Raw genomic sequence first — 72,089 nt, 5'->3', positions numbered from 1 at the left:
AATTTTGTATCAAAATTTCATCTAATTTGAATACTTCTACACCATTAAACTTGAAAACGACAAATATCAACCATTAAAAATTATTGATTTTGAATCCTTTCGATCACTAAGTAAATAATATCAAAAAATCGCAAAAATTATTTTTTTAGAAACTTCAAATACGCTAGATCAAGTCTAACGGAGCCGATCGTCGAATTCGAAAATTCCATCATCGAAAACAGCTCAGGAGCATGGAGGCCTCTATGCTCCTGAGAGCACAGCAGCCCTGCTCTATATATATATATATATATATATAGTTAAGTACCTCACAGAAAAGTATGCATCTGCAAGAACAATGCCAGATATAGTATAAAGAATAGCTAAGCATAAACTTTCTAATCGGATAAATTATAGCACCTGAGTTTGCCTGTCTTTTTTTTTAGAGGATGATCTAGGCTGTTGAATGTCCGGAACAAGCCGTTTACTAAAAGCATCGGGCACTGAGTCAAATCTGGACCTTAGCATACCCAGCGTCCGTATCTAAGAAAAGTTAATAGGAATAAGAGAATACCGGTGCCAAATTTCATATGTAAACATATATAGATAAGCTATGCAAGTAGAATTTGATAGTCATACTTAGAAAAGTTAAAACATTTACCTCACCCAAGTGGCTGAAGGCTCCAATGATACCTCCGTATATAGTAGAGAAAATGGCATACCATATCTGCGTGTCCATGAAGTACACCAAGACAATTGGCGCCCATACAGCAACCACAACGCCGATATTATCTTGCACTGCTTTTCACCAGTTAAAGTCAGAATGTACAGCCAAAACCTACCGGTGTAACTGGAATGACTAGAATCTTACAGTAAGGAAAAAACTCATGCCACTCGTAGTTCGGAACTCCCAGGTCCATGATAGTCTTCGTTGGTTCAACTAAAGGTAATATCTATTAGACAAATCAAATAAGTATGATTAAAAGAAAACATTTAAGTGGATTGAGAAGAAATAATCACCTCACAACCAAATAATTATCATCAAAAACTATGATTCAATTAAATTACGTCAATATTTCTTTATATTACTACTAGACATTTACACAAAAAATAAAAGGTAAATTGGCACTCGGCGAACTTAATTAAAGATTTGTAAGCAACTATAGAGAAAAAGAAAGACTGTACTGATAGCCATACATGTATTGATGGACTAAAAAACAGTAACAATGATACTGATTATAAAGGTCCCACAGACAGCCATACATGTATTGCATCTCCTAGTTTATTGTAACCAGATAAAAGCAAAGAACAAATAAGGATATAAAAGAAAAGGAGAATAAAATTCATGTACATGTATGTTTTCTGAGAGAGGATAATGCTTAAATTATAAAGGTCTAGAGAAAGTCGTGCACCATAATGGAAAAGTTCTGCTTAGTTTTATGTGAATAAGATGTATTCTAATGAAATTTAGTGGTGGTGATCTCTTCAAGTACAACTGATCAGTTTTCAAGACAAAAGCTAATCATAAAGAAGAATCTCTCTATTAATTGATACGTTGATGTCAAGTTACAGTGAACCAATCACTGTTTGGAGAGGAGGAAATGACTTTACCTCAACATAATAGCTGAAAGCAAGCTTGCAGACAAGCAATAAAATCCAGAAAAGTGTATACCTGTTGAGTTCACATTATTATGTTTATCATGATTTTACTCTTGCTAAAATGAACAGGACCAATAAGTAACAATCAAATAGGTAATTCTTACTTGAAAAGTGAGCACATATCCTCATGCATGCCTCGTGCTACATATAGCTTGGGCTGAATGCAGATAATAATTGCATAAGAACCAACAAGCAATACAACTTATAAATTGGAAAGGGGGGAAAAAACTATGGGTTTCATATGTACAGACACAAATCAAATATTCAAGATATACCCTAGTAAAATATGATTTTTCACATATACCCCTAAAAAGTGCAGTTCCTTACAAAAGGGGGGGTTTACATAAAGACACTTGAAAATATGCACAAGTGCGCAAATAACCCATAAAGCGGGTACTTCGCGCACATAATCTTAAACCTTGCTTTTTTGCACATGCAGCCATTAGGGTTATCGATGCAAAGAAAGTATGCAAAAAATAAAATAAAAATAAAAAAATACTAACTTTGGAGGGGTTTTCCACAATTTTTGCTTAGTTATAGGGGTTGTATGTGCAAAAAAAAAAAAAAGACCCTTTACGAAAATGACCCTTTACAAAGATGCCCTTATTTTTAAGTTGGGAAACAATCTAGTCCATCATTGTTGGTTCTGCGTAGAAAAAGCTTCCTAAGAGAACCGCTTTTGTGAGTACAAGAATATATGTAAGAAACTTAAACTTTCAGAAGAATATTAGAAAATTCAGATATTGCAGTGAAATATATGTAAATGGACAATTTTGGAGCAGTACACAAGTAAATATCAGAAAAAGCAATAGATCACCTGCTAGAAACCGAATGCACGAATTATTACCTGAGCCCACCACATAAGGAAAATAATTATACGCCAATCAGATCGTTCTAGGGACCTTCGAAGTGGTGGAAGCAAGAATAGCAAGGCAGCCAAAATGTTTGGTATCATGTAAATGGCAATTGCAAAACTATATAGTGATTGATTTCGCCAGTTGCCAACCCAGTTGCTAAAATATTTGATAAGACCTGTCGGATTTTGAACAGATTTAGAATAGCTTAAGGGAAGGATTACTATCCAGGCAGCTGCTACAGCAAATTTCAAGAGGTAGCGAACTATTTGCATGTACTCCATGCTACCCCATGCTCTCCAGCTAAGGATAATATCAAGTGCCGCTGAGAAATGCAAAAATAATAATCATATAAAATAGAGGAAAGAATGAAAATTACAAAATCCTGACAATATTGCAGAGGAAATACACCATAGTACCATACCTTGTAGGAAATTGAGTAATGCAGCCGTTATAAAGATACTCAAAACATTTCTAAATATGTCCGGATCGAAAAATGCAGAAAGAGACCCAGAAGGACTCCATGCAACTATTAACATGGCCTGCAAAAGAGAAAAATCAAAAATCATTTTGCACTTCATCACTTCGTATCCAAGAACAAATTTCTGTGAGGGCAGAGATTACCTGGAAAGCCAATATAAAGAATATCCACATACGATCAAAACTCCTAAATAGGTGCCAAAATGTCCGAACTTCAACAAAATTTGTTTTAGACTTTCTCCGACCACTAACAACTTCATCACGGCTCTGTAGAAAATTATCATGTTAATTGGGTATTTTAAGGCTCCAAAAAAAAGTAAAATAATGTGTTTAGTTACTATGAAAGCAACATCAATACTCCATGAGAATTCTGTGGCAATTGGATTTTCTTGGTATTCCACACCCATGACTGGAGGACAATGTAGTGTATCATTCGCATTGTTTCGAAAATAGATCTGAAATTTCTTGAGATCTTGTTATGGTTTAACAGCTACTTTGGATGAATGGAAGAAATTATGTGGCGTAACTTGATAAATGTAGGGATTTTCCTTTGTGATTACACCACAGGATAATGATTTTTAGCATTTTGAGATCCTAATTATTTTTTAAAGATAGTAATTTCCACACAAAATATGATTTATCATATCCTAAGAAAGGGGTTTAGATGCTAACATATCATGCAATTATAGACATCTTTTTTGTTCTACGAATCAACTAAGTAACAGTGACCAAAAGAGAAATGCTGAACAACATATTGTGCTTGACCTCGCATATCCGTGACATCTCTCTCACAAATGGCGGGCTCTCCCACAGGTGGTGGGTATCTGTCTCACCGTCGTGCTTGGACCATTATATATCCCCCTAAGGCAGTTTTTGGTTGGGAGATAAGAAGGATGTACTGGTGGATTACAACATCCCACAAAACACAATTTATACTTAACTATCCCCAGTTGGAATTTTGTATGGAATATATCACTTCATTCTGGAAATAGTAAATCCACAGGGGTGACGGATTTGCAATATTCCTTTGGTATCCTAGTTACTCCCACCGTCAATAGCCAAACAAAATGGAGAATGACCCAGAACTAAAGTTCTTCTACAAGAAATTTCCACTCTCGTTGAATAGACACTTTAAAGCAAACATAACCTAAGCAATTATAATGTCGATCTTACCGAAATTTACTAGAGGAATGAAGCAACTTCTATGGTAGAAAACTTCCTAAATCTTTACTGACCTTCAAGCTAAGTTAAAAACAGAAGTCTCTGGTCCTAATGCACAAGAGAAACAACTGTCTCAAATGTAAGACAGTAAGAGTCATTCAGTTGATATAAAAAAACCTCAGATTTACGATGCTTATCATCTGACTGCACAAAAAAGTCTGCTTCAAGATTCAGTGGCCACTTTAGCTTGAAGCATTCATTTGACCTGTAAAAGAGGATATCTTCAGATCGGCACGCAGCACAATAAATGCAAATAAAAGAAGACGAGATAAGAATGAGATTACCAGAAATATTCGTTCAAGTCATCATAGTTCCTCCATTTTGAATGGCTTGCAGTACCACCTTTGCTTCTCAGAGCTTCCTTTTGTATAGAAAAGATAATTGTAAATTTCTTATGTGAAAAAAATTTCCCTGCTGGAGCGTAAGTTTAGATTAAATTATAAACACTTGCCTTAGAGATGACCACATAAATAGGTTCAATAACGTTACGCAAAAATGATTCCTCTCCCTGGTATGATGGTTCAAAATAACCTCCGGTAACAGCTTGGGCATTGCTAAATAATATTCCATTCAAGTCCTTGGCCATCTTAAGAATTAATTGAAAAACAAAAAGGCAAAATTATGTTTCTACTCGCATGGATATCAAATTATGATAGCACAAATTATACATAAGAACAACTATTAAACCTTAAAGTGTATCATGATTCATGACTTGTTTAGGTCAAGTTTGATCACGATTATTACCTAACCAAATCCTAGAAGAAACTCTGTGCCCATTTGGCCCAATAGAAGCTTCTCCAAGTGCTGTTTAAGTAGAGTTATTTAAAGAAATATTATTATATTAACAAACAACAGCTTTTCCAACTTTAAAAACAGCTTCCTACTGTAGCATAAGTGGAAGTCCTATCTAAATCTTTTTGCTTTCGAAGCCCAAAAGTTTATTTTATCTTCATGCCACAAGAAAAGCTTTAGACCTTTTAGTTTCCAAATGTTTGGCCATTGCCTATCGAAGTAGAGAAGCTGTTTCAAAGCCAGCCCAAACAAGCACTCAGACATTTCCACCATGCATCAAGTTGAGAACCAGGAAGGTATAGCTAATTGGGTTTTGCCATATCAAATATATGGTTGATAGTTGATACCATTTAATTATTATGTGCATTGATAATGGTTGAACAAAAAAAACTAAATGTCAGTACTAGTTATGCTATACAAGAAAAGCCAGTAAACAATGAAGAGACCAGTGGTTAGATATACTATGTGGAAAAGGAATATAAACTCTAACAACTACACGTAGAAACACTGTATTCAAAATTAAGTTTGGGCGACATTCGGTTTAGGTTCGATTGATTTAAGGCAGATCCACCCTATCCAACAAACTTGACAAATATAACACATCCACGTTGATATATTAATCAAAACTAGAGAGAATGTACAAAACCATATCCTCAAAAAACATACTCTGGCCTCTAATCTCGAATGATTGTGTAAACAATATAGTTATCCTTGGTTTAGTTACATCCTACCAAACTTATTTCCCATAAAATAGATGAACCACCCTCAGTATCACTAGCTATTTTCTTGAAGTTTTTCCTCCAATATACCAAAATGATCAGTTCCACAAATTTTTCACACATACACATTTAAAAGTTAATGATAGTAAAAAAAAAAAAAAGGGTTTATTTTAAAAAGAGCCCTTCAAGAATTTAAATTTGGAGATATAACCCTTCAAAAAAAAATATTGGGTATAACCCTCTTCTTGACACGTCAGCACCTTGTGGATAAGGATTGTGGAAAGTTCTTAAAATGTTGAATGAAACACAACCTTTATCATAATTCCCAAGAGAAAAAAAAAATGCTAAAAGCAATGAATGATTGACCACCTCTGTCAAATGGAAAGGAACGCTAAAAGTGACGAACAAGTCACCACCTTTCTCACAACTTTCGGATAGCTAAAAGCAGTGAACAAATCGCCGTTTTCATATTGTATAAAAAATAGAAACATTGATAAAGTGGTTAATCATTTACCGCTTTTCAGATAGAAAATAGTAAACAATTCACCGCCTTCTTCTTGTTCCACATAATTCTAACCAAATGACTACATGGCACCAATGCGGCCAAAAATAAGATTAGATTCCCATATAAATTTTATAGAGGGTTAGACCACCAAATATATAAATTTTAAGGACTATTATGAAAAAAAGCTCGTAAAAACTCCTACGAAGGTGAAGGCATGAGGAGAATGCAAATGGGAGTGAGAAATCCCATCCCTCACACTCCCTTTAGGCCCCACCTCAAGCATCTTTACTAAATGAATTTAGGAATTAATCTTGCCCGTAATGGAACCACCGTCGCCGTCATTTGGATGAAAGACTTTCGGACTTTTTGTAGGAAGTTTTGCCTAATGCTTGCTCTCTTATCCTTAACTCACTACGATCTTGTCTTTATATAAAATTTTGAGTCTACTGATTGTTGTTTCAGGTGTGGTCACACCCCCAACAAGTTTACTTCCTAGGGCCTAAGCTAGCATTTTCAACCCTTCTTGGGTACCTAACAAGTAACAAGCGAACTCGAATCCAACTAAACGTCCAAGATCAAATGTACAAATTTTGCCGAACAAAACTAAACTAAACTAAAGTTGTTGTAAAATCAATTGTTGAATATCTAGCCCCTCTATTACTTGAATATACGAAGATATCGAAGATAAAAGGATGTGTAAAGACCATTAACAGCTTACAAAGGAAGATGCGACTGAGGCTCCGGAGGTTAAAGGACGGTGAGCTTAAGCACATTGATCATTTTACCACCAAGCTATCTCAAGGATCAATAAAACCTCTATTTCTATAAGACAATTCACTGTTATTGCTTCCTTAGAAAGAGAAAGCTCAGCTAGATATCTCCACTGCTAAATCAATAAAAACTGAACATTTTGCTCCAGAACATTGTGCCAAAGATTATCCCATTTTATTTTCCATGTGTTTTCCGAGGTTTTCACATCTTTATTCCATTCAAATTGATTTGCTTTATCAATTGTGCGACATGAGAATTTTGTCATTTAACTTTGGCGGTTCCATGGTTACTAATTGATTAATCCAAAAAACAAAAACTACAACTATGTAAGAAAACAAGTAACTCATCTAACACAAATATCTAGGAAAGGATCAAAGGAAAATTAAAAAATCTTAGACAGGAAAATTAAAGCATCTTAGACACTAAAGAATGATCGCGTTGACCCTAATAAAAAGCTTATCATATGCCTATATGCAGTTGGATGTTTTGCAGCTAAATGTCTTTTCTTCGAATGGTTTATGAAGAAATAGTGGTCACTACTGGTTGTCCCACTGAACTTGTTATCCTTGCACTGAATTTACTCTCCTTCCTTCTGTGTGAAGGACTCTCTCAAACGGAGAGGACACTTGCAATTGATTTCTCTCTCTCTCTCTCTCTCTCTCTCTCAAATGGAGAGGATTCTTGCAAGTGATCTCTCTCCCTCCCTCTCTCTCTCTCTCTCTCTCTCTCTCAAATGGACAGGATACTTGCAATGGATCATACTTGGCAAGGGAAGAAATATGAGAATGGGATAAACAGGGGAACGAAATAATAACAAGATTAATAATGAAAAAATAAAAATCAATTGCCAACAATGACTAGTAACCACGCGAAAAAGAAGAACACTTACAAAGTGGAAAATATAACATATACATTCAGGCATAAACCGAACATTGGAAGCTTCACCCCAAATCAGAAAGTACAAACCAATGTAAAGCAGTTCTAACTGATGTGTTTCCAACTTTCCTAGTTGCCTGCAAAATGGAATACATATTTAGACGTGAAAATATTTAGACAGGAATTTTCCTCATGACTTGTTTATTCACCATTGGAAAGAGAATTTACAGAAAAAGTAGCATCACTTACTCAAAATTTGGTCTATGATGCAAATAGGCACACCAAGAACGGTAGTTCCCAAAAACTTTGTCCATCAAGTGCTTTACAGTGCCAACATCCAGCTGTAAATCAATGCGAACTTAGAAAAGTATTCTTTCCTTTCGATAGATTTACTTAATCGAAGCTTCAAAACCATGCGAGTAACAGAAAGAAGATGTTTAATAATATACTGAGATATACCATGGAATGAAATTGCATTACCAGGGAATGGTTAGGATGATGCCTCGCATTAATATTTGCAAGTAGCAAAATCAAGTGCTCCTTTTGATTCTCCACATTCCCTTTCTTCATAATAACAAGATAAAAATAATAAAACAAGATATTGATTTATTTTATCATTCAAATATTTAAGTTATTTGTTTCTGCCTTTTGACAGCTAGCAAATTAGGGATACGCATAAAACATTGCAAAATGTTAGAGAACAATAATGCAATTGATGAGATACAAAAAACATTAGGAAATGAAATCTTCTCTTATATAGCTCTACCTGAAACCCAAATGTTCGCCCAAGCCAGTCAAGTAAATCAATGGATTTGTCCTCAGGCATCGAAGATCCATCAGCCGTCTGCTGAGACTCTTGTCCCGACCGTCTTCTGGGTTTCGGAAGATTGTCTGTTTTATGTAGAGCATCTACCGCTGCTTTGATCTGTGTTATTTGAATATATAAAAGTATAAAGCACACATAAATCAAGGTATGAGGAACATTTAGAATGGAAAAATGAGCAATCAAAAGGATAATTGACCTCCGGAAGCTCCATAATTGCAGGAGGAGGACCGGTAAAATTAAGAGGAAGAATATTATAGTTTGCAAAATGCTCTCTCTTACTTTCAACTTCATTAGCATACCTGGTTACCTGCATACAACATTTGCAGATTATCTTTTGGTATCTATGAAATGAAAAAGCCACAGAAAATAGAGATAACAAAGGGTCAATCCTGATGAACGGAACAACTTATGACCTCAACAGTAACTTTGTCAGAGGGCACCACAGCTCTGAGCACATCATATAGAACGGATGCGATTTGATAATGCTTAGCAGCCTCCTCACTAAGTATTCCCATCAGTGAAAGCAGAAGCAATTAATTAAGAGAAGTTTCCAGACGCAATGCTAATAAAAAACAGCTACATCAACATAGCATAACTTACGGCTTCCTTTTGGCAGCATCTTTGATGTAGGTTTCATAGTACCACTGATAAAACTTTTGAATTTCTCCTGCGTCACTTCTAGCAAGGGTAAGCTTTGTGTCCTTATCATCCTGAATAAGAGAATTTTACCCACATAAGGACGGACACAAAACAGGAGGTCCCACTATATGTCAAAGGAGGGAAGCAAGAATAAGCAATTGAAAAACAATTCAATGTGCAACCATAACAATGAAAGCTATGTCCATTCCAGCTATTTATGCTTCAAGGACATACACTACAAATAGAAAGCAACGATATCTCCATAAGCTGATCAAGATACTAACAAGGAAAGAGAGAAACAATAACCAAAGTGATGCTTGTAGACTCAGATCTACTCAGCTTCATTTCTCAGCTTCATTCCTTCATCTTACGTAAGCTGAGATAGGTAACATGTATCCTTACGGAAACATATGGTTTCCGTGTTACCCATCGTCTTTGCAACTCAAATCTTCTCATGCTGCCACCACCTATAATTACTTTTCTGGACAGCTGATCCCTTCATGTGTTGAGATCACATGATATCACATTGCATTACAGCTTTCCGCTTAAACCTTTGTGTGCTGCCTAATATTTATGTTTATTCTGGGCATGATTTCCCATTTTCCAAGTTATATCTTATTTATCACCTATTGATACATTAAGCTTAATTTGCTACAACACAAAAAACATGGCGAATAAGAACATGTGCTATGCTGTTTATTTGGGTTGAAGAAAGAGGAAGCATTAGGCAATGTAGTAGATGAAAGAAACCAAATCAGTTATCAAAGGAAAAGATTTTGATTCCAAATTTGAACCTCAGTGAAACCGAGGAGGGGAAAAGAATAGTTTACCACAGCAAAAGCCAAGAGGTATACTTTACTACACAAACCTTTTCATGTGTTTCCATTTTATACAATATATTTTTCTATTTGGTTACAAAACTCTTCATTCAACTGGAGACTAAATAGCAATGTCTACACTCTATTAAACTGGGCACTTTCCATTAGCAATAATTTCCTATATCCCATATGAAAACTATTGTAAGGGTTGATTTAGCAGCCACTCAATTCTAGAGTTGATTATATTGGAGAGGCATGGAGAAAAGCAGAAGCTCAGAGTATACAGAGTTTTAAACCATAACATCATGGATGATATTTCCTATGTAGAAGAAGCAGAATCTCAATTTGGTGGCCACCAAGATCGACCATAGAATGTTCAACACATAATGTTTTTCTTGTCTCGCCTGCCGGTTGGCTAGGATGGACAATATTTGTAGTTTGAAAGAAGGATTATATAGAAATTCAAAAATGCTATTAACTACACACTTGGCATTGGCTATCTTTTGTTAATAAAGTGTAGTAATTGCTATAGAACCTAAAGTTCAATGGAGAAGTTGGCAACAAAATGAAAAAAAAAGTGTAGAAAGCGAAAGCAATCCTAGAGTTGAGAGTTGTAAAGAGTACTAAAGCCATATTGAGGCTTAACTAAGATTTGCGCACCTGCTCAAGTCTATGCAACAAATAGGTCTTAAACTGACGGACGCCACGTCCACTTGAGTGAGGATCCATATTGTGAGCCTTCTCGAATGCATAAAAGCGGCCTTTATCATCAAGAATAAGAAAATAGAGATATGTTAGCACCAACCTTGACGGATAAACCCTAACACCAACAAAAGCTTTAGAGAGAGAGTTTGAGACATAGGGCCTTGTTGGCCTACTATAGGATATAAGGCAATTCAAAATCATCATAGTTGAGTTGTGCTATCAAGAAAAACACTCCAGTAAAGCCTAACCAACATCCTCTCTGCAGCCAGAAGAAGAAGCTTGAAATTGGAGTGTCCGGTTTTGGAGCTTAAAATCTCCTCCTCAAAAGCTCCAAAATGGTTTAGGCCTAGTTTGACAATGCGGTCGCTAAAATCACCCTTTTATGCTTCGGAAGCCTGAAGCCTTAGAAATTAAGAAGCACTTTCAATCTTCCCTTATTTTATGCTATAAAATTGCAGTTGTAACCGCCATCGAAGAAGAATGTAACAAAAGTGCTTCCAAATTTTCCCCACTTTTTGCTATAATATTGCGGCAGCAAAACCACATGCTTCTCCGGTAGCGGTTCTTACCTCCAATAGTAGTTGCCACCATAATTTTATAGCATAAAATGAGGGAAGTTTGAAAGCACTTTTTCTCTTTGGAGCATCGGAAAGCATCAAAGAGGTGCTTTAGCCAGCACATTGCCACATTAGGCCTTATTTGACTAATCACTTCACTAGAGGAGATCGCATGGCGAAGAGCCGCTGCATAAGCTATGATGTTAAAATCTCTGCAACAGCTTCTCTTAGTAGCATAGTTAAAAGTTTCCAAATCAAAGCTTCTCCTTTAAGGATTCCAAGTCTCATTTCAGCATCTATCACCATCAGAATAGCTCCAACAAATTTTTTATTTGCCAAATGCCTCTACCAGAGGAGCTCATGTAGAGAGAAGCAAATGCAGAAGCTACTATATTAAAATCTCTGCGATAGCTTCCTTTGCTCTAATTTGAACTACTAGGCCCTGTTTGGATGTGGGAATAAGTTATCCAATGGCAACTTGTCCGTATGAGATTTTTTTTCTTTTGTGATGCAAGGAGTTAATTTTTTCTCCTTGAAAGGTCTTGCCATTCAGGATCCAATAGAATAATATTTGAAAGGTCTTGCCATTCAAGATCCAATAGAATAATATATTTCATTAGCAGATTATTTATCTAATCTCAAGAAAACGTCTTGAAAAGCAAATATGGTATGTCAATCTAGACATTTGATCGCAGTTCTCATCTACCAAATACTGCAAGCTTGTAGCATAAATCAAAGAAATATGCCAAACAAGACATTCGTGCATCCTAATAGGACCTAAGGTGTTGTTTGGACAAGGGAATAAGATATCTAATGATAATTTCTTCGGTGTGAACATTTTCTTGTATGATTAGAAAGCTAGGAGTTTGATTTTTTACTCAAGAAGTCTTGGCATCCAGGGTTTAGTAGGATAGCATGTTTCACCTACGAGGTGATTTATCTTATTACAAAAAAAAAATAACTTGAAAACCTAATATGGTATTTCATCTAAACATTTGATAACACTCCTCTACTACAAAATTTATCAAGTAAACCTAAGAGTTAGGTCGAATAAAACTCCCATACGTCCAACAGGGCTTAGGGCCTAAACTCGACCTTCAAATCATTTTTTCAGAAATCATAAATGCCAAGACTTTTGAGAAGCCAAAATCGAACTCCTACCTTCCAACCACACAAGAAAATCTTCGCACCGAAAAAGTTCAAGTTATCATTAGACACAACATTTCGGCCGGTTCGAGATGAGAGAGAGATTTGCCGAACAAGATATTCATGCACCCAAACAACCAAGCCCTACAAATCTCTAATGTAGGTAGAGAAAGATGTTCACGCAAGAGCGAGAGAGAGAGATCTAACAGAGGTAGGCGACGCGGGGGTTGAATTGCTCGATCTCGTTGGCGACGCGGAGGATGGGGACGATGGAGGCGAGGGAGGACGGCACTATCTCGCTGTCCGGCGGCGGCTCCTCGTCCGCCGGGAAGTCCATCATCGACTGCAGCCGCGTCATCCTCCTCGACAGCGTCCGCCCCACCCCTCCCCCCTCCGCCTTGCTCCCGCTTCCGCTCGCCATTGTCGCCACCACCTCCACAACCCTCTTCTCCTCCTCCTCTTCTTGGGGGAGCGGGGCCGAGCATTGTATACTAATAAGGAGGGAATCGAGGATAGAGAGAGAAAGGGGGAAAAGGAGCAAAAGGAGGAGGGGGATCGACGTGGGGTCGCCTTTTCTTTTCTTTTTCTCTTTCTCTCTCTCTAGGGTTTCTTCTTTTTGGCTTTGGTTAAGGAATCTCCGAGCTCGAAGCAAGGAATGAGAGAGAGAGAGAGAGAGAGAGAGAGAGAGAGAGAGTACGGTGGTGTGTTTGTGTGAAGCGCTTTAACGCTTTTATACATACACACCGCTTGGGTTGGGGTGGGGGTGTACTGAAGCGGCTTTTCTCCTCGCGCAAGCTCGGAATCGATACGCGGCCTTTCTTGTTGCTCTGCGTATGAAATTGAGGAATAATTGCATTTATGTCCCTGCAAAGTTGGAATATTGTATATTTATCCCGGAGCTTTTTTTGCAAATAGCCCCCTGAAAAAATTTTATTATAAAAATAGCCCTATTAAATTTGAAATTACAAAAATGATCCTGTCCCTGCCACACAGGGGCCACATCAGCGCCACGCGGGCAGGGGGCCAGGTGTTTAAGTTGAACACGGTAAACCATTCACCGTGTTTAATACAAAGTTTTTGTATTGAACACGGTGAACCACTTTGTATTGAACACGGTGAATGGTTCACCGTGTCCAATACAAACACCCACAACTTAGCCAAAAAATAGCTAAGTTGTGGGTGTTTGTATTGGACACGATGAACCATTCACCGTGTCTAATTATTTGTATTGGACACGGTGAATGATTCACCGTGCCCAATACAAATATCTCGCACTTAGCCATTTTGTATTGGACACGATGAATCATTCACCGTGTCCAATACAAAAACCTTGTATTGAACACGGTGAATGGTTCACCGTGTTCAACTTAAACACTTGGCCTAGGCCCGCCCGCGTGGCACTGACGTGACGCTTGCGGGGCGGGGCCAGGGCCATTTTTGCAAATAAATTTTTGACATGACCAATTTCAAAAAAAAAAAAAATTTATCAGGAGGCTATTTGCAAAAAAAGCCCTTTTATCCCGTCAAATTTTACGGTTAAAAATTTGAATGACGGAGATGTCAGATGAGAGTGATGGGATAGAGGAAGAGAGAAAAGAAAAGAATATTTAGTTAATTAAAAAAAAAAAATCTGGAATGAGTCTGTAAAATCTAAGAGGGTTAATTGTGACGCCCCCTCCTAGCACGCTTAATTATTTTAACCTTTTGTATCTGGCCATCATTCAAAATACTTAAATCGGGTTAAAAATTTTAGTCCTATTATATCTTACATATAGGACTATTTGGGGTCTCATATTCTTCCTCCCTTAAGTCCTGACGTTCTCGTCAGTTTCAGACGCATAAGTACTAGGCAATGTGAGATTCATAGGACTGGCAAATGAGCGAGCCGGCTCGCGTTCGACTCGATATTTGGCTCGCTCGAGCTCGACTCGAAATTAAATGAGCCAAGTTTGAACAAAAAACAAAGGCTCGAAATTCATTTCAAGCCGAGTTTGAGTATTATTTGGCTCGTTCGAATTAGGCTCGAAAAGCTCGAATAATATATATATATATATATATATACACTATGCTATCGAAAGTATAGAGGATCTGGTGCTTTCGAATTTTTGATTTTTAGATCAACTAATCATTTTTATGAATTAATACTATTATTATCTTGTAGAGACCACTCAATTCTAGGGATATTATTTAATCCTATGGGGGACCACAATCATCCCAACCATACAATTCTTAATCAAAAGGTCAAAAATTTCAAAAACATCAAATCCACTATATTTTTGATAACATAATAGTTCTACACTATATAATATATATATAGAGTTGAGCTATGATACTTTTACAAGTATCACTATTATGGTGCTATTAGGTTTTAAGCCATTGGATCTACTTTTTGATTATTAATAGCCTTTGAATTAAACACTATTCCACCTACCACCACCTACTACCATCATCTCAACCTCACATCTCTCCATCCAAGGACTAAAAACATATAAGTATCACCCCCATGATACTTTTACAAGTATTCTAGCCATACTCTATATATATATATATATAAAATTTTCAATATGTTTCTCTCTTTCTCTATTTCTGTCTCTCACCCTATGTGGCCAAGCCAGAAGCCCTCCAAGAAACCAAGTAGCAGCATATGGCTGCCGTTGCCTATCTTGCTATTAATTGTATGCTTGAGAAAATATACATAATATTTTTAAAGTAAAAAATTATTATTCATATAATAAATTTTAATTTTAGTTATATATGATTGGATAGTTTAATCCAATATTTATCTATGTAATTTATTTATTTTTGACTGCATAAATGAAAATGAATAATATGGAGATTGAAGGTGGAAGAAAAGACATGTGAGGCTGAAAAGATTAGATATTCAACTCATAATTTTTTTTTCATATCTATAAAACTATATGAAGCCAGAATAATTTTTGCCACGTGGCAAGTCATCTTTCATTCTCTCTTTGAAAGAAGAAAATGAGAAATTTAATGATTAATAACTGATATAAATATATAATCACAATAATAACTATAGTTTAATATACAATTAATACATATAATTAATCCAATATTGTCAATAATCTTTTTGGCTTCCATGATTAGTAACCGAAGTAATTAGCTTCATGAATCACAATAATAACTATACTTTAATATATAATTAATACATATAATTAATCCAATATTGTCATATATATAATAATCTTTTTGGCTTCCATTATTAGTAATCGAAAGTAATTAACTTTATTCTCTACTTTAAACAAATAAAAATTTCTAAATTAATGCACATTTAATTTGACCGTTTTTTTTTCTAAGGGTGGAATCTTTAAATAAAGTTATCAATAATATTTTTTTTAGTTTGGCAGTTCATCTAATAGAAATTAAATAAGAAAATTAAATTCATCATTTACTCTTTTCTATATTGTCTTTTTTTTTTCATAGATAACAGTTATAAAAATTTACAATTATAAGCACACTATAAATATTGGTTAGAGTAGAGTGAAAAATTTGTTAGGTTTTTGGTCAATAATATTGTTTCTTTTCTTGCTTTCCCAATTAGATTACCTTATTCTCCTTTTCTTTTTTTTTGTCATGCATTCATAGCGTCCCAGTTTTTTATTTTTTTAGCCAATTCACATCATTATCCTTCATGGAAAAAGTAGATTTATCTGATCAAATTAATATATTCATTTGATTAGAGAATAAGATAATCAATTAAAAACTTAGTGTAAGTTAACCAATTGGTTTTTTTTTCTTTATATTTTTCTATTAATTTTTAATACACAATGCCACCAAGATTTGATATGTTCATCTATAGATAATTTATTATTACACATATATGATATAGTATATATTTTTATATAGGCAGAAAATAATCCCCTGTATCATATTTGATACACTTAGGGCCCGTTTGGATTGGGTATAAATTTAAATTTTTAAATTTGCTAAAATACTACAAATTATTTATTAAAATTTGTATAAATTAAAATATTTAAATTTGATAAAATATTATTTACCCGCCGCAAAGCACGGGCCCTACACTAGTTATAATACTATATTTTATATAATTATTTTATACTTTGAACTATTAGACATATTTTTGTATCAAATTATAGATAATATTGTATACAAATTAAATTATTGATCGTATGATATTGGAAATTTCAAGCGACTCGTTTAGGGCTCGAGCTCGCTCGACTCGAAATTAGGCTTGCTCGAGCTCGGCTCGAATTAATTTCAATCTAAGCTTGAGCTTAAATTTAAGGTCGAAATTAATTTCAAGTCGAATTTGAAATTAATTCCACCCCTAGAGATTCGTCTCGCTAGCCTAAATCGATCTTGTGATGAGCTGCGGTCCACCCACAACAGTCAACAATATAAGAGCCTCGCTCTCCCCGTTATATAATTCTGGCTCACCGCGAGGCTCATTTCACATTTTCGGCCAGTAATTATCTCTAATACCAACTGTGACGCCCTAACTTTCCGGGGGGTCACCCGACTACTTCCATCATAACATACTTAACTCTCTTAACTTCTTGAGCTTAGTCACCACCAAAATGTTTAAGCCGGGTTAAGAGTTTTAACCCTATATAGAACTATCTAGGTCTCACATTAATTGCATACAACTCTCTGTAAACAAATCAAATAATAGATATATCCCTATAAAAGTTTAATTTTTTATAGTTATCCCTACAAAAGTCCTACCATTTTCAAATATCCCTACGTTGTTACCATCATACAGTTAATTATAAGTAAAATATTTAATCCGGCTTACTGGATAGATTAAATTGATGTTTTTACCCTTTTTATGTTATTGAATAAAAATATTTTTTAGAGGACATTTCTGCATAATGGGCTTTTAGAGAGATATATTTATAAAAGCAAAAATATCTTTTTCTTATTTACTGTTAAAAAGAATTATGCTACTATACTATCAATAGTACCAAGCCCTTAGTACTATTGAGTTTTCGGCCGTTTGATGAAAAGATGAGTGGTTATGATGATAATGATCTCCTAGGGTTGAGTGGGTGGTTGGTTTAATAGTATAATCTAATGGGTGGAAATGATAAAAGGATAGATCTGACGGTAGAAAACTCAATAGTATCAAGAGCTTAGTATTATCGATAGTATAGTAGTCGGACTCCTGTTAAAAAATAAAAAGTCCTCTAACAATAACAAACCAGAGCAACAAATATGGATATCACTAGGCTTTTGCAAGGGTAACAATAAAAAATTAAACTTTATAGGAATATATGCCTGCTATTCGATATATTTATAGGGTGTTGTATGCAATTAACCCAATCTAAAAATATGGTCCAATTTTATAAAAATTAAAACTAATAAAAAAAATTTGCTTTTATATATGCAGAAACTTTCTGTAAATATTTATTTTTAAAAATTTTTTCTAACTTTCAAAAATTTTTATTTTTTTTCTTAAAATTTTAGAAATATTTTCAGAAATGTTACGGCGTTAATAAAGAAGACGAAATAATCAAATTGCCCTTATTTGTTCTGCAAAAGAAAAATAATAGTTTTTAAATATATTTATGTTATTTTTAAGAAAATTTTAAATAAAAATTATAAGAATTGGACGGAATAATGATGGACGCTAATGAAGGCGGGCTAAATGAATCAACTTAAAATTTTAAGATAATAAAATATAGAGTTTTTACAAATCAATTAGAAAAAGTGAAAACACAGACATTTATAGAAGGTTTTCTATATTTTAGCCAAATTTTTTTTGAAAAATGTTATTTTTAACTATCAATAAGAAGTAAATAAGTAGAGCTAGGTCTACAACCCACTTCGGGTTACAATCCTTCAATTCACGTTATTCAAAAATCAAAAATATGTTTCTCTTACTTGTCTGATCACATTTCTATTTTTTAACTAAAAGCTAAGAATGAGTTGGTAAATCGTGCAACCCTATCACACTTTTGATTTTAATATATAGAATCAAATATTTAAGTGAAGAGCACCGTTGGAAAATTTTCAAGTTGAGAAATGCTAAGTTTATAACCAAATTTTAGTTGCTATCACACAACCCTTATCATCGAAAGGGTGTATATTATTCTATGAGTGATAATTATCACTCTTTCTTATTAGGCTAAATTATATAAAAGTTTCCTGTTAAAATTTGATTTTTCACTTTTCTTCTTGTCATTTAAAAACCTACACTTTGCCTCCTTATAAAATGAAAAATGTTCACTTCGCCTCTGTTGTTAGTAATCCGTTAGGGTTCCGTTTATAAAATATTATTATATATATATTTTATGCTAAAAATGCCCTCAACGTACTCTCCTGTGAACATGATGAGGGGCAAAATGATGAGAGGCAAAATGGTCATTTTATCATCACAGTTCAGACCGTACCCCTTGTGAACATTTTTCATTTTATAAGGGGGTAGATTTTTAAATGACAGGGGAGGAAAGTGAAAAATCAAGTTTTGACAGAATTTTTTTTTGTAATTTAGCTTTTTTATTATTAAAATCCAAAAAAGTTTTTTAAAACCCAAGGTGGGAAGATTATAACATTCAGATTACAATCCCTCCTTCGATTGTGAACATAGTATTTCAAGTTAGATGCTTTAGTCCCTAAATATTCTCTCATATATAAAAAAAAAATATAACCTCTGGCCGCGAAACTATTATTATTATTATCATTAATTTTAGAATATTGTTTTATACTTATTTGGATGTATAAATATTTTATTATGTGACATATTTTTTAATTTATTCAAAAAATCTGTAATATTTGATAGATAAAAAATATTATCAACTTTTAGAGTACAAGATCATATTAAATATTTAAGTTATTTTTACATAATAAAAATAAATCGCCTTGTAAATAATACATACTATCCAACCAAATCATAAATATTAAAACCTTTCAAATAGCAAAAATTAAACTCTCAACTTTTAATCACATAATAAAATTTTCTAAAAAGAATATATTATAACTAAATTTTTTTAACTTCCAATCATATGAATTTTTTTTTTGTGCTGAGTAAATTATGTCTAAATAGTTTATTTTCATGTTCAGAAAATAGCTTTTTAACATTTAGCCTCCAGAAAAAAAAAATTGCAAATAGCTTTTACAAGTTATAATTTTAGGAGTGGCCCTCTCCTTCTCCTCACAAGTGCCATGCTGGAATTATTGTGTACTACAACACAATAAATGAGTTACTGTATTCAACTTAAAATTTCTAGTGGCCTTTTCTATCCAACGTGGCATTCGTGTGGATAAGAAGAGAGTTATTCATATAAATATAATTTTATAGGAGCTATTTGTGAAAAAGAAATATTTGAGAAGGCTAAATGCCAAAAGAGTCCTCCAAAAGGTTTCAATGGCCAAAGCTGTTATGTGTAATAGAGATAAAGTTCAAGGACTACATAAATAAAGTTCAAGACCACATGCAGGATAAATATATGCATATCGGCTCTTAAAGAAAGGATCTCTAATTACAGAATTGGCCAAGGAGCGGACAGTGTGGTTTGGTGGTGGAGCACCCACGGGCGGTTCACTGTAAAATCTACATACGCTGCACTATGCGCTGTGCGATGGGGGCACGAGAGACTACCGCTCTAAGGGGATCTGGAGTCGTATTCCTCTTAAAGTGAAAGTATTCTGATGGCTCGTCCTCAGGAAGAGACACTTTACTGCGGATAACCTGTTAAAAAGAGGATGGGCTAACAACACAACTTGCGTGTTGTGTGGGTTCGAAGTGGAAACTGTGGATCATCTTTTCTCTCAGTGTGTGTTTTTTCGATTTCTTCTGGTGGAGTCACTGGAGGACGTCGAATTAGAGGACTTGAGTGACGACGTTCAACTGGTATGGGATAGGTGGAAAGGTCGGCAGGGGACACTACCCACGAGCAATGGTCTTATTGGATTAATAGTCTGCTGGTGGGTTATACGGGAGAGCAGGAAAGTAGTGATTTTTAGAAGGGCACAGGTGGACCCCTTAGGTGGTTTACACAAAATCAAGCAGTTGATGTCTCTGTGGGAGAATCTCTAACCAATACACGAATTTTTTTTTTTCACCACCCTTGAGGCCTTGCTGCCTCACCCATATAGCTTAATTCATCCTGTGAATGAATGAAGCGGGTAGCGTGTTATCTTTTTCTCAAAAAAGATAAAAAGAGTTATTTTGCAGTAGATTGCAAAGAGTGAGTTCATTGTAGTAGTTTATGGTACCTTTTTTTACCATTACCGTTTTGGCTGTTCTCATCCCAAATTGTTACAAGTTCACCACTTTTGGTTTCTGGTGAGGCAAGTAATTTATTCCAGAGAGAATATATAAATAATATTATAAATTTAAGTTTAAATAATATTTAAAAAGTTGTTTTTATATTATTTTATAGAAAAAAGTTTAAATGAATGTTATCAATCCTATTTAGATTACTTGTTACTTTAAAGATTTAATATTTTTGTCCATTTAAGTTACATATGAAAACATTTCCGTAACAACGAAGACCCGCAACTTATTCTAAATACTAAAAAGAATTAGTGAAACGTTTTGTTTCGCTTTCCTATTGTACAAAAAATAAGCTACTTTTCCTCTTTATCGTTTAGGTTAGAAATAACTTATTTTTTGTTATTTTGAGAATATGTGTAACTTCAGAAATAAGCAGAAATAAGATCAACTTTGCATTTAGATGAAAATTATATTATTTTCGAGAATAAAAAAATAGTATTTGGATAGCCAGATAGAAACAATAGAAACAGTAGAAATTATAGTTTTACATAATTAATAAACATCAACATATTAATTAAATAATAATTTAATATATTAATTAATCATTATTAATGTTAGCTAATAAATTAACTAACTATAAATAAATTAATAAATTAACAAAATTAATTAGTTACTTATCTATTTATTTAGTTAGATTGGTCAAAATATTAATTGGTTAATCAATAAATATTAGTTATTGCATAAAGACATCAAGTAATTAATTTTTCAGTTAGCTAATTAATAATAAATAATAAATCAATTACTCAAATAGTTAATTAAATTTTTATTATAGTAATTAATCAGGTGGTTAATTATTTATCTAGTTATTTAGTAAATAAAGTAATAAATAATATATTAATTAGTTATATTTTATCATCAACTCTACTCTTTTAACGGGTTATCCTATAATACTAGTTAAGGTAACCCGCGCGTTGCAGCGAGAAGCAAATACAACAGTAATTTATTACAGTTTTTAATTTAACTTTTTTCAACTATGAAATTTTGTAAACTAAGATGGATTAATTTTAAGTAATTTATTGCGATGACATAAAGAGATATGAAAATTTGAAAAGGAAACTAAATAGATGATAACATAATAAGATAATTAATCCTAAGCGGCATTGCATTAGATTAAAAAAATTAAATCTAACGTCCAAAAGTAAATCTAAAAAAATAAAGAGCTAAAATTCCAAGATATATATATATATATATAGAGTAGGGCTAGAATACTTTTACAAGTATCACCCAAGTGATACATGTGTGTTTTTAGCCATTGGATCTACTTTTTGATTACTAATAGTCCTTGAATCAAACACTATTCCACCTACCACCACCTACCACCATCATCTCAACCTCACATCTCTCCATCCAAGGGCTAAAAACACACAAGTATCACTTGGGTGATACTTTTACAAGTATTCTAGCTCTACTCTACACACACACACGTGATCGAAAAGGGAGAGACCGAGAGAGGGGCCCACCACCCCCTCTCCCACAGCCGGGGTCCACTACCCCCCTCCCTCACCCGGTCCACCATGAGTCGTGGACCGCGTGCAGGAACCACGGTGAGCCCCGCCAGCTCCCCTCACGCGCCGTCAACGGGGACCCGCCGAATGCGGAGAGAGCAGCGTACTGGTTGCCCTTTCATAGATTTATATAGATTCTCCCCGGATAAGAGGGGAATAAATATTTTTTTTCTTTATAAAGGGTGGAAAAAGGCCGTTATTTTCCTTATACCTCCCATTGTTTCCGAACCAAATGCTATCAATACAATATTATTTTTGTTATTAAATATAATTTTGGTAAAAGTCACACTATGTGATATATATTTAAGAGGTTTAATTCTGTCGAAAATATAAAGCTATTAAGCATTTTTTAGAAATTTTATATTAATAACAATGTACTATTTTATATCAAAAACTATAGGTTATTTTTTAGTCTAGCATGGTGCTTTTAAATACACCAAGCACTTTGTACTTGTAAGTTTTTCACTATTAAATCTATTTCTTTGACCAATTCCACCCCTTAGATTATACTATTCCACTTACCACCTACTCAAACCCAGGAGGGAGCACTAGTATCAAACCCTACAAATCTTCATCCAAAAATCGAAACCTACAAGGACTAATGGCTTGATGCTTTTAAATGCATAAAAGCTCAATTTGTCATTTTTCATAACAAGATAAATTATCGCATTTTAAAATGTACTAGTGTAAGAACCTGCACGTTGCGGCGGATAGGGAGCATTGTAAATAGTTAAGATATTTTCATTCTACTTAATTCATCCACCTTGTGATACTCTAGTTTTCACAATATTTCAAAAAAAAAATTCCAACTAATACTGCTGGAGTAGATGGGAATATTCCTTGGAAGTGCATAATAAATGTAAGATAAAAAAAGTTAAGGTATGAAAAAAAAAAAAAGAACGAAATCACAACAAAGAAACTATCAAATATTTAAAAATTATCTGTGAAATGCAATTTATTTTAAAAATTAAAGATCAGTAAAAAGTAATTATAAGCTTAGATAATTTAGCTTCAAAAAAAGTGGACTTCATCTTTTCTCCTCTTTTTGAAAATAGAATATTTCGGAAGATTGATAGTTGCCATACGGTCATCCAACTCACCTTGCTATTTAAGTCTTTATCCATATGTTTGTAAAATATAAACAACTTAAGAGGAGAAAATAAGGTTATTCATTACAAAGCACTTCATTATATACAAATTGATGATTTTTTTTTCCTATCATCGTTTATCTTAAAAATATATAGAATTGACCCAGCTTTAGGGATGCTCAATTATAAGGGAGATAAATATAGTCTTATAAGTACTTGACATATTCTTAGAGTAAATATGCAAAGAGAAACAAATCTGAGGTACCATAGCATAATTCAAAGGGCTCAACTCAGATTATGATGAGCCTCTCACATTTCCATCCAAGAACATATTTTGAAAATTTATTTTGTGGAATTGTTCGTGGGTATAGTACTTTTGACTCTTGAAGCAATTCAGCTCATCTTATCCAAATATTGTCTAAAATTTGTTCCTATGCGTTGATAAAATATAGATCTTAAAACACATTCCATTCATTTAAAAGCAAAGGCATCGATCATTTCATACTTTTTAAAACTTAGCTCGATTCTTTGTAGACATTTTGGTATAGAAGATTATCTTAACAATTATAATTACTAAGACTCATGGTAAATTATAAATTACCGCATTTTCTATAATGTTTAGAAGCAGAGAATCTGCTTCCGTTCTTAGTCCTTTGATTTTAAATGAATGGAATGTGTTTTAAGATCTATATTTTATCAACGCATAGGAACAAATTTTAGACAATATTTGGATAAGATGAGCTGAATTGCTTCAAGAGTCAAAAGTACTATACCCACGAACAATTCCACAAAATAAATTTTCAAAATATGTTCTTGGATGGAAATGTGAGAGGCTCATCATAATCTGAGTTGAGCCCTTTGAATTATGCTATGGTACCTCAGATTTGTTTCTCTTTGCANTCGTTGACTTACTCAAATCAAACAAATTAAGAGGTCAGTAAGTAAAATCAAACTTTTGATAAATTGGGTGGCCATATCAAAAGGGTCCATAATTACTAAGACTCATGGTAAATTATAAATTACCGCATTTTCTATAATGTTTAGAAGCAGAGAATCTGCTTCCGTTCTTAGTCCTTTGATTTTTTTTTTTGGTAAAAACATATAGAACTTATCATAATTATGGACCCTTTTGATATGGCCACCCAATTTATCAAAAGTTTGATTTTACTTACTGACCTCTTAATTTGTTTGATTTGAGTAAGTCAACGATACTTTGATTGTAAAATTTAAATGCGTCGTTTATCTTTACATTTAAATGCGTCGTTTATCTTTACATATTTAATTAGTATATTTTATACATGTCTCGCAACTATAAATTCATTAGAGTAAATAATTATCTTAAATTTTGAAGTCAAAGCACCGTCGACCGACTAAAATCAAATAAATGTAAAAATTGGATAGTAAAAATAAAATTTTAAAAGTTTGGATAGTTAATTCAAAATGGTCCATAGATGACGTAACTTCGGTATATTTTTACCTTCTAAAAATATCCATAAACATCCAGTTGAAAATCTTACCGCTACTCACATTTTGATCCGATAAGACAAAATGAGTGGTGTAACACAGAAAAGATATATATAGAGTACGGCTACTATACTATCGATAGTACCAATCTCTTGATACTATTGAGTTTTCTACTGTTAGATCTGTTAGCTTAAATGGGCCAGCATCCTGCCCTGTGGTGGGAGGCCATGTGAGCCGAGTCATGTTCGAAATGGCGTGAGGCTGGGTTCGGCCGAGTCATGTTCGAAGTGGCGTGAGGCCAGGTAGGCCGAGTCACAATCGAGACCTGTGGGCGCTGTTTCTGTACGCTTTAAGTGAATTGGTTGCGTATTTCTAACAGCTCGAGCTTTTGGGATTAATGGTTAGCGCCAACAATCCGACAAGTGGTATCAGAGCCAGAGGTCACGGGTTCGATTCCTGCATGCTGCAAATATGTCCAGGTGCTGGAGGGGGGATTGTCGAGACCCGTGGGCGCTGTTTCTGTACGTTTTAAGTGAATTGGTTGCGTATTTCTAATAGCTCGAGTTTTTGGGTCACTATCATCCTAACCACACAATCTTTTATCCAATAAGCGAAAACTCGATAATAGCAAGCACTTGGTACTATCAATAGTATAGTAATATATATATATATATATAAAACTATATGAAAACTCAATAGCATGAGTTGACATGACATACCCTCCTTATTTTGGGAGAATAGGTTAATGCTAATGACTAATGCTAATAAAAAGTTAAGAAAATGTATGAAACTGATGAATCTTAGATTTTATTAAATAACTTAATTAATACTATTGAGAAACATATTAATTGTGCATTAAATACAGGGTAACTGACATGAACATTGCAAAAGGCATTTTTGGTTTTTTTAAAAAAGTTTTAAAAAACCTAATTAAAATCCACAACCCTATATGAACAATATAATTTTATTTTTAACACATCAAGAGTGAATTGTGAATATAAAATTCATACTATAAAAAAGAGAAATTCTTTTACAAAATAGCTTTGATTCTTTTTATATTTGTGGATTCAATTAAATAAAATAATGATAGTGTCAATACCTTCAAATGTATACGAATTTATTTTGATCCATCTTTTCATATTCTTATTTAAATTATATATTAGAATAGGTTTCACTTTCAAAAGTTTTATTTTGTTACTATGAAGTGTTGCCACCTTTTCACATTCCTATCCGTTATTTTATAATTAATGTGTTCGCATTCTTCTTATTTTTAATTTCTTTACTATGCAATTTTACGATATGTCGTCTTCCATCTTTTCTTTCTCACTCTCTCTCTCTCTTTAGATTTGACACGCTCCTACATGCCCACTCCGCCGTCACTAGAGCCCCACGGCCGCCCCGCTGCTACCGAAGGGGATGTCGTTGCTATTGCTATTGCCGAAAAAGGAGTTGCTAGACCCATCCTCCCCGCCATCAGTGAGGAACCTTTGGTGGGTGCGGCGAGTGTGACGCGCGAGGGCATAGGGTCCGAAGCAATAGGGGTTGGATCGTACGGTGGAGGAAGACGAGGTGGATGAGCCAGCGGCACAGGCGTGGTGGTGGTAGAGGTGGAGGACGACAATCTTGGCGCAGGCAATACCGTTGATCGAAGTGATGACTGGGTAACAAGAACACTCAAGCTTCCAGATATGCATCACTTTCTACTAATGTAAAGTTACTAGATTGGTTTTGATGTTTTACATCTGGTTTGGGGGTTCTTCAATTGCTCCATTGTTTACTTCTCCTCAACTATATGTTTTTGTTTATTGCTAATGCGCTACTTTGTTCATTATTACTGCTGACTATTGGTTCTTAACTGTTGGTATATTTGTGTACCACCAATTATTGCTAACTGTTTATATTTTCTCATTTGTTCATTTCTTCTACTATCGACTGCTTTTCGATTTATTGTTTCTATGAAAATTGATCATCTACTTCTATGAAATCGATCCGCCGCATCGCATGAGTACTTTCACTAGTATATATAGAGAGAGAGAGAGTAGGGCTACTGTGCTATTAGAAGCACAGTAGCCCTTGTGCTCCTAACTTTCTAATCACCCATCAAGTTTGATAATAGGTGGTTAGAATGAGATAGGAAGGAGATGTTGAAGAAAAATTGAGTGTCCCAATTTCTTCCGAATATCTCTTCCCTCTTTCATTCGACCTACTCATCAAACTTGATGGGTTGTTAGAAAGTTAGGAGTACAACTGCACAAGGGCTGCTGAATACTTAAATAGAGGACTCCACACAAGTTTTTTTTTTTTTGTATTGGCTGCAACAATCCCACTTAGACATTATTATGTGACCAGACTAAAACTAATTGACGCAGAAGTGACACAATTTTACCGAAGAACACAATCAATTTAGTCTTTATTTTCCTCTCCAACAGAAAAAAAAAAAAAAAAGAGAAAAAAAAAAATTAGGCTGTACTTGCCTTGAGTTCGCGATAATATCGGGCAAATTTGGATTTGGTATCGTCATTCTCCCAAACTAAGCCTTCCAGCCATGCTCTCTCTCCCTCAATTTTCTCGAATTTGTTCTTCTCCGCCGTCTGCGAGCTCAGTGGCAGCCGCCGAAGCATCGGACAGCCCACTACCTCAACAGATTCCAGAAACTTCAGAGTCAAAGGCTGGTTATAGACGCTTCGCAGCCGCGGCAGGTTTTTCAGGATCAGTTCTTCGAGACGACGCAATGCGGATTCCGTTATGCTCACGATCTTTCCATCCGCGTCGCAGATCACCTCCTCCATGCCTCCGCAATCTGCGACCCGCAGTTTCCGGAGGCAAGGGAGGTTGCGGATCCAAGTGATGTTCTTCAGCCGGCGGCATCCTTCGACCACCAATGTCTGCAGCACCGGGAAATACAGCGGGGGCGATACGCCCTCCCAAGTGATCTCCGTCAAACTTTCAAGATGCCGGATGCACAGTTCCTCGAGTTTGGAGAAATCATTGCCGCCGGACAATACCACCAAATACCTCAAACCGATGCAGGAATGGAATTCTAACTTACGGAGGAAGTGCTGCTGCCTCTTGCTCAGCCTGTCGAGGAAGAGAGTGTCGCGACCTCCGGTTTCGTTTATTCGGATGCTCCACAACTGCACCGATATACTGCCGTACATTACGTCGAGGACGGTGCCGTCATTCGCCGCCATCGAGAGAGCTCTCACGTGTTTTCCGATCTCTCTCAGCGCGTCGCCGGCGATTTCCACGTACGGCGACACGTCCAGTACCTGGAGCTGCGCCAGCTGCGATATCGCGTGCATGGATTCCTCTTGCAGTTTCTCGATGCACCGCAGAAGCAAGTATTTCAGCTTCTTTAGTCGTCTCAAATGGGTCGGCAGCAAACATATACGCGTGTGCGACAGGTTGAGATATTCTAGCTCCAACAGGAACTCAATGTCCTCAGGAATATGTTCCACCTTCGTGAACGAAAGATCTAGGTACTTCAGACCCACTATTTGTTCGACGAATTTGCTCGGAACTATATGATCGGTATTTAGTTTCATAGCAAGATTGCTGTTCTCTGGGATTCGCTTTACCAGAACTGCTTCCCTATTCATTGGAGACTCTCGTCGCGCCGATGTCCATTGGTCTACATTGTTACACAGCGCCCATTCGGTCGTGTTACGTTCGCGATCCGATGCGATCCACCGCGCGAAGAACCACAGAACGCCATGTAATCTTGCGTAGCTGGCGAGATCGCTCGCTAATAATCCTTCGCCTTCCAGATCCCCGACGATGGAGTAGCCTTCGTTGTAAGCATCGTGAATCCAATCGAACTCGCGTATCAGGCCGAGCCCTACCCAGCATTCGATCAGATCGTCGAGCGGAATTCGGTGCCCTCTGGGCCACAGGCAGCAGCACAAGAAGCAGCGCTGTAGCTTGTCGCTTTTCAAACTGTCGTAGCTCAGCTTCAGAGTCTCGAACACCGACTCTTTCATACGAGAGAGGCCGTAGTCGAACTGATGGTCGTTTATCAACTGGATCACGTGCTCCCACTGCCGGTGAGTCCTTTTATCGGACAGAGCCTGCCCGATTACGACAAGAGCTGAAGGCAAGCCGCCGCACAGATCGACCACTTGGTTTGCCAGACTAGGAATTTGGGGTTCGGAATCGATAGTCTCGTCGGTAACAACTTCTCTGAACAGACGATGCGCTTCGTCGGTCCCTAAAAAATCCAACTTTATCGCCCTGTTGGCCATCATGCCGGAGCACACGCTCCTGGAGCGCGTGGTGAACACCACCTTGTGTTTTCGGCCGCTCGCGAACCTGCCGGGAATCGGAACTCCGAGAGCAGTTAGATTTATCTGCTCGAACATGTCGTCGACGAGCAGCAAGAAGTTCTTGCCGTTCAGATACTTGAAGATTCTAGCGTCGCGCGAACTCTTGTCGTCTGTCTGATCCGGCAGTCGCAGTTCGGAGATGATAGCATTTTGAAGGCTCTCCAGTGTCCTGTCCCTCGAAGCTTGGGCCCAAACAACGTGCTCGAAACCCGAGTTTCCGGCACCTAACATAGAATTGTTGATCAATGTCAAAAGTGTGGTCTTGCCCACCCCTTCTAGGCCCCAAATCCCGACAATTCCGACGATGTCGCTGTCCAAGTGACTGCGAACCTCGTCTAGATGACGCTGCAACGATCTCATCGCTCTCAACGGCGGCCAAATCGGTCGCTCTTTGGCAGGACTTTGAGGCGCGTCTTCGAAAAACTGGTCAGATTTCTCTGCTTTCAATTCCTCGATCTTCTCACGCAACCTGGCAGCCTCTTTGCTGACGCCGTAAATCAAGCACAAATTCAACGGGCAGTCTTCGGTTGCACGGCAGCCCCTTTGCACATATCTCTTTTTGATCTCGCCGACTTTGGCATCGACAGTATCTACCTCCTTGAGCCAGTGCTGCGCCATCGGAGACGGGATCTTGTTTTCTTTAGCTTTACTTTTAACCTCGTTCTCAAATGTTGCTCGCTTTGCTTTCAGATAGGCCAAGCCGTCGCTCGCTTTGTCCACATTTTCTTTGGCGCTGGAGGCATACTCGGCATGTTTAGACGCCAACCGTAAACAATCTGGTAGCACGGATCCCACAAGGGAGGCACAAGCTTCTGATCCCATGACTGTCGATAGAAATATAGTAGTAAAAACGTACAGAATGTATCTGAAATATGGACAGTCGTGAGTCGACTGTTATCCTGATTTTTCAGAATTTTGAATTTACTATCCAACGTTTAAATTTGTTTGATTTGAATTACTCAACGACATATTGACTTCAAAATTTAGGGTAATTAGCCTTTTAATAAATTTATAGTTGCGACTGTCAAAACAAAACAACGTATTCATATTTTAAAGTCAAAGTACTGTTGACCGACTCAAATCAAATAAGTTGAAGAATTGGATAGTAAAATCAAAACTTTAAAATATCGGATAATCAACTCAAAGTGGTCCGTATTTCAAAAAAGCTCTATACGGTAGTACCTAGAAATATAAATTGGACTATCATCGGAAAACTGTAGAAATGAAAAAACAAAAGGAAGAAATCTCAAGAAAAAGAAAATAACAAATACCTAGACAAGTGTTAACCAATTGTACTACAACATCAGGAGTAGGTCTTGTGTGTTACTAGGAGTACAGGTCTCCGTGATCTTAAACCGTTTTCGATGATGGAGCTTCCAAAATAACAATTGACTCTATTAGACTTGATTTAGCATATTTGAAGTATCAACAAAATAAATTTTGTGAATTTTTTTATATCATTTACTTAGTGATCGAAAGGTTCAAAATCAACGACTGAAAATAAAAATTTCACAAAATAGTATAAATAATTTTTTATCAAAATTTTATCTAATTCGAGTACTTCTACACTGTTAAACTTGCAAAGAATATACATTAACTATTAAAAATTATTGATTTTGAATTTTTCGATCATTAGGTAAAAAATGTCGAAAAACCGTAAAATTTATCTTCTAGATACTTCAAATACGCTAGATCAAGCCTAACGGAGCTGATCGTCGATTCGGAAGCTCCATCATTGAAAACGGTTTAGGAGCACAGAGGCCTCCATGCTCTTAATAACACACTAGATCTATTATATATATATATATATATATATATATATATAGAGAGAGAGAGAGAGAGAGAGAGAGAGAGAGAGAGAGAGAGAGAGAGAGAGAGAGAGAGAGAGAGAGAGAGAGAGAGAGGTCTTGTGCGCTCTCAGGAGCACAGAGCCATCCGTGCTCCTGACTCATTTTCGATGATGGGACTCCTGAATCGACGATCGGCTCCGCTAAACTTGATCTAGCATATTTGAAGAATATAGAAAATAAATTTGGTGATTTTTCAATGTTGTTTACTTAGTGATCAAAAAGATTCAATATTAACAATTTTTAATGGTCGATATCTGCCGTTTCAAATTTAACGGCATAGAAGTATCTAAATCAGATGAAATTCTGTTAGAAAATACTTTTTACTATCTACAGCAAGTTCAATATCTCTGATAGAAAATTTTAGTACTATATCACCACCTTTTATGAGATTTTTATTTTCAGCCGTTGATTTTGAACCCTTTCAATCACTAAGTAAACGATATCGAAAAATCGCAAAATTTATTTTTTACTTACTTCAAATATGCTAGATCAAGTCTAGCGGAGCCGATCGTCGATTTGAGAGTCCCATCATCGAAAACGGCTCAGGAGCACGAAGAGCTCTATGCTCCAGAGAGCACAGCAGCCCTGCTCTCTCTCTCTCTCTCTCTCTCTCTATATATATATATATTATTTATATATATATATATATATAGTAGGTCTTGTGTGCTATTAGGAGCACGGAGGCCTCCGTGCTCCTGAGCCATTTTCGATGCTGGAGCATCCGAATCGACGATCGGCTCCGTTAGACTTGATCTAGCGTATTTGAACTATCTAGAAAATATTTTTTGTGATTTTTCGATATTATTTTTCTAGCGATCGAAAGGGTTCAAAATCAATAATTTTTAATGGTTGATGTATACCGTTTGTAATTTTAACGATGTAGAAGTATTCAAATCAGATGAATTTTGATAGAAAATTCTTTATACTATTTACAGCAAGATCAATATGTTTGATTGAAAATTTTAATGCTATATCACCACTTTTTGTAAGATTTTTATTTTCATCGGCGATTTTTGAATCCTTTCGATGGTTAGTAAATGATATCGAAAAGTTACAAAATTTATTTTCTAGATATTTCAAATATGCTAGATCAGTCTAACGGAGCCGATCGTCGATTCGGAAGTTCGTCATCGAAATGGCTTAGAGCACGAAGGCCTCCGTGCTCCTAATTGCACACAAGAGCCTTACTATATATATATATATATATATATATATAGAATTATGCTACAATACTATCTATAGTACCGGAGCTCTAGTACTATAGTCTTATTTTTTATCTTAGGGTCTGCAAATTAACGATCGACACCATTAAATATGATCTAGGGTACATATCTTAGAAATAAAATTTTAGATTTTTTCGACATCGTTTACTTAGTAAATAAATTATGTCAAAATGAACGGTATAAATTGAATAATCTTTAAAATTTGAGTATAGGACTTTTAAATTCATGATCAAGAATGCTAATCTTAATCTAGATAGTTTAAAATATTTTCTATCAAAATTCAAAAAAATTTAGATTCTTCTACACCGTTTAACTCCAAACTCACCATAGTAGCCATTAAAAATTAACAATTTTGAAATGATTTGAATATCTTACGTATATTGCCCGTACACTATGTTTCTTTTTTTAGAAATAGGTAGAATGCTACCCGCTTCGTTTATTTTATTTAGAAATAAACTTAGCTGAAAATACGAATCAACTAGGATTTGAACTTGAGACATCGGGTACACGAAGCCCTTTGCTACTATACTACTAAAGTAATGAATAGTATTTACAAGTTATATCTATCTATAGTGTATGTTATTTGGCAATACCATGGCATGACTATATTGAGCTCTCATGAACCCATGTAGCCCATTGAGAACTCAACCAATGTGGTACTTCAAAACACCTATTGAAAATGTTGGACACACCTGGTTCATCGTAAACCGACTCCAAAATGTGCATTAAAGTTAAAATTTCGGTTGCATACTAAATTATTTAAATATTTATATTATATCATATTTTATTTTACTGTGTTAATGACTAAATACGTTATCAATATATAATATTATATGCGATGTATGAAAAAGTTGTATGCACCAGGTGCAAACAAATATTTTTTCCCTCTGTTGAAAGTTAACCAATGGTAGATTGCCACACATATACTTAATAAAAATTTGGATGTGTCTATTGCACCATAAACTTATTCTAAAATATCCATCTAAATTATTTAAATATTTCCTATTATCTTATATTTTATTTTACAATATTAGTCATCAAATACTCTATCAACCATTGAGTATTACGTGTGGTATATGAAAAATTAGTACGTACCAAGTGTAAGCAAATAGTTCTCCTCTCTTTTAGAAATAACAGGTTACCCATTAACCAATGAGGAATTGTCACATACCTTCTAGTATTTTTGGATAAAAATAAGATCACAAGACACTAACTTGATACACTTTAAACCATAGTGTACTAAAGTGAGAAAATAAGAAACCACAGGGGGATTTTTTTAAAGTTTTCCCTTATTTTTTTAACCATTGGATCCATAATAGTACCAACCCAAGATAGTAAGTCTTAAATGATATGATAATAACCTAAAAATTAAGAACAATTAATTATCTACCTATATTCCTTATGAAGGGAAGCAAAGTGTAAAAGCCAATACATTCATGATGAATTTATGCATTTTTCGCCAAAAAGAATTGAAGTTGAACAAAGAAAACTTACTTGTAAGAAGCTACAGACAAATAGGACTTAAAAAAACACTCTACCAACCCCAAATAGTAAGCCTTGTTAAACATAGTAACCTAAAAATTAGGGATAATTGCCTATATACCCCTCGTATGTTTGAATATATCCGATTTACCCCTACTTTTTTTTTCTTTTTAAAATACCCCTCATATGTTCCACCGTTATTCCAAAATACTCCCGCAGTTATCCCTGTTAAACTAACTCGTGTTAAACATGGATTAAATATATACCAGAGTTAAAACCTAATTAAAATGCATATTTTGTCCCTACCTTGTTAAACTATTTTTTTAAATTATTCTTTCTTTCTCTCCCAACTTGGGTCCCTGCCGCCCACCGCCCGCCGCGAGCGCCAGCAACTCACCACCACTGCCACCTCCCTCTCTCCCCCAACTATCCTTTGCCTCCGGGATGGGGCCGAGGGTAGTTCGGCTCCGACATCCTTGTCACATTCGACATCACTGTGGTCGGCGGGTCGACATCGTCTCCCTCACTATCGGTAGCATCATCGTGCCTTCCACCTCGACACCATCGCCGTGGACGCCTTCTCCGTTGCTGAGAAACCCATTCTTCGTCTCTGCCTCTGTCGGGAGCAGCGGCCTCGATCACCAATGTTACCTCATGGGTCGCCACCCTCGGGGTTTGGAGTTTCGACGACGGTTGAGGTGGGTGCTGCCGGTGCCGGAGGAAGGGGATGAGAAGAGGTGCTGTACGAGGGTTAATTGACAATTAACCAGAGAAGTTAATTGGGAGAGTTAATTAGGGTGGAAGAGTTAATTATCTGAGATTAATTGAAATAAATTAGTCTTCAGATCTGCACAGATCTGAGTTTATTAATATTTTTAAATATATAACTCTTATAAATTATTAATATATATTTATTATAATTTTAAATATATTTAATTTATATGTAAAAATTATGATAATAATATATATAGTATATTAATTATTATATATTATTATATAGCCGAATTTTTGATCCCGAATTTTTAATTGTTGAACGTACAATACCCGTATAAATCACGTATCCGAATAATTGCCGAATCCGTTTTTTAGTCGTATTTTTCAACTAATTTAAAAATTAAAAGACGAATTTTATCCTAATTATATCCGCACCGAATGTTTGCCGAATTTGAATTAACTAACTATAACTCTAGCCACCAAGGTTGGTTTAGTTGCGATCGATCTCATCCGTTCATCTGCCGTGCTTAATTAATTAATTGATATTTGAAGAGAAAATAAAAAAAGTATTTGCTATATAAAGGATATATAAAAAAAAGTTAGTTACGGTACAAGGGTATATTAGAATGGACAAAATGATAATTTTTCACCATTAACGGCAACTGTTAACAGCTCACTAACGGAATTTAACTCCAATGATATATTAAAAAGAATTTGAAACATAAGAAGGGTATTTTCAATATTAGCTTTCTAAGAGGAATAAATAAGAAAATCGGAAACTTTTCAAAGACATATAGGCAATTGCCCCTAAAAATTAAGAACAACTCTCTACATAACATACATTCATTATCAAAGGAAACAAAGTGTCAAAGCCTATATATATATATATATTATATATATTCATGATGAATTTTTGCATTTTAGCCAAAAAGAATAAAAATTGAAAAAAAAAAAAAGAAAAAAAAGGAGAACTTACCTGAAGAAGCTAGCGACCGACAAATAGAACGTAAACAAACTCAGACTGCAGGGAGAGGCAGGAACTTTGATGCCTCGCTTTCTTCATTTCTCCTCCTTCCCCTCTCTCTCTCTCTCTCTCTCTTTATAATCATTTTTCTTCTGTGCATCCTCTGTTTTGCCCAAAAATAAAGTGTCACAAGCATTCTCTGGATTCTCTCTGTCCTCCCCGCCCACCTTCTCTCTCTCTCTCTCTCTCTCTCTCTCTCTCTCTCAAATAATATATTTTATATATAGAGAGAGACAGTTGAGCTAAGTATTTATAATTTTTTAGCCATCAGATCATATTAAAATCTGAACAGCACTATTAACCGTATATCTCATTAAGTTTTCTTTACCGGTCGTTGCATGGATTTTAAGAAGATTAGGCGGTTAAAAAATTACAAGTATGTAGAACTTTTGTGCTTTTAAAAGCGCAAGAACTAATTGAGCTCCTATACTTTTAAAAGTACCAAGGCGCCGGTATTTGTAAATTTTTGGCCCTTGTATTAAGGGAAGTGCGGTTAGAATGATAATAGTTCTCTAGGGTTGAATGGGTGGTTGGTTGAATAGGATGATCTAATTAGTGAAAATGGTCAAAGGGATAGATCTAACGGAGGAAAACTTATAAGGATCAAGTGCTTATTGTTGTTTAAAACGATGTAGAGTCTGTTTTTAGGTTTACGGAAAAATTGTGTCATATGCGTTTATAAAAAAAAAAAAAAAAAGATAAAATCTATCTCTAAATATTAATCTGAATTTTATGTGAATCTCAGTAGTTTTACAAATCGCAATGAGTCGATTACAATACGTTTTCTATAGTCCCACCGCAAAATAAAAAAAATATTTGAGTGTGTGTAATTTTAATTGTGTGAGTCTATTATATGTGTGTTAGATATAAAAATATATATAAAATACCGTTTTCTAGCAACTTAAGCTATTACAAATAAACAGCTATTTCACATAACTTAGCATGGAATCAGATTTGGTGATCGAACGACTTTCTTTTGTGCCTGTATTTAGCCCCATCAAAACTTTTTTTTTTTTTTAACAAAAGGTCTTAAAAAAATTTATAATTTAAATAAATAGCTCTCTTTCCTTACAAAGCAAGCGTCTAGGTGGTGTTTTTGAGTTGAACACGATAATTCAATCACCGTATTTAAACATGGTGATTGAATACGGTGATTGAATCACCGTATTTCTTTTTGTACTTTTTATCATCCCTAAGTTAAAAAAAGAAGGATTAGAGTATGGATATGAAACATGGCCATTCAATCAATTTGTTAGGTCTATATATGCACATATAAATTTATTAGGACTATTTCTTAAAAAAATAAAATTTTGAGGGACCTGAATGCAAAAGAAGCATTTTTTTCCTTTTTTAATTATTTGTGTTGTTATTCTTGCCTTGCTATTGCTCTTCGCGTAAACAGTGTCCCTTTGTGGTAAGATCCTTTACGTGAAACCCGTAGATGAACCTAATTCCTTTAATTTTTTTATTAAATACAAAAGGGGATTTAAATCCGGGGGGCCTTGTTCTAATTTATTTTTTTACTATTATTCAAAAGTTTTAAATTTATCCCGAAATTATCAAAATTCTTCTAAAATTCAATTCCATTAATAAACCTAGGAGAAACGAGAATATTTGAAGGAGTTGTTTAAAATCACCCAGAACAATTTAGTCTCGATATTTTTGAAGTTTTGAAGGACGCATTATATTATCTACTATCACTAAATCTAGGTAATTAAGAAAAACTTAGCATCGGCAGCTACACTTGCCAGTTTTATTTATTTATTTTTTCCTGCAGTTTGCACTTAGCAAGTTATTATTATTGCTAGTGAATCTTACATCATTTGAGTTTATACATCCTGCAACGATCCAACCTGCTAGCAATAATAACTCGTTAGGTTCAAACAACCGGCCTAAAATGCTTAAGCCCAATTATTATTACTAGCATGCGAGGCCTCATATAAACTAATTGGAATCAGTATCCCATCCGATGTAGAACTATTTGGAGTGTAACAAACTCTCCCTGTTTAGACCCTGATGTTCTCGTCGGGTCTAAACCAGATCACAGACAGACAGATCAGGACTAGAATTATCAGGTGATGTGCGATTCTAGAGGTGGCTCTTACGGGTTCAAGAGGTGACTCCCACCAAATCCGTTGGTGTAGCAATTTGCTCCGCATAGCACTTAGCTCTCACACTTCCGGCTGGTATTCGGCTCTGATACCAAATGTAACGATCCGACCCGTTAGCAATAATAACTCGTTAGGCCTAAACAACCGACCCAAAATGCTTAAGTTCTGTTATTATTACTAGCCTGCGAAGTCTCATATAAACTGATCGGAATCAGTATCCAATTTGATGTGGGACTATTGGGACGTTACATTTGTGATTGGGCTTTAGCCTAAACACCACAATTTTGATGGGAATGACCTCTAGAATCTTACATGGCCTTGATTTGTGTTTGTACTTGGCTTGAACCTCACAAGAATATTTAGGGTAAATACAGGGAGAGTTTGTAACATCTCAATAATTACTTAAGCATCTTGGGCTGGTGATTTGAGCTTAATAAACTATTATTGATAACAAGTCGGGTCATTACACAATCGAGGATCAATAATAGTATCGCACTCCAACTTCTACACTCAAATGACGATGCTGGATAGATTAGCACAAATATTTAAATACGTTGAGATAAATAAAGTAAAATTTAAATATTAATTAGAATATAAATCTCGCTGTACTAGAATTTTGATACATCTTTGGTAGAGCTTTATAAGTAACTTCAGCTGTTACGAGAGAAAAGCTAAGTTTAGCCACAAGGTTGCATGCACCTTGTGCAAGGGTGGTTGCATGCGCCTCGTGCAAGGGCATCCACAAGCAACAATAACTCGTTGGGCCCAACCACCAGCCTAAAATGCTTAAGCCCGGTTATTATTGTTAGCGTGTAGGTCTCATATAAACTGATCGGAATTAGTATCCCATCCAATGTGGAACTATTGGGGGCGTTACAAACTCCCCTTATTTAGACCTTGACGTCCTCGTCGGGTCCAAACCAGATCACAGACAGGCAGACCAGGACCAAAATTATTAGGCGATGTGAGATTCTAGAGGTGGCTCCTACGCGTTCAAGAGGTGGCTCCCACCAAACCCGTTGATGAAGCACTTTGTCCCGCATAGCACTTAGCTCTCACATTACCAGCCCAGATCACAGACAGGCAGACCAGGACCAAAATTATCAGGCGATGTGAGATTCTAGAGGTGGCTCCTACGGGTTCAAGAGGTGGCTCCCACCAAACCCGTTGATGTAGCACTTTGTCCCGCATAGCACTTAGCTCTCACATTTCTGGCTGGTATTCGGCTCTGATTGAATTGCAACGACCCGACCTACTAGTAATAATAACTTGCTAGGCCCAAACCACCGGCCCAATATGCTTAAGCCCAGTTATTATTACTAGCGTGTAGGCCTCATATAAACTGATCGAAATCAATGTCCCATCCGATGTGGGACTATTGAGGGCGTTACAAACTCCCCCTATTTAGACCCTGACGTACTCGTCGGGTTCAAACCAGATCATAGACAGACAGATCAGGACCCTAAGTACCAGGCAATGTGAGATTCTAGATGTGGCTTCTACGCGTTCAAGACGTGGCTCCCACCAAACCCGTTTGTGTAGCAATTTGCCCCGCATAGCACTTAGCTCTCACACTTTCGACTGGTATTCGGCTCTGATACCAAATGTAACGACCCGACCCGCTAGCAACAATAACTCGTTGGGACAAACCACCGGCCCAAAATGCTTAAGCCCAATTATTATTTCTAGCGTGTAGACCTCATATAAACTAATCGGAATCAGTATCCCATCTGATGTGGGACTATTGGGGCGTTACAAAAAGATAGCTCAGCTTGAACTCACTTCGTATAGAAGAGGAGTGAGGTGTATTTCTTCTCTTGATTAGTGAATTTGTTTTCATTTATATTTTCTGTTTGATTTTCTCTCTTATGGTTGCATAAATAGATTTATGATAAAACTCTGATTGGGTGCTTCTGTTGTGGAATTCCAACAACCGATATCGGAAAGAATATCAGATTTACAATAAGCATCAGAGCGGGCTATGAATTCCCGTCTACTGGTATTAGAGCAAGTACTAGATTCTCAACAACTAGCATCAGAGCTTCAGATTACTAATCCTCAAGAGACCTCAAGAGAGATCAACAAAGATGGTCACGAAGTTTGAAATCGAGAAGTTCAACAGTAAAAATAATTTTAGCTTATGGCAGATTAACATATGGACAATTCTGGTACAACGGGAGCTGGATTAGATGTTGAATGGAAAGCCAACAGCGGTCACAAATGCAGCATCGGAGAACATGGAGCAGAAAACACCGAGTACGATAGATATCTAACTATCGTTAGCAGATGAGGTTCCCTACAACATCATCAACAAGTCAACATCAGCCAAGTTGTTGAAAAAATCGAAAGATCTGCACATGGTCAAATCCTTAATGAGCAAATAGAGTGAGATACATTGAGATGCATATAAGGGGAGGAGGAAGCTTGAATTTCTTCAACTATAACTATCCTTTTATTGCTAGACTAGAAGAAGTTGACTATTAAAAGAGAACAGTTGGAAAAGTAAATAAAAGAAGTAGAAGTAGATGGCCGTTTAAATGTAAATTTCAAAAGTAAGTGACAGTACAAAGACATATTCCAACGGATAAACTAGGCATTTTATAGGAATAATGATTATATTTTTAATTCACTTTATAATTTTTATTAAGTTTGAAATTAAGTATTAAAATAGCACTATTCTACCAAAATGATAGAATAATAAATCTCAAGCTATTCCGAGATAACCGAAAATAACAAAGTTTGACCAGAATAAAATATCCTGATAAAAAATCACTTTGTTTGACGGAATTGTTATTCCTGCTTATCTCCCGAACCAAACGGGGTCTAAGAGGGAAATATCCCCGCAAAACAATTTTGGGGGATTAAATATAAAAGTCAAAAGCTTCATAAAGGTAACTGGGCAATTGCTCCTAAAAGGAATTATAATAGAAATTCCTTTTTCAAAAATTACCCTCTTGCAAAAGGCAAAACTCAAAATAGATGAGATTATAACCTTTACCCTTTTCCATTATTTTCCTCTAATTTTGCAAGCAGAGGTAGAAGAAGCGACCAATTCAAAAAAACAAAAATGAGTCTAAACTGTTTCTGAAATGATATTAAAGGCCACATCACAACTAGTCGAGGGTACGTTCACAACATATAATTGCTTGTAGTTCATGTGAAAAGTTCAGATGAATACACAAGGACTTTTTTATAAAATAACCCTTTAAAATTTTAAAATTTGTGAAATAACCCACTCAAAATTTTATTTATAAAACTAACCCTCTTTTCGCCACGTCGGCACCACGTTAGAATTTTTTTTAAAGGCGGTGAATCGTTCACCGCGTTTTCCCATTTCTTTTAAAGACGGTGAATCGTTTACCGTCTTCTCCTATTTCTTTTAAAGGCGGTGAATCATTCACCGCTTTCTCCCATAACTTATTTACTGTTATTTTCTATATTTCATAAATAATCCTAAGAATCACATAAAAATTCTAACAAATTACATATAATCTTAACAACTTTTAAATCCTAATAATTTATCTATATAATTTCATATAATCTTAACTGTTTTTATATGAAATTATATGGATAAATTATTAAGATTTAAAAGTTGTTAAGATTATATGAGATACAGAAAGAAACAGTAAGTGAAAGGCGGTGAATGATTTACCATTTTTAAAATAAATGTGAGAAAGCGGTGAACGATTCACCGCTTTTAAAAGAAATAAGAGAAAACGGCGAACGATTCACCGTCTTTATAAGAAAACCCTGACGTGACGCCTACGTGGCGAAAGGAGGGTTAGTTTACAAATAAAATTTTTATATGGTTATTTTGTCGTTACAATTTTTTAGAGGGTCATTTTATAAAAAAGCCCAATATACAAACCACAGAGTCACAGGTTTAGCACTCAAAACACATCATTTGTCACCACAAATAAAGAGGGCATGTGACTTCGAAAAAGCGTCGCCGAATTTAAAAGATACATTTTTATACATCAAACCACGCCGACAAAATAACAAACAAGAGGCCAGAAACAAATTGAAAAAAAAAAAAGAGAATATCAATCTTTCCTATCGTTACGCAAATCATAGGAGCTGTCCTTCTGCCCTGCGAGGATCCGCCGGATCTGGAGCCTGCGGCTGAAGGCTTGGTTGAAGAGGAGGCGCGTGTGGAACTCGGAGATGAACGGGAACCACGAGAGCACGGCGATCGGCATGAATATAATAATCCCCATCACATATTCATATGCTCTCCCCAGCTCCTTTATGGAGTCCCAGAACCCCATCATCTTTATCAATGGCCGACACGCTTGTCCGATCTAGAAAAGAAAAAAAAATATTCAAAGGGCAAAAAAAAAAGAGTGAAAAAGAAAAAGGAAAGGAAAGGAAAAAGGAAAAGTAGCATGAATATTGTTGATAATTCTCGAAATAATGTCTTGTACAACAGGTATTACTATCTGAATATTGTGCCTTAGTCCTCAAACAAGTTATTCCCTAAATTTCCTCGTATAATACAATCCAATCCCTAACCACCAAAAACAATCAAAGTTTTTCAGATGTAATGCCTTTTCTCCTGGCAAATTCCGTGTTCCAGCAAACAGGGTTAAAATCGTTTCACAAGAAAGCGGCGTGATTTGTCAAATTATTTAGCAGTCGGGTGTGGAATCTCAATGCATGCGAAAGTTTAGGGACTGGTGTGTATGAGTGAAAAGATTTGGGGACTAGGTTGATATCATGGTTAGTTATAGGGATTACCATACATTTTTTTTTTCTTACTTAGCAAATAGCAACAGAGGTATGAACTTACCAGGAGAAGAGCCCAACCAGTAGGCATGAAACCCAAGATACAAGCAAACACATCGGAAATTGTGAGCCCATATCTGACGAATAGTACAATCATCCCAGAGACGAACCCGAGGAAGAGAAGGCCCTTGACGATTCGGAAAATGAGCTGGAAATCAGTACCAAATTTCTGCCTTGCCACTAAAAGTATCTAAATGAATAAAAAAAGGTTAAAAGAAGTAAAGAAACATTAGTAAATTCAAAATTGAGAAACAAGAACATGTTTAAAATTAGTTGTTCCAGTGCATACCTTCAAGACAACCAGAACCGCCAACACAACCAACCATGAAAGTGCATACACCTAGAAAAATAAGCATATAGCGCATCCAATCAGCTCCAACTACAGCATTTTTCCTAGAAGGAAGCAGAATAAGGATAGAAGGACATGGCAGGAAAAGAGTAGTTACCCGAATACTTCGACTATGGTGCGCTATATTGAGGTGGTAAACAATCCCATACTGATAAATCAAGAAACGAAGGCCCAGGAAAATCTCCAACAATAGCCCCCTTATACTCGTGGATCTCAAATGCCCCTGCTCGCTCTCCCACCACGATTCCCAACTCCTGTCCACTGGGATGCCGATACCACCCCTGTTCCTCATCCACTTCTTCCAATCCCCCCAATCATTGATCGTATTCTCCCACTCAAACCCTGAAGGATTAAACACAAAAGGTGCGAGAAGCCACGAGGCGACCAAGAACCACATGGAGAACGTAACAAACAAATATAGACTTGAGCTCCGGTAGGACTCCCCATAGACTAGGTAGACGACGAGAAGTATCATCAGCTCCAATCCTTTGATAAAGTGGCTGCGGGAGTAGAGCCGGTAATTGTCTGCGAATTTCGCATGTTCTATAACAAACCCGAGACCGGTTCCTCTATACTTTGGTCTGCCATGGAGTATAGTTTGGCCGTAGTAGTGGACTTTGGTCCCGAGCTGGAAAGCGAAGAAGACCGAGGCCAATTCAAGCTGCATGATTATAAACTCACCTATGGCGGTGCGAAACTTTTTTTCCAGACCGACTTCCATGACCATGGGGAGTACGAGGAGTAGTCCGAGCTGGAAAATAGATTGCAAGGCAAGCGCGCTCTCAAGAGGCCTAAGGTTTGATTGGATACGAGGGTCCTCAAGAATAGATCGTTCCAGACCACTCATGACTAAATATAGCCTTCCGTACAGGAACAAGTATACCGCAAGTACAGTTACCTGGAAGTAGGGAATGCCGATATCAGTATTTCAACTGTCCGATCATAAGCATGCCCATGTCATTTAGAGAGAGCCATTTACATTTTATACTCATAAAATTATCTACACAGTTATACGTCTAATGTGAATACATACACAACACCACAGACACAGTCCAATTGCCAAAGAGAGGTGCATATTAAGCAAGAGAACTTGAATACCTCTTAAACAATTTCAATTCTTTTAACCATTAGATTCGATTTGGAAAACCATGATTTCGGTAGCCTAAATCCCGCCAGAAAAATATAACGCGAAACAAGAGGAATGGTTCCACAGAAAACTTGGATAGACGAAAAATACATCTTTGATAATACTAAAGACATGAGTTATCTATGGCAAAATCTGGTACTCTTACCATGCTACTGAAGTAGAAGCCCACCGTGGTAAAGTAGAACGACAACATCCTGTAAAAGTCAAACCTCCGCCCCAACCGAAAAACATCACGGCTGAGTGTTTGCTCACCATTCCCGTTACCTACCTTCGCCTCAAAAAGGGAGATTTGGTTCATCCCAACATCACGCCCCTTTCCGACTTGCATATATTCATGATGTGTAACCCTTCCTCCGCGCATAATTGAGTTAAACCCTAAGAGAATTGCATAGTTAGCCATACTATTGTGACAACACAATAGTTCCACATCTGATAGCATACAATAGTCTGGTAAGTGTGGACTCGCATTTTAGTATTGACAACTTAAGCTTAAGCATTCTGTGCTGGAGATTTAGGCACAGCAAGTTGCTAATACTAGTGGGCAGTTGAGTCGTTATAAATGAAGTAAAACTAACAAAAGGGAAAATTGCGGGGTTTTTAGTGCAATAGTCCTCTTCTAAAATTTTATTTTAAAAATAAACCTGTTAAACTTTTATTTATAGATATAGTCCTATGAAAGCGGTGAATGGTTCACCGCTTTTAAAAGCGGTAAACCATTCACCGCTTTCTTTCTTTTTCTTACTTCTTTTTATAATTCTACGATGGTAAAAGCGGTGAGTGGTTTACCGCTTTTACTATTTTTCTACTCCTAAACAGAAGTTATGAATGCGGTGAATCATTCACCGTATTTAAAGGTTTATTTTTATAATTATTTTTTTAAGAAAACTATTTTTATAATTATAAAAATCGATAAGACTAGTTATAAAAAAAATTCGAAAATTGCAACTAGTAAGTTTATTACCTGCAAAAATATCCCCACTAAGATTGATTACTTTGGAAGCTTTACTTATGCCACCCCTTGTAATATGAAAGATTCTATCAAATACATCAGAGTGACCATAATGGAACCGAACCCTGTATACCAATAGAGTTTAAGCTTAGTATAACTTTCAATATACATCACACAATGTTGCACAGTTAAAATTTTTACAACATCACCATGTGGGACAATTGCCTATATACCACTACAAAGTTCCCACCTTTCATATCTACCCATCAAAATATATGCTTTCTAACATACCGTTCTAAAAACCCAAATTCTTTCAAATAAACCCTCAAAATTGGGACCTATGAGAAAGAAAAGGAAACTTTCCAGGCATATATTTGAAAGGAAAGAGTAAATAGGAAACTTCCCAAGTTTACAAGGGTACAGAAGCAATTTTCTCTACATCTTTTATATGACAAATCACCATTACCGAATTCCTGTTCCACCCACTAAATGCCTCTGGTGCTATAACAGAAATTTTTCTCATGCAACGATGAAGCACAAACAAAAGGTTTCTGTTGCACTTCAAACTCACACAGGCCCATTTGCCAGTCTCAAGAACCTTCTTCAAGGGACTAGGCCCAAGATATGTAAGATCTAATACTTTTCCTTCCTCCTTTTTTTTTTGGAAAAAACATCCTGAAGAATTATTTAAAAGAAACTACATTGCACCATAAGTCCGTAACAGCAGTTTATTATGGTTCAGCTTTTCCAATAGTTCTAAAAGCCGTTAGTGCCATGTTATTCATCCCCATAAACAAAAATAGATAGTCTCAATCAATGTATTTTAGTATCTAGTACAGTTAAAATTCACAGAAACAACCATTTTGAGCTTGAATATTTTTCCAACGATCTTCAATTCCAGCTACTAAGCATATGTGCTTCAGTGTCTTATCTTCTTTATCAACCTTTTCATACGGCCAATATTCGAATGCAATATATGAATTTAGGCCTCATTATTGAAATTGGGTAATGCATCTAACCTTCTGGATCAACTGAATATAAAAGTAATCAACAGGGAACATTATTTTTAGTTTAACTATGAATAGTGCTAATGATCAAAGAAAGGCTGCATACCTGAGAGGGTTAGCAAGAATCCGTTGTCCAATAGTGACAAAGCTGGTCTCTTGGTTGGACACGAACCGGGCTAAAGAAGAAACACTGGATCAGAAGCAGAAGCAAACTCAAGATGTTAGCATTAGAAGCGCTTGGAGTAACCAATATCCCAGCAGTTAGCACATTGAGCATAAACAACTTCATAAACTAAAACAGGTACTAACCTTCCTGTAAAAATATGCTCGCGAAGACCCAAAATTGTAGGTTTATGCTTTCCATGCTTTTTATTGTCGAACTCCTCCAAAACATTTCTTATTTTAAATGCTTCTTCAAGATAATTGTCCTATAACACAAAACAAATGAATCAAATAGCTAATACTAGTTCATTCCACTGATTATATGAAAGACTAAATCACCTGAATCATATCAATTGCTTGAAGTGCTTCTCCTCTGGTGAAAATTATGGCATGATTTTGATTTTCAGGCTTTCCCTCACCAATAGCAGTCGGTTCACCAGGGAGCCTGATGCGGTAAATTTCCTGAAAAACCACCGTAAATGATTTGAAGTTATCATCATTTTATCAAACAAGGACACATTATCACATTATCTGTACTTTTCAGTTATAAGGATTCTAAAAAGTCTACTGAGAAGGAGAAATAGAGCATGATCAGAAGAATCATACTGACTCCCACCACATAGGAATGCTGATTCAGGCAATTATTAAATGAAACTATTTATATGTGATAGAAAGAAACGATACTATAGATAAAAACAACAGAAAATAAGCAACAATTGACATGGGAAGGATGATCCTATGAGCAGAACTTTCAAAATAAGAACAAAATGCAGCTGAAGAGTACATTAGAAAAGTTTCTTGACACTGCCAATACATATTATCACAGAAAATCATATTTCCTATTAAATTCAGGCATTGAAAAAAAAATTTCTTGCGCTATCCTCCTAATGCTGTAGATGTGACAAGAGCTTCACCTTGCAATTAGTTAGTAATAAAATTTCAAATGACCAAAAAATCTATTTTCTCATATTTATTAGAGCAGTACCTGATCCCATTTATCACCACCTTTAACAAGAACAGAATAGTAGCGCTTCTCTGATGTTCCATCAACCATCTCTTCTTTCTCATCAATGTAAGCAACTCGCAAAGAGGGGTACCTATATCATTTTATTGGAGATGGAGTGAAATTGATGTGAAACTCCTCATAGACATAAAGAAAATATTTGGTAAGTCCAGTTATTTACTTTAGCATTAGATTGAGAATATTATAATAGCGCATCTTTTCTTGGGGGTCCTTCGATGCTTTCTGCACTCCATAGATCTGACATGAAACAACGTAAGTGAACTTGATATCAGCAATAGCTTTTGACTTTGCAGCAGAAGCCATCTGTTCTCGATAGGATGCTTGAGATCCACCCAAGTTAACTGCAAAGTAGCAATCAAGTAAAGGAAGTTGATGAATAGCAGCTTTGACTTTTCGAGAGACATGAATTGATCAAAAGCAAGAAAATGACCTATCATTTATATAAAAAGGCAGTATGTAACTAACCCCAATCCTTTTCCATGTCAAGGAAGTATTGAAGCTCAAGGGCCTTTCTATAATACATCATCCCTCTCACTAGAAAAAGTTTACGAACATTGACATCAAATTTAAGAGGGGAAAAGTATATTCTTTTATTATCAAGTTGGTTTGACTTCTCCCATACCTGTTCTTGCGAGTGTTTGGCCTCTGTAAGAAACCCAATGACGGACTTCATCCATTTTGTCTCTCAGTGAATTTTCATCCATTGGTGCAACTTTTATGCGTTCAAGAAAGTTACTCCACTCATCTAATGACAAGTAATGAATATTGAATCACACTCGTACTATTATTAATGTGAATCCTGCGTATATAAAGTATCAGGAACTAGATATTTACCGGGATATATCTTTTGTAGGTAAAATAATGTGGATATCCCATCTTCGTTCTTTCTTCTAAGTTCATCCTCTGAATAGAGTACCTCTTCTTTGTAATATGGAGTCAAAACACTAAGTGAAATAAAGGTATCAATACAATTAGCAACTACTAGAATCTACGGACAGCACAATATGATGCAAGTCAATTTTTCAGTAGTTTTATCCAATGAAAGCCAAATTAGAAAGAGTATACTGTTAGTGGGGTAAGATGTGACACAATATGCTATTGTGTATAGCATTTCATGGTTTCCCTTTATGTTCCATCTAACTTCAAAAAGTAAATATAAAGGTAGAAGTTAAACATCCACAGCTAGGAAAACACGAGCATTTCTGTACCAACGACGAAGTTAAATCATCAAGCATTTAAATCAAGTTCCAGGTATTCTTGAGTTACAGAGAATTCTCTTGCAATCAAGAGAAAAATAACAACTTTGGTATTAATTAATTTCTGCACTTCTAGAGCATAATTGGGTCTATATTGCAGTAAAGAATCATCAAGCAATCAAAAATGAAACGGTTGAAAACTAATCAGCAAAAATATCATGTACTCTCCCATATGAACCAACGAAAGCCACAAGCAGATGATTGAGAGAAATAAAGCAGCATTTGGAATTTGTTCACTAGAACATGCATTACAATAACAATGTAATTTCAAAAAAAAAATTGCTTAATAAACAACTGATTTCTGTAAAACCAAAACAAAATTAGCCTCCATCCCATGAGTCTTTTAATGGAACTCCATACTTTTCCTGGAGACGGGTTTTTGTAAAATGCTTCACAGTTTTCAACACTTGTTCAAATAATACAACCCTTTTTCTGATAAGTTGTTACAATGATGTGCACCAAAAAACGAACTGATCAGCACAAAGTGGCATAAGCTGACCATAATGGCATGGAATAGGCCTAATATAGCACACAATAGAACTAGACCGTCAACAAAAAAGTAGCCAAGATGGTTTGTACTCTGTAGTATGTACGCTCAACACAGTGAAGTTGTAATGCCCCAATAGTCCCACATCGGATAGAAAAGGGATTCTGATTGGAAATATAAGTGGTCACGCACACTATTAATAATAACTGGGCTTAAGCATTTTGGGCCAATGGTTTGGGTCCAATGAATTTTTATTGCTAATGGGTCAGGTCATTATTATTTGGTATCAGAGCAGGTTCACGATCGGAAGTGTGAGGCGGGCCTCATATCGCCTAGCAATCTTGGGTTCTGTATGATCGGGCTAACGAGAACGTCAGGGCCTAAACGGAGGGAGTCTATGACACCCTAATAGTCCCACATTGGATGGGAATTGGGTTGTGATTAGATATATAAGAGACTATGGATCCTAGTAAAAATAACTGGGATTAAGCATTTTGGGCTAGTGTTTTGGGTCCGACGAGTTATTATTGCCGGCGGGTCGGATCGTTATAATTGGTATCAGAGCTGAATATCAGCCGGAAGTGTGAGAGCCGGAGCTAAGTGCTATGTAGGGCAAAACAAGACACCACGGGTTTGGTAGGAGCCACCTCTTGAACCCGTAGAAGCCACTTCTAGAATCTCACATGGCCTGATAATTCTGGTCTATGTCTGTGATCCAATCGAGTTTGGACCTGTCAAAGACGTCAGGGTTTAAACTATGGGAGACTGTAATGCCCCAATAGTCCCACATCGAATAGGAAAGGAGTTCTAATTGGGAATATAAAAGGCCACATACGCTACTAACGATAGCTGGACTTAAGCATTTTGGGCCGGTGGTTTTGGCCCAACGAGTTATTATTGTGACTGGGTCGGGTAGTTACAGAAGTACAACTAGAAAAATGAGCTCAACAAGATAAAAGAAATCTCATACATGGTTCTAAAGTGAAAGTTTTCTTCTTTCTATTTTTCCCCCCTTCGAACATAATGAACAACCACATGTTGATTTAATCTGAAAGAACCTCGGGCACTTGAGTAATTGTATATGAAAGTGTTTAATGCGCCCCTCAAGTTGATACAAATAAACAAACTTTCATTCAAAGTGTCCTAGCTATTTATCCTAACCTAAATTTCATCTAAATCAAATTAAACCTTAATGAGCAACTAACTGATTCTCTTCAAGTCATTTCTTTCCCCTTTTGCAGTCTGATTAATTATAAAACAGATTATTATAATGCATAACACATAGTTCCAATGGCTTTGATACTATAGCACATTTTACTTGGTTCCTTTTAGTCATTTTACATAGAAATAAGGAATTATAGTAGTTCTAAAAGGTCTATTTTGATGTTACCATCTCAATATGACTGTGTAGACAGGAAACTAGAAGGTACGAGCAGGCAAAAATGATGATAACTGAAGAACAGGAATTGAGTAAATAGCAATGTCCTTACAAAAAGTGTCTAATTGATAGTAACTTCAAAAGTGTCTAATTGATAGTAACTTCATCAAGATCAACAAAGTTATACTTTCAGAGTCATTAAATTCAGAATAACATTAGCTTAGAAAAATATAAAAATAACAACAGTTACCTGAAGAAAAAAGGTATTGTATGATTCACATCTGAGAACAAAAAAATTGCAACAGATAGGATAGTTTACCTGAAGGACATCATCTCACGAACTTCAGGTGCAGTTGGCATTTTCATAAATAAGGAGTTAGCAAAGAATGTCATCCTACGTCGAGCATCCAAATTTGTTGGTACATTTATTGCAGATTCCTTGACGGTCAACAGTAAATGAAGCCTAACAACCTGCCGATGAAACAAACGGTTTAATTATAAAGGAAATTAATATAATGTATGAACATATTCAAGAGAGAGGAATGAAGGATAGAATGACCTTTTCCATCCAAGATGGATCGGTCATTAAATTCATGTCTATATTTTCATATTTTTGCCGTATATCTTCCCTCCACCTATTTTTGTCCTGCTCGAATCTTTCCAAAATTCTGCCAGGAAACATTACATGATATAGAAATCATCAAGTGCCCGAATTTTTACAATAAAACAACACAATAGAAGGGTCATTACGTAGGTCCGTTAACCATAACATCCTGAGTAATGATCTCCATTACATCCTGCAGTACATTGATGATTGGTGTCCTTACAGATTCCAGATCATCGTGTTCACTTTTCTGCATATCAAAGGTCATACATAGGTTATTGCCATGGTGATATCAATGGATTTTTCTGAAAATGGCCCTCTCAAAAATTTTATTTACAAAACAGATCCCACTTAAAAATACTTTGCAGGGACATTAGTGTCAGCCTAAACATGATGAGTCTCTCACATGGCTTAGAAAAGGGTGCATAATTGTGTTTGAAAGGAAAAGGCGAACAAAAGGAAATTCACGTACACCCGAAGAAAGTGGAAGATCACCTAAACATGGTAAATCATATGCAATGTCTAGCAAGAAAATAACCACCATAGTGCGGCACTAGCATGTCGCCGCATAGGAGAGAATCTTTAAGTGGGGTCAATACTACATAGATTTTAAATGAGGGTTATTGTCAGGAAGGGGAAAAAAAAAGCCTATTTATACAGCACAAGACGACAAGTTTGAAGAATACTAAAAGGTTTAGTAGTTTCTCCAATCTACAACTGAGCTGAGGCAATTCACTCATTCGAATGTTGCTCAAAAGTTTCCATTCCCTTCTGCTCGATTCCACATTTGCACATATAGCTTGGATAACACTGCAACCGAGATGTCAAAAGGTCAAAGTCAAACTTTTTCTACAAATCGTAAATTATACTAATAAAACAGTCATTGGTGTGTCAAAACTCAAAAGGATAGAATTTACTTACTCCTTATCATGCTGATCTTGGAAAAGGCTATAAAGTATATATCTCGTCGTTTCATAGCATTCTATCACTGCAGAAAGCATGTAATTATCACGCTTGATTTTTTTTATCAGCTTCTCATCGGTCCCCTTGAAATCTTTGGCCATGTCGAGTGCTATGTATATCTAACAAAATCCAAGAAATTATTTGTTCTTTCTCGAAAACGAGCAACAAATACAGCAAACTGAAGTTATAAAGAAAGCAAACAAACAATGCTGACATACCTTGCTGGCAAGAAGAAAAGGAGGCCACTGAACAACCAAAACATCATGCGAAGATGATGGAAAAAGTAAAAGACCCTTCTCCCTGATAATAGAAAGAAGAACATGAAAATTTGCCAAAAAGGATCTTTAATTGGTAATGGTACTTCCTAAGTTAATACCCTCAACCTATTGCTTAACAAGTCCTCCTCCCGTAATGAATTGATGAAAGCATTCCATACAAGAGAAAATTTGTCCAAGCTGCTTCTTTCCCTTGTTTGCCTCTCCTCCTGACAATTCAAGGGTTAAACAATCAGTGTGGGAACAAATGATGCTAGATGCTTCCGAACAACCAACATTCCTTACAAAGACAAGAAGCAATTGCATTTATATCCCTTCAAAATCAGCTTTTTTGGTTACCCCTCGAAAGTGCAGCTTCTTACAAAAGCAACCATGCATTAAGATGGGGAGTCACGCAATTGATTGGCAGAAACTGGATAGATTTTTTTTTGCAAGTACAAGAGTGTAAAAATAACAGATTAAGTTTTTGAAGGGCACGAATAAAGATTCAGATAAGCAGGGATATTGTTGGGCATGGCATAAAAAGATACAATTGTAGGAGAGAGTGTCTGTGTGTGAGCAGGGGGGGGGATGGGTGGGGTGTTGGAGTTATTGTTGGGCGTTGGCATATATAGATACCATTGTAGTGTACTAGTGTGCGCGCGCGCACGTAAATACCTCCAAAGAAGAACATGCATCTGCAATAAGGCCAGCTAGATATAATATAAAGAACAGCTACGCATAAAGTAAACTTTCAAATAAGATAAATGACAGCACCTGATTTTTCTTGTAATCGTGCTTAGAGGATGGGTTAGGCTGTTCAGTGCCTGGAACAAGCCGTTCACTAAAAGCAGATGACATTGACACAAATCTAGATCTTAGCATACCCAGCGTCCGTATCTAAGAAAAGTTAAAAGGCATAAGAGAATAGTGGTGCCAAATTTCATTTGTAAACATATCTAGATTTATATACAAGCTATGCAGGGAGAATATAACAGTTCTACTACAAAAAGTCAAAACATTTCAATGCAGGGAGAATATAACGGTTGTACTACAAAAGGTTAAAACATTCACCTCACCCAAGTGGTTGAAAGCTCCAATGATACCTCCAAATATAGAAGAGAAAATGGCATACCATATCTGTGTGTCCATGAAGTACACCAAGACAATCGGCGACCATATGGTAATCACGATGCCAATATTATGTTTCACTGCTTTTCACTAGTTAAATCAGAATCTACAATTAAAAACCTTACAAAGTAACTAGGTGTTATTGCAATGACTAGAATCTTACAGTAAGAAAAAAACTCATGCCACTCATAGTTCAAAACTCGCAGGCCCATGATTGTCTTTGTTGGTTCAACTAAAGGTCGTATCTGTATGACAAATCAAGTATGATTATAAATAATAATTTAAGTGGATTGAGAAGCAATAATCGCCTCACAACCAAATAATTATCATCACAAAACATGATTCAAGTAAATTACATCAGTATTTCTTCACACTACTAAAAATTTACACCAAAAAAAGGTAAAATTGGCACTCACTGCTCTGAATTAAAGACTTGCGAGCAACTATAGAGAGAGGGAAAGAAATTATGTAATGATTGACTAAAAAATAATAAGGTGATGCTTAATTACAAAGGTTCCACAGATAGCCATTGATGTATTGCATCTCCTACTTTATGGTAACAAGATAAAGTAGACAATAAAAGATAACTATATACAAGAAAAGGAGAGCAAAATTCTTGGACGTGTCTGAGAGAAGATAATGCTTAAATTATAAAGGTCTAGAGAAAGGCGTGCACTGTATTGGATAAGTCCAACTTAGTTTTATGTTAACAAGATGTATTCGAGTGAAATTTAATGGTGCTGATCTTCTCAAGCTCAACCGATTATATTTCAAGACAAAAAGCTGATCATAAAGAAGAATCTCTCTATTAAATGATTTATCGATGTCAAGTGACAGCTAACCAACCACCGCTTGGAGAGGAGGAAATGGCTTTTTACCTCAACATAATAGCTAAAAGCAAGCTTGCTGACAAGCAGTAAAATCCAGAAAAGAGTATACCTGTTGAGTTTACATTATTATGTTTTCATGATTTTAATGTCGCTAAAATGAACAGGACCAAAAAGTGACAATCAAACAGGTAATTCTTACTTCAAAAGTGAGCACACATCTTCATGCATGCCTCGTGCTACATATAGCCTGGGCTGAATGCAGATAATAATTGTATAAGAACCGACAACAACATAACTTACAAATGGAAAAGAAAAAAAAAGAGGGGTTTTCACGTGTATAGATACCTGCCAAATCAAATATTCAAGTACATACCCTTGAAAAATACAAACTTTCACATACAACCCTTAAAAGTGCTGTTCCTTACAAAAGGGGGTTTTGCATATATACACCTGATAATATGCACAAGTGTGCCAATAACCCATAAAGCGGGTATTTTGTGCACATAACCGTAACCTTGCTTTTTTGCACATGAGCCCACTAGGGGTATCTAGGCAAAAAAAAAAAGTACGGTATTAATGCAATAAAAAAATTTTGCATGCATCACCACAGCAAAGCAACATGAAAAGCATTGTGATTTTTAGGAGTATACATGCAAGTACCAAGGAGGGGCTTTGCACATTTTTTGCATATTTGTAGGGGTTGTATATGCAAAAACAAAAGGCCCTTTACAGAAATTCCCAAAAAAAAAAAAAAGAAAACCGTTAATTTAAGTTGGGGAACGACATCTAATCCATTGTTGTTGGTTCTGCATAGAAAAAGCTTTCTAAGAGAACCATTTTTGTAAGTACAAGAATATATGTAAGAAAAACTTTCAGAAAAATATTAGAAAATTCGGATACTGCAGTGAAATATATGTAGATAGACAATTTTTGGAGCAGTACATATGTAAATATCATAAAAAACAATAGAACGCCTGCTAGAAACTGAATGCACAAAATGCTTACCTGAGCCCACCACATAAGGAAAATGATTATACGCCAATTGGATCGTTCTACGGACCTTCGAAGTGGTGGGAGCAAGAATAGCAAGGCAGCCAAAATGTTTGGTATCATGTAAATGGCAATTGCAAAACTATATAGTGATTGACTTCGCCAGTTGCCAACCCAGTTGCTAAAATATTTGATAAGACCTGTAGGATTTTGAACAGAGCTAGAATAGCTTAACAGAAGGATTATTATCCAGGCGGCTGCTACGGCAAATTTCAAGAGGTAGCGAGCTATTTGCATGTACTCCATGCTACCCCATGCTCTCCAGCTAAGTATAATATCAAGTGCCGCTGAGAAATGCAAATATATATATATATGTATAAAATACGGTAAAAAAGAATGAAAATTACAAAACACTGACATTACTAGAAAGCCAATACACCATAGTACCATACCTCGTAGGAAATTGAGTAATGCAGCCGTTATAAAGATGCTCAAAACATTTCTAAAGACATCCGGATCAAAAAATGCAGAAAGAGACCCAGAAGGACTCCATGCAACTATTATCATGGCCTGCACAAGAGGAAAACATTTTGTATTGCATCACTTCGTATCCAAGAACAAACATCTGGGAGGGCAGAGATTACCTGGAAAGCCAATATAAAGAATGTCCACATACGATCAAAGCTCCTAAATAGGTGCCAAAATGTTCGAACTTCAACAAAATTTGTTTTAGGCTTTCTCCGACCACTAACAACTTCACCATGGCGCTGTAGAAAATTATCATGTTACTTGGGTATTTCAGGCTCCGAAAAAAAGTAAAATAATGCACTTAGTTAAAATGTATTTAACATCAACACTCCATGAAAAATCTATTGCAATTGGGTTTTCTTAGTATTTCACAGCCATGACCATAGGACAATGTAGTGTATCATTTACTTTCGAAAAATAGATCTGAAGATTTGTTAACTTATTATTGTTTTACAGCTACTTTGGATGTCTGGAAGAAATTATGCACTGCTAACGTGATAAATGTAGGGATTTTCTTTTTATTACACCATAGGATATTGATTCTTAGCTTTTTTGAGATCCTAATAATTTCAACTTTTCAGAATAGTAATTTCAACATAAAAGGTGATTTATCATATCCTATGAAAAGTATTTCAGACTCTAACATACCAAGCTAGACATCTTTTTGTCCTACACATCAACAAATAACAATGCCCCTTAAGTGACCGAAATAGAAATGTTGAACAATATATTGTGCTTGACCTCGCATATCTGTAACATCTCTCTCACAGGTGATGGCATCTGCCTTATCCTCGTGCTTGGACAATGATATATCACCCTAAGGCACTTTGGTTGGGAGAAGAGAAGGATATAGTGGTAGGTTACAACATCCTCAAAACACAATATATCCTTAAACTATCCCAGTTGGAGTATGGAATATATCACTTCATTCTGGGAATAATAAATCCACAGAGGCGATGGATTTGCAATATTCCTTTGGTAATGTAGTTGTTCCCATTGTCTATAGCCAAACAAATTGGGGAAAGACCTAGAACTAAAGTTCTTTGACAGGATATTTCAATAGATAAGCAAGGCAAACACAGCCTAAGCAATTACACTGTACATCTTATCATAATTTACAATAGGAATGAAGCAACTTCTATGGTAGCAAACTTCCTAAGTCCTTAATGAACTTCAAGCAACATAAAATTAGAATTCTCCAGTTCTAATGCACAAGGCAAACAATTGTCTCCAATTTAAAGTCATTCAGTTGATATTAAAATAAACCTCAGCAATATAATGCCTCTCATTTGATTGCACAAAAAAGTCTGCTTGAAGATTCAGTGGCCACTTTAGCTCGAAGCATTTATTTGACCTGTAAAAGACGATATCTTTTAGATCGGCAAGCAACACAAGAAATGCAAATGAAAGAAGATGAGATAAGAATGAGGTTACCAGAAATATTCATTTAAGTCATCGTAGTTCCTCCATTTGGAATGGCTTCCAGTACCACCTTTGTTTCTTAGAGCTTCCTTTTGGACAGAAGAGATAATTGTAAATTCCTTATGTGCAGAAAATTTCCTTGCTGGAGCATAAGTTAGATTAAACTATAAATGCTTGCCTTACAGATGACCTCATAGATAGGTTGAATAACATGGCACAAAAATGATTCCTCCCCCTGGTATATTCGTTCAAAATAACCTCCGGTTACAGCTTGTGCATTGTTAAGTAATATTCCATTCAACTCCTTGGCCATCTTAGGAATTATTCAAAAGAAAAAAGGGTAAAATTACATTTCTACTCACACTGATATGAAATCATAAATAAAACATAAGAACAACTTTTAAAACTTAAAGCAAATCATGACTTGTTTGGGTCAAGTTGATCACGATTCTTCCTAACCCAATTCTAGGAAAAACCGGTGCTCATTTGGCCCAACTGAAGCTTTTACAAGTGTTGTTTAAGTAGAGCTGTATTAAGAAATATTAACAAATAACAGCTTTTTCAACTCTAAATCAACAGCTTTCTACCGTAACAAACACGGAAGCCCTAATCTAAATCTTTTTGCTTTCGAAACCCAAAAATTTATTTTAGATTCATGCCACAAGAAAAGCTTTAGACCTCTTAGTTTCCAAATGTTTGGCTAGTGCCTCTCAAAGTAGAGAAGCTGTTCCAAAGCCAGTCCAAACAAGCACCTAGAAATTTCCACCATGCATCAAGCTGAGCTCCAGGAAGGTATAACCAATTGGGTTTTTGGCATATCAATATATGGTTGATACTATATAATTGTTATGTGCATTGATAATGATAATGGTTGAACACAAAAAACTACATGTAAGTACCAATTACACAAGAAAAGCCCACAACCAATCAGGAGACCGCTGGTTAACTATAATATTGTGAAAAAGAATATAATGTGACGCCCCCCAAGGGGGTCACCAATCCTAGAGCTACTCTAGCTTTAGCATACTTAACCCTCTTAACCTCTTGGGCCTATCCACCACTCAAAATGCTAAAGCCAGATTAAGAAACTCACATGCACTTTGCAATGTGAGACTCGTCTCGGTAGCCTTAGCCGATCTTGTGGGGAGTCGCACTCCACCCACAACAGTTATCAGCCGAGGAGCCCATTGTATAACTCTGGCTTAGCAGAGACTCATATTGCACTTCCAGTTGGTGATTAGCTCTGATACCAACTGTAATGCCCCATTTTCCAAGGAATCATCCATTCTAGAACTATTCTAATTCTAGCACAATTAACCCTCTTAACCTTTTGGGCTTAGCCACCGCCCAACATGCTATAGCCTGATTAAGAAACTCACAAGCATTAGACAATGTGAGACTTGTCTCGTTAGCCTTAGCCGACCTCGTGGGGAGCCGTGCTTTACCGACAACGATTGCCAGTTGAGGAATCGTGCTCTGCCCGCTGTATAACCCCAGCTCAACTGAGACTCATCTCACATTTCCTGCTAGTGATTGGCTCTAATACCAACTATGATGCCCCGCTTCCCAAAGGGTCACCCATCCTAGAACTACTCTAGTTCTAGCATGCTTAACACTATTAACCTCTTGGGCCTAGCCACCGCCCAACATGCTATAGTTTGGTTACGAGGTTTAGCCATATTATATCTCATATATAAAACTATTTCAAATCCTGGGGCTGTCACATTCCTTTCCGACTCTCTCCTTTAAGCTTTGACGTCCTCGTTAGGCTCAAGTATACTCGCAAGCACCAAATAATGTGAGACTTGTCTCGCTAGCCTTTAGCCAACCTTGGGAGGAGTCGTACTCCGCCCACAACGGTCATCAACCAGGGAGTCGCACTCTACTTGCTATATAACCCTGGCTCAGCCGAGTCTCATCTCACATTTCCAGCCGATGTTTGGCTCTGATAGCATGTTGGGCGGTGGCTAAGCCCAAGAGGTTAAGAGCGTTAATCATGCTAAAACTAAAGGAGTTCTAACATAGGTGACCTCCTCGGAAGCTCTTATGTAAGAGTCAGTTTAGGTAAGCTCGGTTTAGGCTCAAATTATTCTACGCGGATCCACCTTATTGAACTAACATGGCAAATATACACATCCATGTTGCTATATAACTCAACTACACAGAATGTACAAAACCACATCCTCAAGGTACATGCTCTGGCCATTAATCTCGAATAGTTGTGTAAATAATAGAGTTATCCTAATTTTAATTACATCCTACCAAAACTTATTTCCCATAAAACAGATCAACAACCCTTAGTATCACTAGCTATTTTCTTGAAGCTTTCCTCCATTATATCAAAAAGATCAGTACCACAATTTTCAAACATACAACGTATCTAAAAGTTAGCGATAGTAAAAATTGGGATTTTTTCCAAAGAGCCCTTTAAAAATTTAAATTTGAGGATACAAACCTCCGAAAATTTTATTTGGGGATATAATCCTCTCTTGACACATTAGTGCCCTACGGATGGGGATAAAAAAAAAATTATTAAGATGATTAATCATTCATCGCTTTAATAAAAACATTCATTGCTTTAATAAAAACAGTAAATGGTTCGCCGCATGTATCATAATTCTAATGAGGAAAGTAAGTTTTTTTTTACCAAAACACAAAGCAGTGAATGATTTACCTCCTTTATCAGAAGGAGAGGAACACTAAAAGCGGTGGGTAACCCACTACCTTCATCATAGTTTTTCGATTGCTAAAACGGGTGAACGATAAATCATTTCAGATTGCATAAGAAATAGAAACATTTATAAAGAAGTGAATCATTTATCGTTTTCAAAAAAAAGCGAAAAGCAAATGATTCAACGCTTCTTTCCATTCCACATAATCCTAGACCAGTGTTTACATGGTGTTGATAGGGGACAAAATAAGGTTAGATCCCCAAATAAATTTTATATATATAGAGGGTTAGATCGCCAAATATAAAAATTGTAAGGATTATTATGGGGAGAAAAAAGCCCATACAAATTTCTGCTACAAAGGTGAAGGCATGAGGAGAATGGAAATGGGAGTGGGAAATCCCAACCCTCTGACTCCATTTAGCTCCTATCTCAAGCTTCTATAATATTGAATTTAGGAATTAATCTCGCCCATTACAGAGCCACCGTCGTCATCATTGGCATGAAAACTTTAGCACTTTTTGAAGGAAGTTTTGCCCAGTGCTCTCTAAATGGAGAGGATTATCGCAATTTTATCATACTTGGCAAGGGAAGAAATATAGGATAAACAAGGTACGAAATAATAACAAGAATAATTGAGAAAAAAAAAAATCAACTAACCAACAATGACTACTAACCATGCAAAATAAAAGAATACTCACACAGTGGAAAATATAACAGATACATTCAGGCATAAACCGAACATTGGAAGCTTCACCCCAGATCAGAAAGTACAAACCAATGTAAAGAAGTTCTAACTGTTGTGTTTCCACATTACTTGATGTCCTGCAAATCGAAGACATATTTAGACATGAAAATATTTAGATAAGCATTTTCCTCATGACCCGTTTATTCATCATTGGAAAGTGAATTTACAGAAAAAGAGTCGCATCACATACTCAAAATTTGGTCTATGATGCAAATAGGCACACCAAGAACGATAGTTCCCAAAAACTTTGTCCATCAAGTACTTTACAGTGCTAGTATCCAGCTGTAAATCAATGCGAAGTTAGAAAACTATTCTTTTCTTTTGATAGATTTACTTAACCGAAGCTGGAAAACCATGAGAGTAACAGAAAAAAGATGTTTAATAATATACAGAGATATACCATGGAATGAAATTGTGTTACCAGGGAATTGTTAGGATGAAGATATACCATGGAATGAAATTGTATTACCAGAGAATTGTTAGGATGACGCCTCGCATTAATATTTGCAAGTAGCAAAATCAAGTGCTCCTTTTGATTCTCCACGTTCCCTTTCTTCATAATAACAAGATAAAAATAATAAAATAAGATATTGATTTATTTCATCATTCAAATATTTGAGTTATCTGTTTCTGTATTTTGACAAGCAAAGTAGGGACATGCATAAAACATTGCGAAATGCTAGAGAACAATGGACAATAAACGAGAGAAAACTAAAGAGTAGATTAATAATGTAATTAATGAGATATAGAAAACATTAGGAAATGAAAACTTATCTTATACAGCTCTACCTGAAACCCAAATGTTAGCCCAAGCCAGTCAAGTAAATCAATGGATTTGTCCTCGGGCATCAAAGATCCATCAACCGTCTGCTGAGACTCTTGTCCCGACCGTCTTCTGGGTTTCGGAAGGTTATCTGTTTTACGTAGAGCATCTACTGCTGCTTTGATCTGTGTTATTTGAATATATAAAAGTATAAAGCACACATAAATCAGGGTATAAGGAACATTTAGAATGGAAAAATGAGCAATCAAAAGGATAATTGACCTCCGGAAGCTCCATAATGGTTAGAGGAGGACCGGTAAAATTAAGAGGAAGAATATTATAGTTTGCAAAATGCTCTCTCTTACTTTCAACTTCATAAGCATACCTGGTTACCTGCATACAACATTTGCAGATTATCTTTTGGTATCTATGAAATAAAAAAGCCACAGAAAATAGCAATAACAAAGGGTCAATCTTGGTGGACGGAACAACTTATGACCTCAACATCAACCCTGTCATAGGGCACCACAGATTTGAGCACATCATATAGGACGGATGCGATTTGATAATGCTTAGCAGCCTCCTCACTAAGCATTCCCATCAGTGAAAGCAGAAGCAATTAATTAAGAGAAGTTTCCAGACGTAATGCTAATAAAAAACAGCTACATCAACATAGTATAACCTACGGTTTCCTCTCGGCGGCATCCTTGACGTAGGTTTCATAGTACCACTGATAAAACTTTTGAATTTCTCTTGCGTCAGTTCTAGCAAGGATAGGCTTTGTTTCCTCCTCATCCTGAATAAGAGAATTTTACCCATATAAGAACGAACACAAAACAAGAGGTCCCACCTTATGTCAAAGGAGGGAAGCAAGAATAAGCAATTGATAAACAATTCAATGGGCAGCCATAACAATAATAGCTATGTCCATTCCGGTTATTTATGCTTCAAGGACATACACTACAAATAGAAAGCAACGATATCTCCATAAGCTAATCAAGATACTAACTTACAAGGAAAGAGAGAAACAATAACAAAAGTGATGCTTGTAAACTCAGGTCGACTCAACTTCATTCCTTCATCTTACGTAAGCTGAGATCGGTAACATGTATCCTTACAAAAACATATGGTTTCCGTGTTACCCATCATCTTTGCCACTCAAATCTTCTCATGCTGACCACCACCTATAATTTCTTTTTCTGGACAGTTGATCTCTTCATGCATTGAGATCACATGATGTCACATTTTGCATTACAGCTTTCGACTTAAATCTTTGTGTGATGCCTATTATTTATGTTTATTCTGGGCATGATTTCCAATTTTCCAAGTTATATCTTATTTATCACCAATTGATACACAGAGAAAAAGACTTTGATTCCAAATTTGAACCTCAGTGAATCCGAGGTGAGAAAAAAAAAATAATTTACCACAGCAAAAGTCAAGATGTGCACTTTACTACACAAAACTTTTGGTGTGTTTCCATTTTATACAATATACTTTTCTGTTTGGTTATTAAATAGCAATCACCACACTCGATTAAACCGAGCACTTTCCATTAGTTATAATTTCCTATATCCCATATGAAAGCTATTGTAAGAGTTGACTTAGTAGCTACTCAATTCTAGAGTCAATTTGATTGGAGAGGTATGGAAAAAAGCAGAAGCTCGGAGTATACAAAGTTTTAAACCATACATGGATGATATTTCTTGTGTAGAAGAAGCAGAATCTCGATTTGGTGGCCACCAAGATCGAACATTGAATGTTCAACACATAACGTTTTTCCTGTCTTACCTGCTGATTGGCTAGAATGGACAATATTTGTAGTTTAAAAGAACGATTATATAGAAATTCAAAAACGCTATTAACTGTACATTCGGCATTGCTATCTTTTGTTAACAAAGTGTAGTTATTGCAATAGAACCTGAAGTTCGATGGAGAGTTTGGCAACAAAAAAAAAAAAGGTGTAGAAAGTGAAAGCAATCCTACAGTTGAGAGTTGTAAAGTATACTAAAGCCATATTGATGTTTAACTAGGATTTGCACACCTGCTCAAGTTTATGAATCAGATAGGTCTTGAACTGACGGACGCCTCGTCCACTTGATGTAGGATCCATAAAGCGAGCCTTCTCGAATGCATGAAAGCGGCCTTGTTATCAAGAATAAGAAAATAGAGATATGTTAGCACCAACCTTGATGGCTAAACTCTAACACCAACAAAAGCTTTAGAGAGAGAGATTGAGATTTAGGGCCTTGTTGGCCTACTGTAGGAGATAAGGCAGTTCAAAAGTATCATACTTGAGTTGTGCTATCAAGACAAACACTCCATTAAAGCCTAGCCAACATCTTCTCACTGCATCCAGCTTTTAAGGATGAGTGTCTGCTTTTGGAGCTTAAAATCTCATCCGCAAAAGCTCCAAAATGGCTTAGGCCTAGTTTGGTAATGCAATAGCTAAAAGCACCCTTTTCTGTTTCCGAAGGCTTAGAAATTAAAAAGCGCTTTCAATCTTCCCTTATTTTATGCTATAAAATTGCGGTTGCACCTGCCACCGGAGAAGTATGTAACAAAAGCGCTTCCAATTTTCCCTCATTTTTTGCTATAAAATTGCAGTGGCAAGCCATATGCTTCTCTGGTGGCGGTTGTTACCTCCATTGGTAGTTGCCACTGCAATTTTATTGCATAAAATAAAGGAAGAATGAAAACACTTTTTCTCTTTTTGGGCCTTTGAAAGCATCAAAGAGGTACTTTTAGCCACTACATTACCAAACTAGGCCTTATTTGACAAATTTCTTTACTAGAGGAGATCGCATGGCGAAAAGCCGTTGCAGAAGCTACTATGTTAAAATCTCAGCAACTGCTTCTCTTAGCAGCACATTTGAAAGTGTCGAAATAAAAGATGCTTCTTTTAGAGTTCCAAGTCTCATTTCAGCATATCTATCCCCATCAGACTAGCTCCAACACGTTTTTTATCTGCCAAATGCCTCTACTAGAGGAGGTCGTGTAGTGAGAAACAAATGCATAAGATATTATATTAAAATCCTTGCCAATAGATTCTCTTTGCTCTAATTTGAATTATAAGGCCCTGTTAAGATGTTGGAACAAGTTATCCAGTGACAACTTGTTCGTATAAGAATTTTCTTTTGTGAATGGAAGTGACAAGTTAATTTTTTTTCTCCTTGAAAGGTCTTAGCATTCAGTATTCAGTAGAATAATGCATTTCACCTAGCAGATTATTTATCTAATTCCAAGAAAATGTCTTGAAGGACGAATACGGTGCGTCAATCTAGACATTTGATCACAGTTCCTATCTACCAAGTACTGCAAGCTTCTTGCGTAAATCAAAGAAATATGTCAAACAACAAATTCGTGCATCCAAAAAGAACCTAAGCTGCTGTTTGGACAAGGAAGTACGATATCCAATGATAATTTATTCGGTGTGAACATTTTCTTGTGTTAATGGAAGCTAGGAGTTCGATTTTTACTCAAAGGTCTTGGCATCCATGGTTTAGTAGGATATTATATTTCACGAATGAGACGATTTATCTTATTACACAAAAAAAAAACTAACTTGATGGCCAAATATGATATTCCATCTAAACATTTGATAACACTTCTTATCGACCAAATACTGCAAAATTTATCAACTAAATCTAAGAAATATGTCAAATAAAATGTTCATACCTCCAAACAGGGCCTGGGGCCTAAGGTCGGATCAAAGTGTAGAATTAATACCATACTCGACCTTCAAGTCATTTTTTAAAAAATTCATAAATGCCGAGACTTTTTAAGAAGCAAAAAACGAACTATTACCTTCCAATCACACAAAAGACTTTTCATACCAAAAAAGTTATCATTAGATACAAGATTTTGCGTCTGTTTGGACTCCTTCGGAAAAGTGATTTTGTAAAAATGATTTTAATTTAAAAAATTAATTTTGGTGAAAAGCTGTAGAGTGTTTTTAAATTTAAGTTTTAAAATCTAAAATGTCAAAATTTAAAGTTTATCTTAAATTTAAAATTTAAAATTTGAGATTTGAAACTTAAATTTAAAATTTAAAATCTAAATTTTAAATTTTAAATTTAAAAAGTTGATATTTAAAAATTCAAATATGAATTTAAAATTTTAAAATTTAAGTTTAATATTAAATTTATACTTTGAATCTAAAATAAAAATAAAAATTTAAAGTTTGAGTCCAAAATCAGTTTTGGAGAAGCAGCATTTTTTTACTTCTGACTCTGGATCATTCAAAATCAGTTTTCTGATTTTGAAAAGTAGAATCAAATTTTCCATCTGTCATTTCCAAACGCTCTACTCAGCTCAAAAGTAATTTTAGGATCAGAATCACTTCTGAGAAACTAGGCCAAACACCCCCTTTGACCAGATGAGAAAGATTCGCTGAACAAGATATTCATCCACCCAAATAAGCCCTCCAAATCTAAACCCTAACACCACGAATATCAATAGATAGGTAGAGGAAGAGAGAGCGCAAGGAGATGAGGATATAGAGCAAGGGGATGCGAGAGAGGGATCTAACAGAGGTAGGCGACGCGGGGGTTAGCATTGTATACAAATAAGGGGGGAATCGAGGAGAGAGAGAACGGGAAAAGGAGCAAAAGGAGGAGGGGATCGACGTGGAGTCGCCTTTTCTTTTTCTNATCCTCCTCGACAGCGACCGCCCCACCCCTCTCCCCCCCGCCTTGCTCCCGCTTCCGCTCGCCATTGTCGCCACCACCACCACCTCCACCACCCTCTTCTTTCTCCTCCTCCTCTTCTTGGGGAAGCGGGGCCGAGCATTGTATACAAATAAGGGGGGAATCGAGGAGAGAGAGAACGGGAAACGGAGCAAAAGGAGGAGGGGATCGACGTGGAGTCGCCTTTTCTTTTTCTCTCCTTCTCTCTCTAGGGTTTCTTCTTTTTGGCTTTGGCTAAGGAATCTCCGAGCTCGAAGCAAGGAATGAGGAAGAGAAGGAGCTTTGGCTAAGGAATCTCCGAGCTCGAAGCAAGGAATGAGGAAGAGAAAGAGGGAGAGGCTGAGAGGGACTTTTTTATAAAATAATCATCTAAAATTTTATAATTTACGAAATAACCCTTTTAAATTAGTATTTGACAAATTACTCTTAAAACACAGTGAATCATTCATCGCATTAAAATCTCTAAGTGTTCGAACTCGACCCGAATTTAATAAATTGAATTTGTTTGACCAACCTTTTGTAGAAAATGTTCTTCAAGACAGAGCCTTATTAGGAAATCAAAAAAATCAAACCTATATAATATATATATATAAATCTGTCTATATCCCTATCTATAATAAAAAAATTAGTGTATATATATACATACGTAATATTATGGATAATTATGTACTTCAAATTTATCAGGTCAAGAGCATATAATATATTTATATATCCTACTACGTATCTATAATTTATAGATTATTATCATACGTCCTCAGAAACTTCTTTCCGTGGTGTCTATTCTTCGTTTCTCTGTAATTCTTGTACTCGGAGGCATATTTCTGTTAAGAATATGCCTTATTTTGAATTTGGGTTGAGTCAAATTAATTAACCTATTAAATTGGTTCATAAAATATATCAATTGGTTTTGAAATTGATTCTCATTAGTGGAAAATACGTGCTTATCTATATAAGATTGAACTATATCTTTACCTCGGAACGATAAAGATATATTAAGAACGCACGTATTAGAAGTGTAGTCGGTTTATGCTTCTCAAGCCGAGTCCAATTGATAACTGTTGACTTCTTGACCGGGCTAATGCATTATATATATGCATGCATTGTGGACCGTATGGTGTAGAGGCCAAAATTAATTAGCCATATATAATTAAAGGTGGCCGGTTCTATTGAGGGCATGTACGGCTTGGGGGTATAGAGGCAAATTAATTAGCATCCGGCATAGCTAATTAATTAAGGTGCCTCGCTCCGTACGGTAGCAAGAGAAGGGCCGTTGTTTGCATCCGGCATAGCTAATTAATTAAGGTGCCTCGTCCGTACGGTAGCAAGAGAAGGGACATTGTTTGCATGTGAGTTTTCGACCAAATTGCCTAAGCGGTTCGGATTCTTCAAGGCAACAGCATAAAGGAATTTGGTTAGAGTTTCTATACTTTTATAATTTGGTCTTTTCGATTTTACGAAAAAAAAATTTTGTATTTTTCTTGGAGTTTTCGTTAAAGGTGGAATTCACCATAAGGCTCTTTGGTTTTTATCCGGAAAAGACATAAGGTGTAACCTTGTACTTCTATTTCTTCATATGGTGGAATATATCTCTCTCGCTCTTTCCGTGGACGTAGGCAATTGCCGAACCACGTAAATTGCCGAACCACGTAAATTTTGGTTTCTTCTTTTTGCATTATTTTTTTTACCGTTCAGTCGATTTTCTCTATTTTTTCGTGCATCTTTGTTGGTAGCACATGACGGACGATCCATCCGGTTCCCAACAGTTTCTACATCTATGTGCACATAATTTCTTATTCTTTTCTCAAGTAATATGTGTGTATTTTTCAATTTGTATGAACTATTGTTGGATTTTATTATGCTGATTACAACTGCAGGGGAGCAAGTACAAGCATGGGACAGAAATCGCGAAAGAAAGCAGTGAGGGCTGCGAAATTACCATCTACGAGTAATATTAATTCCTCGTCTGCCTCCGAGGGAAGCACAGACGTTGTTTTTCCCTTGCCTATACTTGATAATAGATTTGTTTCGAATAATCATGCAGAAGGGGAGAATAAATTCAAAAATATCGAGCAAATATCCAGCGTTAAAGATTTGCTTGCAACTGGTTTGCTTGAAGGAGAACCCATCACTTACACCTTTAAGAAATATGAAGTTAGTGCACATCTACTGAATTTTGTACTCCCTTCTTATGTTCGCTTGTTGTTGTTGTTGTTGTTGATTAATGCTTGTTTTGTGCGAACGAGAAGATCGAACTCCGTGGATTCATAAAAGGCAATGGATACCAGTGCGGTTGTTCATCATGCAATTATAATCAAGTACGTTTTTGAGATCGCCGTCTTATATCTTCTTTCTTTTCTTAATCTTATATAATAAATGAAAGCTTCAATGAAAGAAAGTGATATTTTGCATGAAAAGAAGTATTAATTTATTTTTTATTGTTCTTCGCACAAGATCAAAAAGTCAATCAATTAAACATTTTTTTTACTGAATACCAATATTTAAGTCGCTAAATATATTTTATTATTGTGAAAATTTATGATTACTTTATGTATCACCGCATATGGGAAACTTACTAGTTCGTTGCATGTGTATTCCTCAGATTTTATCAGCTCTTGAGTTTGAGAAGCATGCAGGAGCCACGTCGCATAACCAAAACAACCATATTTGTTTGGAAAATGGAAAGAGCCTATATGAAGTGGTTAAATACCTAGAAAAAGTCCCCTCTGTGCTTTTATATGTTGAGGTTCTCAATGTTACTGGACTAAGGGAAAAGATGAAGTTTAGGAACAGCGATGAATTGTTGAAAGTTCAAGCGACTTATGCTTCAGTTGAAAAGCCTAGCAAATACCAGGCTCTCAGAAGGTAAGCATACGCACTTTCCTATTTTGTTAGGAGATGGATAAATCTAGGGTAAAAGTAATTTATAAGTCTATAAAGTTTGGGTCAAATATTGATTGAATATCTTGTTTAATAAGTATATAACTATCATGCACTCTATGGTGGTTTAGATATAATTTATATACATAAAGTTTTAAGTTTATATTATATTATCCTCAGGTGTTATTCTTACCTTTGTGCGAGTCATAAATTGTTATCAGTAGATGGACTTGATTGATAAACTTATTAAAATCAACTGTGACCGAATAAGTAATTATACTCGGGCTATAGTTTATAAGTATTTTTAATCATTAGTATGTCCTATTTGTGAGGCTTTTTTATTTTTTAAATTNTTGATTTTAATAAGTTTATATTATATTATCCTCAGGTGTTATTCTTACCTTTGTGCGAGTCATAAATTGTTATCAGTAGATGGACTTGATTGATAAACTTATTAAAATCAACTGTGACCGAATAAGTAATTATACTCGGGCTATAGTTTATAAGTATTTTTAATCATTAGTATGTCCTATTTGTGAGGCTTTTTTATTTTTTAAATTTATTTGAGAATGTTCTCAGATTGCAATGTACTGCACCCATGTTTGCTTGAAACCAGACTCATACTGGGCTAGGTTAATTTGACCATAGTTGAGAAGGAAGTTTTAAAGACTTTTCTACCATAGTTATTTTACATAAGATTTATAATATCTAATCAAATATTTTCATATTATGTAAAAGTAAAAAACATTTTTTAAAAAAATTTTACTATGCAATTATTATATTTTTCATGATTAGATTATTTTCTATTTGATTTGACACAATGAGACATATCATGTATATTATAATTATTATATTTAGAGAGAAATATAGCATGTTACATGTTTCATTTATTTTTTTTTTATAGAAATGTAAAACAATTTGAATTTTTAACTTGAGATATTGAATACCAATCATCAAGTTTTTTATTATTTTTGTTAGGAACAATTTGGTATATGCATCTTAATTGTTTTTTTCTTTTAGAATGAAAGATACGTGCATGTTTCATTTATTTATTTTAAAAATAAACTTAGATGAAAATGTGAAGCAGTTAGATTTTAAATTTAAGACATCGGGTACCAATTATCAAGCTTTTTGTCACTTACGCTAAGAATGATTGGTATGCATCTTAATTGTTAATTAATAAGAATTTTTGTCTAGTCGAGATGTTTGCGAGGTAGCTTCTTGTCCCTTTTTTTTATAAAAAAATTATATTTTAAAGAAAATAAAATAAGCCAATGAAAATTGCTTACCCAGTTGATTTATCTAATAACATTATTATTACAAATACCACTAATAGTCAGTTAGGAAGTTAACTTGTGGGCCCCCCAAGGATTTGCCTGGGGCGTACTTCCCCGCCTTTTTGTTTTGTTTTTTTTTTTTTTTTTTAAGACATAGGTAGCATGCTATCCATTTCGTTTATTTCATTTAGAAATAAACTTGGTTGAAAATNTTTTTTTTTTTTTTTTTTTTTTAATAACGCGGAGATGGCGAGCCTCGCTCTACTCCATCCTCTCATCGTTTCATTGCATTTCGTTTGCATCAATCACAAACAACGAAGAACCCTAAAACCCGTTTCTCCCACGAATCCCATTTCCTCGCCCTCTCAAATGTCTCCATTTGATCTCGAATACCCTCTCGAGGCTCCTCACTTCGCTCTCAGATTGAGACATTTTGTATCTGGATCTGTGTTCTCGATACTCTGTTCTTAGATTTTAATCATATAGTAATCGCCAACGACGATTTGATCCCTTTGTTGCAGTAATTTTGATCGTCATCTTCTGGTTTTTCATATTAGCGTTGGAGATCTGCCCGTAGAAGGGCGAAAGGAGAGGGAGATCAAACCGCGGAGCGAAGAATTCTTGTTTAGTTCGAAAGGATCGAAGGTTTCCGCAAAGTATAATCCAAGGAGCCTCCTCTCGGATGTCCGAGGCTTGCTTTCCACTGGACTCCTAGAAGGATTTAGGGTTACGTACAAGAAGGGCGAGGTAAGGTTTTGACGGGTGAATTTTAAATTGTTGTATGGCACAGAGTTATAGAACATGGGTTTCCTTGTTCTTATTGTTGGTTCTGATGGTTTTAGGTCAAGATTGAGGGGATTATACGAGATCTCGGATATGTTTGTGGGTGTCAAGTGTGTAACTACACGAGTGTTAGTCCTTTCTTCTTCTTCTTCTTTCCTCGCATTTAATTTTCTTTTCTAAAATCAGCCCACATGATATATTTTCTGATCGTATCGCAAGGACTTATCTATTTTGTTCAATTGTAGGTTCTCTCCGCGGTTGAATTTGAGAAGCACGCCGGAGTGACAACGACCAACCAAAACAATCACATATTCTTGAATAGCAGAATATCTCTCTACAACCTAGTGAAAGAATTGAAGGATAGCCCTCTCCACTTGCTTGGCGACTTGATCAGAGAAAAGATCGGGTGTCCTCTCAATTTGAAGTGCTTTGAGGAGTGGAAAGGTTACACAATCCTCTTTTCTATCTTGCTTCAGGCTTTTTTTTTTAAAAAAAAAAAAATCCTTTTGGTCTCTTTTGTATTGAAGGATATGTATTCTTTCCTGCCTTCCAGATTCATTTCAGATGGTTGACGATATTTCCAACACTAACAAAAATACTGAGAAAATCAGACCAGAATCTCATAGTGAGCCTTATACAGTAGAGAAGTAAGTTTGCAACTCAAGATTATGGGATAGTTTTTTATTTTTTCATATATATATATATATATATCATGACTTTATTGGTCTAAACATGATTACATGACTTTTCCAAATGCTTGTGATTTGATCACCACAAGATATAGGAGTAAAGTTGAAATCATACTCAGAAAATGCTTGCTCTATGAAATTATATGCTATCTTGTGAAACTATTGATCCTTACCTTTCAAATAACTATACAAATACAATGATTATATAAAGATCGTGTTCTGCTAAAATGGAAAGGTTGGAGATCTCCACTCAAGAAAAATTGCCTCAAAAGGTACTTGTGCTTATTCTTCTGAAAAGATAACGAAGTAGAATATTTTGTGCTTATTCTTCTGAAAAGATAACGAAGTAGAATGTCCCGTTGTCTTTTTATGTAATGTCCCGGACTCGCACGCAACCCGCCCGGGATGAGACTTTGCTGAGACGAGGATGGCGGCGGGGACGATGGAACCGAGGTAAGAAAAAGATAAGAGATAGAGATAGTGACAGAGATAGGGTTGAGGATAGGGGAAGAATAGAATTGAAAATTAGAGGGGGAGAAGAGATAAGAGTGGGATAAGAAATTGGGATAGAGATTAGAGTTAGAGAAAGAGAAATTTGAGAGTAGAGGAGCAGCAAGAAGACGAGAGATTGGGGAAGAAACAGATTCAATATTCCATTCATGTCCCTTGCAATTACATTCTCGTATATGTATATAGTGCCTACCAGTACTGAAATTAAAAATAAACTATCCTATGGGGTCGA

At 35.8% G+C, this 72,089-nt stretch overlaps 4 protein-coding genes across 5 annotated transcripts in view; 1 reads left to right on the top strand and 3 right to left on the bottom strand.

The window, feature by feature from the left end:
- LOC109717072 (callose synthase 7-like) overlaps positions 1-13,262 on the bottom strand; it is a 30,728-nt gene extending 17,466 nt beyond the window's left edge. The window contains exons 1-20 of the mRNA XM_020242736.1: positions 12,752-13,262; positions 10,797-10,897; positions 9,280-9,389; positions 9,093-9,180; positions 8,876-8,986; positions 8,620-8,778; positions 8,334-8,417; positions 8,103-8,194; positions 7,867-7,990; positions 4,642-4,776; positions 4,475-4,551; positions 4,308-4,395; positions 3,114-3,236; positions 2,914-3,031; positions 2,483-2,814; positions 1,740-1,792; positions 1,588-1,648; positions 848-929; positions 638-774; positions 397-519 (exon numbers count right to left, since the gene is read on the bottom strand). Of these exons, the coding sequence (XP_020098325.1) occupies positions 397-519; positions 638-774; positions 848-929; positions 1,588-1,648; positions 1,740-1,792; positions 2,483-2,814; positions 2,914-3,031; positions 3,114-3,236; positions 4,308-4,395; positions 4,475-4,551; positions 4,642-4,776; positions 7,867-7,990; positions 8,103-8,194; positions 8,334-8,417; positions 8,620-8,778; positions 8,876-8,986; positions 9,093-9,180; positions 9,280-9,389; positions 10,797-10,897; positions 12,752-12,965 (2,412 nt within the window). The 5' untranslated portion in view covers positions 12,966-13,262. The remainder of the gene's footprint in view (positions 1-396; positions 520-637; positions 775-847; positions 930-1,587; positions 1,649-1,739; positions 1,793-2,482; positions 2,815-2,913; positions 3,032-3,113; positions 3,237-4,307; positions 4,396-4,474; positions 4,552-4,641; positions 4,777-7,866; positions 7,991-8,102; positions 8,195-8,333; positions 8,418-8,619; positions 8,779-8,875; positions 8,987-9,092; positions 9,181-9,279; positions 9,390-10,796; positions 10,898-12,751) is intronic.
- On the bottom strand, positions 27,146-35,633 carry LOC109717075 (probable disease resistance protein At1g61300). The gene is made up of 2 exons (XM_020242739.1): positions 35,429-35,633; positions 27,146-30,007 (listed from the first exon to the last, which is right to left on the bottom strand). The coding sequence occupies exon 2, from the start codon at positions 30,003-30,005 to the stop codon at positions 27,321-27,323; it is 2,685 nt and encodes an 894-aa protein (XP_020098328.1). The 5' UTR covers positions 30,006-30,007; positions 35,429-35,633; the 3' UTR covers positions 27,146-27,320.
- Positions 41,449-63,178, bottom strand: LOC109717073 (callose synthase 7-like; the record flags this gene model as incomplete). Of its 2 annotated transcripts, XM_020242737.1 has the most annotated exon segments (40): positions 41,449-41,888; positions 42,377-42,562; positions 42,662-42,712; positions 42,819-43,619; positions 44,014-44,243; positions 44,830-44,942; positions 45,931-46,014; positions 46,134-46,252; positions 46,326-46,448; positions 46,972-47,083; positions 47,171-47,351; positions 47,476-47,544; positions 47,633-47,755; positions 47,845-47,954; positions 50,451-50,602; positions 50,691-50,799; positions 50,882-50,985; positions 51,422-51,545; positions 51,657-51,817; positions 51,917-51,998; positions 52,082-52,182; positions 52,730-52,852; positions 53,027-53,163; positions 53,247-53,328; positions 53,962-54,022; positions 54,113-54,165; positions 54,919-55,250; positions 55,356-55,473; positions 55,548-55,670; positions 56,698-56,785; positions 56,866-56,942; positions 57,032-57,166; positions 60,224-60,347; positions 60,461-60,552; positions 60,740-60,823; positions 61,060-61,218; positions 61,316-61,426; positions 61,533-61,620; positions 61,720-61,829; positions 63,078-63,178. In XM_020242737.1, coding segments are annotated over 40 exon segments (5,591 nt in total), but the record flags the coding sequence as incomplete, so codon positions are not given.
- The window catches only part of LOC109717772 (increased DNA methylation 1-like), an 8,815-nt gene continuing 7,195 nt past the window's right edge, over positions 70,470-72,089 (top strand). Inside the window, exons 1-4 of the mRNA XM_020243674.1 lie at positions 70,470-70,622; positions 70,718-70,786; positions 70,904-71,102; positions 71,212-71,305. Coding sequence (XP_020099263.1) covers positions 71,223-71,305 — 83 coding nt within the window. The 5' untranslated portion in view covers positions 70,470-70,622; positions 70,718-70,786; positions 70,904-71,102; positions 71,212-71,222. The remainder of the gene's footprint in view (positions 70,623-70,717; positions 70,787-70,903; positions 71,103-71,211; positions 71,306-72,089) is intronic.

The sequence above is a fragment of the Ananas comosus genome, linkage group 11 (genome assembly GCF_001540865.1).
Source record: "Ananas comosus cultivar F153 linkage group 11, ASM154086v1, whole genome shotgun sequence".
NCBI lineage: Eukaryota > Viridiplantae > Streptophyta > Magnoliopsida > Poales > Bromeliaceae > Ananas > Ananas comosus.
This window is presented reverse-complemented; position numbering and strand designations above follow the sequence as displayed.

Excerpts from the sequence above, each read along its gene's own strand:
- LOC109717075 (XM_020242739.1), bottom strand. The coding sequence starts at position 30,005 with ATGGGATCAGAAGCTTGTGCCTCCCTTGTGGGATCCGTGCTACCAGAT.